At 49.9% G+C, this 70342-nt stretch overlaps 2 protein-coding genes across 4 annotated transcripts; both read right to left on the reverse strand.

Annotated features, from left to right (window-relative positions):
• Positions 1-815: 815 nt before the first annotated feature.
• On the reverse strand, positions 816-22592 carry PPP5C (protein phosphatase 5 catalytic subunit). Its single transcript, XM_066271741.1, has 13 exons — positions 22396-22592; positions 16236-16477; positions 9106-9253; positions 8231-8352; positions 6135-6200; positions 5720-5818; positions 4748-4853; positions 3847-3989; positions 3613-3700; positions 2781-2821; positions 2521-2699; positions 1542-1623; positions 816-1321 (listed from the first exon to the last, which is right to left on the reverse strand). Exons 1-13 carry the CDS (start codon positions 22514-22516, stop codon positions 1259-1261), a joined length of 1500 nt encoding a protein of 499 aa, XP_066127838.1. The 5' UTR covers positions 22517-22592; the 3' UTR covers positions 816-1258.
• Positions 22593-24716: 2124 nt separating this feature from the next.
• HIF3A (hypoxia inducible factor 3 subunit alpha) lies at positions 24717-52464 on the reverse strand. Of its 3 annotated transcripts, XM_066271745.1 has the most exons (15): positions 52425-52464; positions 47323-47513; positions 46134-46279; positions 44171-44255; positions 43754-43866; positions 43051-43259; positions 41262-41368; positions 40919-41066; positions 37984-38102; positions 36731-36921; positions 35683-35787; positions 33529-33797; positions 32461-32578; positions 29637-29718; positions 24724-27430 (listed from the first exon to the last, which is right to left on the reverse strand). In XM_066271745.1, the coding sequence occupies exons 1-15, from the start codon at positions 52448-52450 to the stop codon at positions 27333-27335; spliced, it is 2007 nt and encodes a 668-aa protein (XP_066127842.1). In that variant the 5' UTR covers positions 52451-52464; the 3' UTR covers positions 24724-27332. The 3 variants fall into 3 exon arrangements, with proteins under 3 accessions (XP_066127840.1, XP_066127842.1, XP_066127839.1); XM_066271743.1 differs by lacking the exon at positions 52425-52464 and having other exon boundaries at positions 24717-24896; positions 47323-48164; XM_066271742.1 differs by lacking the exon at positions 52425-52464 and having other exon boundaries at positions 47323-48164.
• Between the last annotated feature and the right edge of the window lie 17878 nt (positions 52465-70342).

A 70342-nucleotide genomic window follows, 5' to 3' on the forward strand; every position in this document is an offset into this window, starting at 1 on the left:
TCTTTCTCAGGGGAAATGAAAAAATTACCCACCTGGGACTCATGCTTCTTCCCCTTAGGACACTGTAAACCGCACAGCACAGCCTGCAGGAAGGTGTCCACACCTGCCCACGAAGCCTCCCTGAACGCCCACACAGAATTAGGATTGTGATTGCCTCATTTCTGCCCCGGGGAAAGCAACCAAGGTGGGCAAAGTACTCACCAGGCTCCCTCCTCCCTCAGGTGTCACCTGCCCGGACGGAGACAATCCCCAGGGATGCACCTCCCTGGGAGGAGGTGGGCCCCAGAGAGCGGACTTGAAAACAGGAATCTCTCCAGAGGGCCCAGGCCAGGCAGCCTGAGCGGGAATCAGTGCCAAACTCCGAAGGAGGGAGAGGGGAGCAGTGGGAATACCTTTGGTCTTCCTTGGCAGGTGGAAACGCCTGCCTTGTTGTGTGATGCAAGAACCAGAGCTGGGCCTGCTGCATAAGGCGGCGCCCTGGACAGTGAGAGGCCCAAGGGCAGCGCTGTGAACATGACGGAGAGGAGGGTCTCCCAGCTTCCGCTGTGACCCAGCCTTGCTAGCGCGCCCTTTACCTCGTCTCTCTCAATGTTTCTGATGATAGTTCCCCATCCCAGGTAGCAAACTAACTCCCTCTCAGGAGCTCGCTGTGACAAGTGGACATAAGGGCTGGTCATCCCCACCCTGGCTGGGCAGCTGCCCGGTGCCCCAGAGAGATGGAGACAAAGGGGGTGGGACTTTGTGGCTCCCCGTCCCTCCGATTCCCTAATACAGTGGTCATCCTAATCCTAGCAGCTCTAGCATCCGAGACAAGCTGACTTACAATAATGACTTTATTTTAACATATTTAATTACAGACATAAAATAGCTGGGGAAGGGGGTAAGCCCCAGCCCAGCCCCATCCCGGGGCTGCCAAGGGGGGGTGGTGAGGCCTCCCTGATGACCCCCCTTCCAGGGTCTTCCTATGGCTGGCCCTATTGCTTTAGCTGGGGAGAGGCCATGCAAACAAGGGGGGCGGGCAGCCTCTGGGCCCTGCCTCCCCCATGCTGGCCTCCCTCTGAAATGCCCAGACAGTGCCCCAACCCAGCCTCTCCACCTCCTCTTCTTTGTCCAGGGAGTAGACACTCTGGCCAGCCCCCTACCCCCTCTGCAAACCTAAAGGGGAATAAATACAAACTTTACAAAGTAAAAGGGGGTCCAATGTTGCCCTGGGCGGGGCCTAGGGTCGGGCGGGAGTGAAGACCCCGCTGTGCGGGCCTCACATCATCCCTAGCTGCAGCAGCGTGCTGGCATAGGCCATGGGCTTGACGTCGGGATGAGGCTGTGGACCAGGCACACATGACAGAGACAGAGACAGAGACAGGGCAGCTTTAGGGGTATCTCTGAACACCAGATACAGACACCCACTTGTCCCCTTGAGCTGTTATGCCTGCTTCCCCCCCAACCAGGCCTCGTAGCCATTTCTTCCCGTCCCCCCCCCCACACACACACACAGGGAACCCTCCCCCCCCCCGGCACATGGGGACCAAGGGGTGACTCACCACTGCTGTGAACTGGTGGAACTGGGGCCGCAGGTCGGAGCCCCGGAGGTGAATGTAGGAGGCCTTGTTCCCCATCTGGTCACTGTGGGGACAGGGACAGAGTGGCCAGTCAGAAGCTGGGCCAGGCTAGGGGACAGAGAAGGGCTGTGCAGAGGAAAGACTGGAAGTGAGAGGTGGGCGGGAGAGAGCAAGACCCCGGTGGCTGGATGACAGAAAGGCTGAGAAAGAGGGAGATGGAGGCAGAGCCCATGGCAGACAGGCAGACAGGAATGAGAGAGAGAGGAATGCAGAGCAACGAGGGGGGCTCTGGAGAACAGGGAATGAGGGTGAAGGTGACACCTGAAAGCACAGGAAGCAGGAAGGGTACACACGGGGTGGGGCTCTCAGAGTCCTGGGCTCTATCCTGACCATGACTGGCCCTCACCCCCAGGAGACACAAGGGACAGAGGAATGTGGTGACCAGCGCCCTGGGATCGGAACCAGCCTGGTCCAGGGCACTGCCAACTAGCAGGACAAGGAACCCGGTTTCAACCAAAAATGGCAAGGAACAGGGAATGCAAAGATAAGACTGACAGTGTGGCTCTTGTTTGGGTCCTGCTCCAAAGAAATCCCCTGAAAAGATCCTCAGGAGAGATGTGGGGAAACAGAACTTCGGCTGGGGTCAGAGGACCTTTTATGAAGGTCTGACACATGGTGCTACAGTTAAACACATAAAGCTCAGAAACACCCTGGGGCAGCAATGGATGGCAGAGCTCATGCCTGGTGTCTGCTTTAAAATAACCCAAGCGGGGGTGGGGGTGGGGGTGGGGGGTGGAGTGGAGCGTTGGATTGGCCTGAGTGGGCACTGTTGAAGCTGGGTGGTGAGTATGTGGGCGTTCATTATACTATTTTATCTACTCCTACGTGTCTTTGGAATATTCTATCATAAAAAGTGTGCTAGGGAAAGAGGATCGGATGTGCAGAGCAGATGGGGACGCACCAGTAGTTGGGGGCAGAAAAGACAGTGACGCAGCGACCGCCGTGCGCCACCTCGTAGCCCTCGGCCTTGACCTCGTGGCTGCGGATGATGTAGTCCAGGTGGTTCTCCTCCAGGAAGGCCTTGGTGACGTCGGGCCCAAACTGGCAGCTCACACCCCGCTTACTGACTGAGCGCCCATTCTGGGGACACAGGGAGCTTAAGGTGCCTGTTCACCAAGCCCCTGCCCATACCTGCTGCCCATGGCTCCTGAGCAAACTGACCTGTGGCTGTGGGTCTGACCAGAGCAGGTCGCACATGGGACCTGGAGGGATTAGAGGGAAACATCAGGACCTGACCCGCCTGCATGGGCTGTGCGTGCTCACAGACCACCTCCCAGCCAACCCCAGGGGGTACCCACTGCAGAGGGGGCATAGGATCCAGAGCGGCGCAAGCTTCCTGCCCCCTCCAGGCCCATTTCAATCCACTGTGGCCTCACAGCCAGAAGGGTTAACACTGCCACTCAACTCTGGTCCCTCTCCTGCTCCAGGCCTCTCGTGGCCCCCCACCCAGGGGACAAAGACCAAGGTCTTCACTTGGGCCTGTGGGTTCATAGGCTCTGGCCTCATCAACCCCTTTAATGCATTTCCCTGCTCACCCCCAAACCACTTGGCCTCCTGGCTGTCCCTCCCACCTTCAAGCTTCCCCCTGCCTTGGGACCCCCCACCCCATGCTTGCCCACCTGTCACAGCAGTCTACCCATGCCCTCTCTAACACTTCCCAGAGTGCGCATGCAGACATGCACGGGCATGAATCCTCTCGTGTCTGCCCCAGTCATTAGACCAGGAGCCGAACTCGTGAATAAACGACTGAAGTGTGCTCTGGCCTCAGCACTAATGCTCCCCTGCCAGTGTGGCCCTGCAGGGCAGGTGCACTGACCCAAGCTACAGCTAAGGAAACTGAGGCCCAGCCTTGCTGTCCTTGCCAGGGGAACAAAGCTCATCCAGGGCAGGCCTTGGTCACAGCAGCTCAGATCTGACCCCAGGACACTCTTCTCTGTTGGAGACACTGAGGCCCCCGGGAGGGAAGGGGCTGTTACTGGGCCCACCTAGTCACCTGAATCTGGGGGCTGCCGATTCCGCTCAATCTTCCTGATATCGTCCAGGGTGACACCGTCTTCACTGAACAAACCCCCGTGCATGATCTGGGGTTAAGTTGGGGACAGCTGTTGAGGGAAGGCGCCAGCCACATCCCAACCCTCCGACCCGCTTTGCTAGCACACATGCCCACGTGTGGTTCTGTGTGGCGGGCGGGGCAGGGAGCTCACGGGGCCCTGGCTGCGGTCCTCACCAGCACTTTGCCGTTGATGCACTGGGCCAGAGGGAGCCACTCAAACACCTCGCTGAAGAGTTCATACATCTGGGCTGTGTACTTGGCCTTCACCTCACCCTCAAAGCCATAGATCTGGTTCATGTTGTCTGTCTCATGGTTGCCTGGCCAACAACAGGATGAAGAGAAACCTCAGCCCCTCCCCCTGGACCAGGAGCCCTCAGATGCACACTGGGGGGCCCAGGGAGGCCTGTGTGGTCGCCCCAGCCAATGACATTCATGCATCAGCTCCTTGGCCCCTCACAGAAACTGATGAGGTATAGACCGTTCTCAGCCCCTTTCTGGAGGAGCACACAGCTCTTCTCTGTTTCACAGCCACGTCCAGAGCCCAGCCCCTCTTCTCCTGGCCCCACCCGCGTCCTGTCTCCCGTTTGTCACTAGCAGCCATAGGCCTCCAGGTGCTCCAGCCAAAACCCTGGAGTATCCCTTTGGCCGATTCTCTCACACCGGCGTGCAGCCCGCCAGCAAAGACTCTGGGCTCTACGTTAAAAGGAGTCCGACCCCAGCACTGCTCCCCACCCCTGGGGCCAGCGCCACCATGTCGTCCTCCTGCTCCCACCCTTGGCCATTGGTCTGTTCACCACATGGAGGCCCAAGAGATCCTGTTAACACCTTGACCCTCCTCTGCTGAGAGCCCTCCCATGACCAAAGTCGTCCCCACGGCCCACAGAGCGTGTGTGATGCCAGCATGCAGTCCACAACCCGCCCAACCTCACAGGGCAGCCCTGTGCATGCCCTCCATGAATGCGCAGCATAAACACAGCTGCAACCAGTACTCCCGCTTGACAGACCAGGGATCGGAGGCTCAGAGGAGAAAGTGAGGGCCCCTCACTGGCTCCAGAGCCTGCAGCCTTCAGCTCACCTCGAAGCAGGTGAAAGTGATCTGGGTATAGGAGCTTAAAGCCGAAAAGGGTGAGGATCACTTCTACGGAGAAAGAGCCGCGGTCCACAAAGTCGCCATTAAATATCTGCCCCGCTAAGGAAAACGAGGGAAGGGTACCACTCCTCCCCCAGTTTCTCCACACCCCACAGCTCCCGTCAGCACCCCCTAGGAACAAGGACGTCAGCAGGGATTGGGGCATCTGGTGTTTGTCTCTCTCCTCACTGTGTGGCTCTGGCCCAGCAGCTTGGCTTCTCTGAGCCTTAGTAAGATGTACTTAGGTCCCCAATCACCCGTTTCTCAGGGAAACTGATGGTGGAAGGGCAGATACTAGGTGTTCAGCAAGCTTCAGTTTCCCTCTAAATACAGGCCCAAAGCTACGGGGATAAGGGGGCAAGGTCCCTCCCACCCAACACTGCCTGGTGGACCTAACAGTGGCCATTTATCAAGTAACTGTCGTAACATCAGCAAATACTTAAATAGCACTGACTATGGGCCACTTAGCACTTCACATGTATTAACTCATTTACTGCTCTCTATAACCTCATAAGGTAGGCCCTATTATTATCTGCACTTTGCAAATGAGGAAAGAAACTGAGGCACTGACAGGTGAAGTAAGCTGTGAAGGTGACACAGCCGGGAAGTGGCAAAGCCAGGAGGGAACCCGCGTGGGTAGCGTTGGATGTTGCTGGGTATGATCCTACAGTAGCCCCATTTCAAGATGAAGAAAAGCTGGGACGCAGAGACTGAGCCGCCTGCCTGGTCATACAGCAGTGGGACTGGCCCTGGCCTGTCTGCTCCCGGAGCCGGAGCCCAGGGCCGGCCTGCGCTCCACCCACATCCGGTGCGAGTTAGTGCTCAGGCTTCTCCCTTCCCAGGCTCTGCCTTCTTCTCTGCTGGGGCTCCTCTCCCAAATCCAGTGGGGAGAGGGGCTGCACTTCTGGGGAAGGATACATAGGGGTTGGTCTCCGAGGGCAAACCGTTGAGCTCAAATATGTTGAGGAGGTCATAGAACTGGCCATGGGTGTCCCCGCACACTGTAATCTTCTCTGTCTGGAAGAAAAGAGGCCACCGGAGAGGGAGGGGCCCAGAGAGAGAGGTGGGGAGGGGGCAGGAGGGAGGGGATGGGCAAGAGGTCATGACAGACCGAGAAGAACCATGCAAAGACAGGCAGGGGACACAGACATGAAGAGGGTGGGATGGAGATGGAGAGGCCAGGAGAAGAGGGACATCAAGGGGGACAGACATGGGGTGGGGGGACAGGGGAGACCAAGCCAGGTGGGTCTGTGAGTTTCTGAGCTCCGTGGCCCCTTCCCAGCCAGGGAGCCCCCACCCCTGGCCCACCCACACACCGCCCCACAGCGCACACCTCTTTGAGCGTGGTCTCCACGAGCGTGCTCAGCTTGGACAGGACTTCTTTGACCTGTACCAGAATCTGGAAGGCAGGGCAGTTGTGAGAGGAACTGGCTGCAGGGCCTGCCGACCCCAGCCCTGACCCCAGCCCCGGGAAGCCTAGACTGATTAGGAGACCCACTGGGCTGAGGGGCAGGGAGAGGTGGGAAGAGGAGAGGAACGGGAAGGGAAGGCCCAGACAAGTGGGTGCTGGCTGGAGCCAGACGGGTTCCCCCAACTGTGACCCGAGTGGCCTCTATGTCATTTAAACATGTTACTTCACATAAAGATTGATATTCTTGGTTTCTATTAAAATAATCAGCATCACAAATACATAGATGAATCCAGATGTGGAACATTTTATAAAACAACTGGCCTAGACACAGCTAAATGCCCATGTCTCTGAAGGCACAAGACTAGTCTAAATGAAAAGAAGTAAAAAGGCAGTCATATGCAACATTTGATCCTTCAATGGATTCTGGATTATTTTATTGATTTTAGTGAGAGAGGGATGGTGAGAGACAGAGAGAGATAGAGGAACATCAATCTGCTCTGGTATGTGCCCTGACTGGGAATCGAACTCACAACCTCTGTGATTCAGGATGATGCTCCAACCAACTGAGCCATCTGGCCAGGGTGGATTATGGATTTTAAAGAAACAGCTAAAAGGGTGTTTGGGGGAAAACTGGGGAAAATTTAAATATTTGTCTAGAAATGTAAATAACATTAGTTTTTACTAATTGAAGATGACCTTGACAGTGTCATGTATATTTGACAGCGTTTCCAGACTTCCCTGGCAGTCTGCCGACTGTCTGTGTTAGTCAGTAGTATTGTACCAACGCTCAATTCCTGAGGGGCAACAAACTGACCTGTAGTTATGCAGGATAACATCCTGTTTAGGAGATGTGGGTTATATGCAACTCATCCTCATATGGCTCAGTAAACAAAAAGGATGTTCAAAATAAAAAGTGGAAAAAAATTATGTGTTAAAAGCAATGTCCACTCTGGTCAGAATGTATAAAGTTATAAGACTGTCACTCTGACCCTAATGATGAGAAAAAGCCAAAATCCCAACAAAATTAAATTAAAAAAAAAATCTGAGAGCCGAAGATGCAAAGAAACCTAAATTAAACCAGGTGTGGACCGTGACAGGCCCTTCCTTGGGGGAAAGCGGGACTGCTTTCATCCTGGTCACCCACCCTGGCAGCGCGGCAGGAGGGCCAGTCCGCCAAGGCCGGGTGTGGGGAAGCGGCAGAGGTCACGCCAGGCGCGGCTGCTGTGACAGATGGGCCGGCAGCAGAGTGCCTCTGGCCTCACCCGCCAACTCTCACCAGCTGGCACAGAAGGCGAGGCGCAGAGCAGCAGGGCAGACACAGACACAAAGGTAGGGGCGAGGGTGCAGAGTGGAGAGCTCCCAGCAACCCACAGCTCTGGCCGTGTGAGTGGGGGGCCTGGCATCAGAGTCCCACAGTTCTAAAGGCTGGCGCCTGTACGCCATACAGACATCGCCGCAGCCCACGCCCTGCTGAAGGGAGACCCTCACTGCGCTCTGCAAACATTTAAAGCCAGCGGTGAACTGAACCCCCCACGCGCCCTAGGCTGTGGGTGAGATGATAGTGCTCCACACTAGCAGCTTCCCAGAAGAAAGTCCTGCTATTTTTTGCCCAAGTTTCATCTCATTCTCTTTTACACAAAATGTCTGGCATACAATAAAAAATTATGACATGTGAAGAACAGACAGCAGAGCAGACCCAGAGATGTGGAAGCACCAGAGACTTTAAAACAATTCTGATAAAAGTCTTAGGGGACCTAGTGGAATAGAGGGACAACATGCATGAACATATGAGACAGAGAGATGGAAACTATTGAAAAAGAACCAAATGGAAATGCTAAAAATAAAACATACACTACCAGACATAAAGAATTCACGCTGTCCGGCACAGCGCAGCTCAGGGAGTGTAACCCTCCGTTCCCGTCCTCTGCGACCCCCCACCTTGTGCCGAGTTTCAGCACTGCCAGAGCTGGATGCTGCCCGGGCTCCCAGGTGTGTGCAGCACCCAGTAGGTGTGTTACCTGGTAGGCACATTTCCGGTGCAATTTCTTTTGGTCTTTGTACCACTGCATGAGATCCTTCATGAAGGTGATTGTCACCTTGCCGTCCTCAAGCTTGGGCCCACTGTACTCATCCTCGATAGCTGGCGGGTGAATATGGGAATGAGTCAGTGGCCATAGTGCGCACGCACGTGTGTGCGTACACGCATGCACACGTGGGCAGGGGGCTGGCTCCCAGGCACGGGGCAGACACGGCTCTGGACAGTCAGGTTGAAATGCAGATGGAGTGAGAGGATTCCACTCCCCAGCCAGGTCCTCCCACGGCCCACACCTCCCATTCAGGCCAGCTCAAAGGCCTCTCCCTGACCTCTGTTCCAGGGTGCTCCCTTCTGCCTACTTGATTTTATAGCATTTAACATTATTAATTCATCTGTTGACTAGTTAATCATCTCTCTCCCCAACAAAACATCAGCTCCATGAGGGCAGAGACCGTTTTGTTCACAGCTGTATTGTTGGTACCTAGAACAGTGTCTGGCACATAGTAGGTACTCAGTAATTATCTGTGGAATGAATAACTGGATTATCTGAGTGTTTAGAAGACCTAGAGACAAATCCGACACAGGAGGCCTGGGAGGGGTGGACGTTACTGCCAGGGAGCTGGGCTGGGCAGGAGGAGGAGGGGCTCACCCCAAACTGGGTGACTCAAACCCCAAATCTGGACTTTGGAGTCCCCAGGAATGCAGGTAGGGAAGAAACAGACAGTGGCCTGGGGACAGAAATCCGAGGCGACCCTGAGCCCTAGCTCCCCACCCTGCAGGCTGTGCAGGACATGGAGAGCCGTGCGAAGACGTGGCATGTTCTGAGCTGGCTGGGGTGGGACACCTGGCCTGACTCACTCATGCTCTCGATGTCCAACGAGTCCACGACAGAGCGCTTGTGCTCATCACCCGCGATGGCCCGCTCGAAGGCCTTCTGCTTCACGATCTTGTTGCATTCCTGGTATTTCAGTTTGGCATCTTTGTCGTGAGGCTTCACCTTCACCACCTGGGCATGCATGGCGTGGAGGGAACAAGGGAGGGAGGGGAAGAGAAGAAGAGAGGAAGGGGAGGAAGGAAGGGGAGGAAGGAAGGGGGCATCAACACTTAGACCAAGGAGGGGGCAGAGAGCAGTCGGGAGGCGGGGACGCTGCAGCTGCCCACGGTCTACCCTGCCCTGGGCTCCATGAACGACGGAGCAGAATGCCCGGGCCATCACGCACTAGTGCTGCTACCCTGTCGCCTCCCAGCCTAGGTTTCTGCATCCCCAAACTAGACCACACAGGCGGCGTGAGGGGTAAACACGGGACCCACATGGGTTCTCGATAAATCTTAACTCCTTTATTAAAACACAACTGCCCCATCCAAGGAGTATGTGTTCAGCTTCTGGTTCCGGTTGGGAGCAGGGCAGAGGCAGAGGCACACTCTCCTGCTATAGTTAATGTCAAGGTGGGTGGGCCTGAGAGGGAAGGACATGCTGGGTCTGAAGTCATGATTTTATTTTATTTATTTTATTTTATTTATTCATTTTTAGAGAGGAGAGAGGGAGAGAGACAGAGAGAGGAGAGAGAGAGACAGAGAGAGGAGAGAGAGAGAGAGAGAGAGAGGAGAGACAGAGAGAGGAGAGACAGAGAGACAGAGAGAGGAGAGAGACAGAGGAGAGAGAAGGGGGGAGGAGCTGGAAGCATCAACTCCCATATGTGCCTTGACCAGGCAAGCCCAGGGTTTCGAACCGGCAACCTCAGCATTTCCAGGTCAACGCTTTATCCACTGCGCCACCACAGGTCAGGCCTGAAGTCATGATTAATGGCTCAGACTCACCCAAGGGGCCCATGATTTGCTGGATGGTCCTGACTCCCTGAACCTATTTCTCCATCTATAAAACGAAGGAGCTAACAGGCCCCCCTACCAGGGCTGCTGGGAATGAGTAATGAACACAGGGCTAGGTAGGCATAGCCAGCGCTGAGTAGAATCATGTTCCTTGCTCAACTTGGGGCTTTCAGGAGACCCAGGACAAATGAGTTCCCTTTTCTGAAGGGGAGTGGGCCACAGATCCAGGCTGCCCGGGTTCAAATCCCAGCTCCCAATGATCAGCTTCGTAACCTTGGTCAAGAGTCTGCCTCTCCATGGCACAGTCTCCTCCTCTGTAAGACAGGAGGGCTGCCGCGAGGGCTGAAGGAGCGCACACTCCTGCGGGGTGTGCAGTGGCACCAGGCTGGAGTCAACCCCGTGAAAGCGGCAGCGGCCCCTCGAGGCCCCTTTCACGGAGGCTGTGCTGACTAAACCCACTCATATGCAAAAAGAACATGGCTTCGCTCTGGGATGCAGTAGGTTCTTGGTAAAAGGAGTCCATTCCTCTCCACCTTCTATCTCGCTTCCTACAAACTCTGATCCTCCAAGCTCAGAAACAGGGCTGGATTCAGATCCCTGCTCTGCCATGTGCTTGCTGTGTGGCCTTGGGCAAGTGATTTCTCCTCTCTGAGCCTCGGACAGTTAGGAGGGGCGAGCAGCAGAGAGGGGTGGTGATAATGCCCCCTGGTGGAAGGCGTGGCAGAGTGAGTCAAAGTCTATGCAAACAAAGGTTTACTCACTAACCCTTGAAGGTCCCTGTGGCTTGGCTACCCTGGGAACGACTGTGTAGACCAAGCGTGTGGTAGAAAACTGAGTTGCATCCTTCCTGTCAGGGCAGGCAGGCTCAGGCTAGGGCACCCTGCCAGGCGGCTCCACCTGGGGTGTGGGTGTGGCACAAAGCTTGGGAGGGAGGCAGCACCAGACATCCCCTGGAGTCCTTCCCAATGGGGAGAGGTTATGAGTCCACACCCCGGGATAAAGTCCAAACCACCTGTTGGCCTGGTTCACAAGAACCCGCTTTCTGTTTGCCCAGCACTGCCCAGCCAGACCAAACTCTTAAGCCCCCACCTGCGCCACCTCTTCTCACCTCCAGGTCCTGGACAGGCTGCCCCAAGCCCAGAACCTCATACCACCTCCCTCCAAGTCCTTCCTAACTTCTCTGGGTGCTCCCTACCCCATCACTCAGGCTGGGTAAGGCAGCGCCCTCCCCCCGGGCTCCCACAGCCCTTGGATCACTGGGCTAGTCAGATAGGGGCTGTCTCCCCACTGGAAGGTGGCCCATGAGGGGTGGGGCTGAGGCTGAATCCCAGCAGGGAATGAACGCCCTGAATGAATAGATGAACTGCAACCCTGATGACTATGGGAAAAGAGGCCAGAAGCAGAAGTTTCCAACACAGGTAATTTTCTGAGCACTTGCTATGGGCTTGACATTGCTGTAAGCATTTAATGTGCTCATTTTATCCTCAAAGCAATTCTATGTGGTGTTATCACAATCCCATTTGATGAGGAGACTGAGGCTCAGCGATGTGTCACTGACCCAAGAAGTGAGGACTCCGTTCTCTTTGTGGAGGCTCCTGACTTCTACCACGTGTGCTGAGGCAGTTTCCTCTCCTTGCCCGATGCCACTTGTCCCACAGCACCCTGTATGCCCTCCAGGGAGGCAGTGTGGGGCAGTGGTCACGAGTGCCTGCCCTGGGGTCAGGCCTCCAGGGCAAGCAGCCCCCCCTCAGCCTCCCTCAGCTTCTAGAAGGTAGGGAGGGTGCCAAAAGCCCTGTGGGGGGTGGCGTGAGAGTTCACCATCGGACTCATCCCAGGGTCTAGCAGCGAGCCAGGCCTCATTTCAGGGACGGTGGCTGCTGCTGCTTACTCAAGAACCGGGGGAGGGGGGTCGCCCTGCCAGGCTCCCGCTCCCGGGGAAGGCCAGGGCTCCCGACCACAGGGCCCGGGGGTCCTTCAGGAATTAAGGCCCACTGGGTCACAGCTTAATGCTGGACTTTCTTTCAAAAGTGTCACCTGGACTGGATCATCAGTCTCCTGACTGATGTTTACGCAGCTATGCCCCATGTATACTCTGAGGGAGCTGGGAGGCCATCTCTGCATTACTTCTGACAATGTCCTCAAAATAAAAAGCTGTTTTTAAAAAGTATCTTCAGCTGAGAGCGCTCACAGGCAATTATGCTCGAACCGATGAAACGACAACATGGGTTGGCAGTCCCTCTGTGAAGCCACGGGGCTGCATGGGTTTGGAAGCTGGGTATTTTCTGGATTTTAGAAAGATGACACGGTGCAGGTCCTCTGTGTTAGACAGCCCCAGCAGGAATGTGTGGCACCTGGTCATCACGCACACTCCCGGTCCTGCAGCAAAACCTCTAGCCACACCATGTGGCAGCCATCACGACTACCACTGGCCTCTTATTAGCTCAGGTCATATTCTGCTACCAAATGAGTTGCCCAAACTTGCTACAACTATGGTTTTTAGAAAAGCCTGGGCTTGGAACGGAGGGTGAGGGACTACAGACCAGAGCAGGAGCCAGACCCCATAGCACGTGCTCCTGACGTCAGGGGACGCACACGACAACGTCTGACAGACGTTATGATTATCTACAGTGACAATGATGGACATGTGCACAGAGTGCTGAGCCCGCCTGAGGAAAACAGCCAGCGAGCAGCCGGCTTCTTGGGGGGGTACCGCACTGTAAGGGCCTTAAGTACAACACGTGGGTCTGCGCTCCTCGGGCTGGGCCCCCAGTGATGGATTCAGCCAGCGCTACCCTAATAATAAGAGAAGAGAAAGGCCATCGGGCGCACTGCCTGAACTGAGGGTGAGCACGGTGCCAGGAAACCTTTGCCTGTGGCATGCATCCACTGGTCAGCCCAACTCTGCTACCAGGGTGTCACCCCTGGCTGTGGGACCTTGAGGGAGTGACTTACTCTCTGGCCTCAGTTTCCTCATCTGTCTGACAACAGACTCTACTGGGCAGGGTTGCTATGAAGGTCACAGGAGTTACTAGGGCATGACGGGCCCTTGGTGAGTGTTGCATTAGGTGTTAGCTAAGACTACTCCTGCTACTATCAGGGGTACGGGCTTGCAAGGCAGACACACGTCTACCTAACTGTGCTGGACTACACTGTAAGAAACCCAAGTGCAAACCACATTACGAACCAAACCGAACAAACCCAGAGAGGGGCAGGCGTGTAAAAGTCCCCAGATCTAGCCTGGGCCCACGTGACTGAGTTCCAACCGCAAACAGGAGAGAACACAGGTGGGGTCTTCAATGAGGGGGCTGGGAATCCTGAAGTAAGCTGAACTTGGGATGAGGGGGGTTGGGGGCGGGATTCATTGTGGACCCGGGAGAGGGAGCTGGGTTCCTGCCGAGGGCCTGGGGCTTGGCCATGCAGGGAGAGCAGAAAGGGGTCACCACAGCTCCCAGGCTCCCGACAAGGTCCTGGCCCCTGGCACAGCGCTTCCATGGGTGCAGGCTCTCCCTGAAAGCGCATGGAGTGCTGAGTTGGGGCGGGACCCACTCTAAATGCACTGCCTCTTTAATCCCCATAAGGACGTGGAGGTGGGCCCCACTCCTCTCCCCTTTCACAGACAAGGACACCGAGTTTGGAGAAGAAAGCCCTCAGCCACACAGCTCATAGCTGGCCTCCTGACCATGGAGCGGGCGCCTCCAACTGCACTAGAGACCCACAGACTCGGATTCTGACGTACAGGAAGAAATACCTATTTTCTATCACACCTTAACACACACCTAAATTCACGTAAGTAAACTTTTTCCCCACAAAACAATGCATACACAACATTCTCCAAATTATGAAGGTTTTTTCTTTACTGCATTTGATGAAGGCACAAGTGCTGGTTTCAAGCCATCATTAACCTGGCGCACAGTTACAAGCATGGGCTCAAGGTTTAAGTTCCAGCTCTGCCCTCTCTCTGCTGGGTGAGCAGGTGCTGACCTTCTCTACACCTATTTCCTTCCTATAAAATGAACTGAATTCATGAATGTCAAGAGCTCACCACAGTGAGCTAGGCACACAGTGAGCATGCGGATGGGGAATCTGAGGCTGAGAAAGGAAAGGCCCTTCACCTGAGGGCCCAGGCTGCTGAGAGGCAAATCCTTGGGCTTGTTTGTTCAACCAAGGTCACATCTGGGCTCTGCCTCCAAGAATGCCCAGATCTGAGGAGGCCTGGGCACAAGCTGCCCAGGGCCCCACCCCTCTGCCCTGCGCCCACAGAGCCTGAAGAAACGGGTCAGAGTGGACAAGGGGGAACAGCCTGCAGACAGATGGGTGGCCGGCTGATGGTGGGCCAGACTCAGGCCCAGGCGGGCAAGGATCTTAGACTCCCCAGTGCTACTGGCAGAGCCCCCACAGGGAAAGGAGTGGTGACAATTAAATGCTGTGTGTGGCTGCACCTCATGTTGATTTGAAAAAGGCCGAGTAAATCCCTGCTAGCCCTCCATGACAACCACAGGCCTGGGGTACAGTTCAGATTTGGTACACACACAGGATGGCCAGAACGGACTGCCTCAGTCTCACAGTGCACGCAGGGTCAGGCTCCAGTCGGGCCGCGGCTGTGAGAAGAAGCCCTGCTCCTTGTCCCCGGAGTGGTGAAGGCCCTGTGACATATCTGTGCTTGGATCTTTCCTCATTTTCAAATGCCCCCCTCTAAGACTCCCTGCCCCGAGCCTGGAGCCCCAGAAAGCCCTACCCCACAACCCCACTGTCCCCGGGTTCCGCATTACTGAGCCTGCAGTCCTGTGAGCTGCACTCACACTTCTCCAGCAGCGCCCACAGCTTCTCCTCGTCCCCGTTCTCCAGATGAGGACACGGACAAGGGAGAGGCTGACTGAGGAGTGGCTCGGGAGCCCAAGCTCACAAGGACTCTGTTTGTTGCTCCTCCCCTCATCCTCCTGGGTGTCACCTCAGCATCCACCTCAGGATCTTTAAATTATCCCCTCCTGAACACCTGCCCCTGCACCGACACAGGGGTCCTCTGGCCCAAGGCCAGTACAAGCCTTCACAGGGCCTGAAACACACCCCCTACCCTAGGCCAGCAGCGTCTGACCCTGAGACTCTTGGCCCCCCGGCCGCCCCTCCCCTCCACACAGCAGCAGCTGCTCAGTGCCGTGGATGAAAGGAAAGGAGGGAGTGAGGGTGCACGTGTACTGAGGGTGGAGCAAGAGTTCAATCCACAAACACTGACTGGCCCCTGCTGGGAGCACCGTCCCAATGAACAGAACAGATGAAATGCACACTCGCGGGGAACTAACTGTCTGAAGTGGGGGTGCCGGGGGCCAGGGGCCAGGCTGCCTCGGCTCCAATCCCAGCTTGCCAGCTGCATGGTGGCAGGCAGGTGACTTAATCCATCTGGGCTGCCATCTCATCTGTACAGTTGGGGTAACCACAGTCCCCAACTCACAAGGCCACCACAATTCATTCAGCCCGTCTGCATGAGGGCTGTAGAGGGTGTCTGACAGGAAGGCATGTACTTCGTAAGTCCCTCCGACTATCATTACTATTATCAGAGCGATTACAGCTCTGGGAGTGGCCAGTGAGTGGGAACGAGCGAATCCTCGCTGTTCTCTCGGGCCCCACCCTCGTCACCTCATTACAACACACCAGCTCGCTGTCCCTCAGAGCACATTCCCCTATTCATTTTCCCTGCACGTGTCCTCACCTGCACTGGTTTTGTTTACATGGTCAGTGACAGTTTGCTTTTTGCGCTCCTCTGAACTCCCAGCTCTGCTGGGAGGAAGGCTGTGGCTCTCATTCACCACCACCGACACTCACCCTAACAGTTCACGGTTACAGAACACCGTGTCAGGGTCTGTTCTAAAGGCTTGAAAAGCAGAAACTCACTTATTCTTCATGGTAACCCATTCCACAGGTGTGACAAGAAGGCACAGAGGGCCAGGTAACCTGTCCAGGTAGCCACGTGACTGATGGCAGGGCCGGATGTGACCCAGGCCATCTGCCCCAGGCTGGATGAGTGGATGCTGAGGACCTTGTGAATGTCCTCCTCCCAACCCCACTTCCCCGGCATGCACACCGAGCTGTCCTACCCAGCCTGCCACATCAGCCCTCGGCATCCACCTGGCGCAGGGAACTGGCCTCCTCCCCCAGGCCTGGCTCACCGTCTCGTAGTCGCGTAGGGCGGCTCGGAACTTGCCAAGTGCCATGTTGCTGGCGGCCCTCCGGTAGTAGCCCTTGATGTACTTCTTGTCGATCTCGATGGCCCGCGTGGCATCGGCCAAGGCGTAGCCATAGCACTCGGTGCGCAGGTAGGCCAGGCTGCGGTTGCCATAGTAGATGGCATTGCTGGGGTTCAGCTCGATGGCCTGGCTGTAGAACTTGATCGCGTTCTCGTAGTCCTTGGCTGTGGAGAGAGAGGAGGAGGCAGCATGAGGCAGGGCAAGACGCCCAGCAAGAACAGGCCCCAGACTGCGTACTGGCCCAGTCTCCCCACTAAGAGATGGGAAACTGAGATCCGGAGTGGAGCTCAGGAATGTCTCTCCAGCCTGCCCCTCTTCCTTGTCCCAACCGTCCCACCTAGCACAAGGCCTTGTCTCCTCAGGTCCAAATCCCTAGGACCCAAGGTCACTCCCACACACCAGCCCACCCAACCAACACTCTCCAGGCCCTGGGCTGGGTGACACTTCTTCCAGGACTTCAGAAGGGTCTCACTGAATCCCCCCATGGCCCGGAGAAGATACGGTACTGAGATGTCAGTCAGCAAATGCGAGTCCGCCCGAGTCCCGACTGTCCAGCCCCAGAAGCAAGGAAACAAGCCCAAAAAGGAGACCTAGAAGAGGAAGTGGGGAAGGAGAAGGAACCTATTTAGGCCTCAAGAAGAAGGGGACATATCAGCCAAGACTCAAAGAAAGAGACAAACCAGACTGAAGAACATTCCTGACAGAAGAACAGCAGGTGCAAAGGCCCTGGGGGTCGGGGGAGGCTGGTGTGGCCGATCAGAGTGGCTGGGGGAGGGTGCAGATGCGGGCAGAAAGGCTGGCAGGACAGATCCTGGAGGCCACAGCAGGGTCTGGACACTGATGTTCTAAGTGTGGAATGACATCTGGCCAAGGGGAAAAGATCAATTTTACTTAAAATGAACTATGGCTGTGCCCTGCGCTTTAAATCCTGACCCATGGAATCCTCACATCTCCATGCATGAGCACCATCTGGTGCTCACTTTACAGATGAGTCATTGGGTCTTGTTCAAGGTCAAGCACCTAGTCTATATTCATAGACCCCTCCCGTGCCACCACTTGACAGACAGACCAAGGCTTGCCAGAATTGGGAACCATGACATATTATGTGCATCAGCCTCATTTTCTAGATAAGGGGACTGAGGTTCAGAGAGGCAAAGTCCATAAGTGAGGTCACACCAAGTAGCAGGAAGGAATTCTGAGCCAGGCCAAGACACAAATGCCTCCCTCTTACCCCCCCCCCCCAACCTGGTAGCCTCTGGGAGAGCCCGGCACAGGGGACAGGGGCAGGAACAGTCACAGGAGCAAGTGGCCCAGGCCCCATGCCTGGCTCTGCCTCTTAGTGACAGGGTGCCCTTGGGCAACTCACATTCCCCCTTTGGACTAGAGTTTCAGAGTTCTCCTAATACCCAGCTTACAATGGAAATTCCTGCCCTAACTTCCACTTACTTCTCCCCCGTCACCTGATAAACCACTAGGTTTCTTTTTGTTTTGTTTGTTTGCTATAATCCATCTTCCCAATTTCAGCCTACGCCCCAGAAGGGCAGGGGCTTTGTTTGTCTTACTCTTTTGAGTCCTTGTCCTGTCTAAGGACACAGGACCCCTCGGCCCTGCCCTCCTGGGGTTCAAAGTCCAGTGGAGGCCAGGGTGGTAGGGGTGGGGGAGACACAACACATAGGCCCACCACCATGAAGTAATAGCCAAGAGTGTTGAGGGCTAGGGAGTCCAGGGGGAATGTTGGAGCAGAGACCTAGAGGGTAAGAGAGTGAGTCAGGAGAAGAAATAGAAGGGAATAGAGGCCAGGGTAATAGGGTTCCAAACTTCATGATGGATGGATGGATGGATGGATGGAAGGAAGGAAGAAAGAAAAGAAGGAAGGAGACAGACAGCTCAACTGAATAACACTAGAGAAAGAGAAAGAAAAAGCCAGGACCTAAGGAGATGGCTGGGAACAATAAAACAATGATATATTTTACAGGCTAACATCTAGCCATCTTTCAAACAGCCTCATGTCCCCTCCTTCAGGAAGCCCTCCTTGACACCTAGGCTGGGTCAGATACCCTTCTGGGCTTACCTATCCCAGCCCTGCCCACTCTGGGTTGTCATCATTAACTGATGAGTGTGTCCCACAGGACTGTGAGTCCCAAGGGGCAGGCCCAGGACTTCCCAGAAACAAGCAAGGGCAGAACCAGGCAGCCCAAATCTCACCGACCCTCCCTGGAATGCCAGTGCCTTCGAGGATTCCTTCCAGCCTCCTGGCAGTGTTCCAGGGGCTGACTGGCCAGCTCTCTTGTTGGGTGAGATGTCACTTGAAAGGCTGTCTGGTATAGGGCAGAAAACCTGGTGTCTGAGAGTCTGACATCTGGCTCTGCAGATTTCGCCCATGAGATCTCAGGTAAACAGCCTCCCAGCCTCAGTCTGATTATTGGAAATGTGGAATCACAAACAGCCCTGCTTCATGGTGTGGATGTGGGGGCTAGATGAACTCATGTATAAAATGAGGATACAGCTGATACTTGTAAAAGAAGGAAATGAATGACTAAGCGAAGGGAAGAAGAGCAAGGAGCAGAGGAAATGGGAGGGGCCCTTACTTCACACATCTACCCAAAGACACCATATCCCGGCCCTGTTCTAAGTATTTGACAAATATGAGCATATTTAACCAAGACAATCCCCAGTATAGAGATGGGGAAACTGAGGCACAGAGAGGTTAAGTCATTTGCCCAGGAGTCACACAACAGGGAAGAGGAGAAAACAAGATTTGAACCCAGGCAGCCTTCTTAGACCTGAAGGCCTCCTTGGGGGGCTAAATATAACCTCTCCCACTTTACAGGAGGCTGATGAGGTCCGGAGAGAAGGGAAGAGAGCTGAACAGCATCAGGGACCAGGCTCTGCTGCCTGAGCCTCTGGAATGGGCCTGAGCTCAGAGGTGATCCAGCCTTGCTGGGGGATAGGTAGGTGAGGGACTTTCTGAACCCCTGGTGTCCCTCTGCACCCCACAGGGGGCCAGGTAGGCCAGGGTAAGGATTCTGAATGTGGGAGCCAAACACGTGGTGAGGAAGGGGATATCCGGGCTCTGCCGCTCACACACTCTGACCTTGGGCACGTGGTTTCACTTCTGAGCCTTAGCTTCCTCTTTAAAATAAACAGGGCAGCTCCTATCTACCTCCCAATGCCCCAGGGAAGATTAAACAAAGTGTGTACCTGGCCACCACAAGGGTGCAATGAAAGGAGCTGTCATTATTCTTTTTATTGTTATTCCACAGGCTAGGGCTCCATGCCTGCCACTGCCTGCCACACAGAGAGGGGCCTGGACCAGGAGGGGCATTCTCTTCCATGCCAGCTCATCACAGGGCCTCTGGCTGCCCACCCAGCTCAAGGACTCCTGAGAACTCATACCCCAGATCGTAGGGGGAAAGGGGTCCTTCCCAATTGCTTACCGTTTCCCAGAATTCTAACTTTGCCTCAGCATCAACCCCCATATTTGCTCCTCCCAAACCCCATTTCAGGGATAACCCTCCTTCCATGTCACCTCCCAGCTGGAGACTGCACCTTATCCTGGACACCTGCTGAGCCCTCAGATCCCAAAGCCAGGCAGTCACCATGTTCTGTCAAGTCAGCCTCATGAACAACTCTCAAATCTATTCATTTCCATCCCTCCAGCACCACCCCGTCCTGGGCTGGCCTTCATTCTCTCCTGCCCAGGTCCCTGCCCCAGCCTTCAGTCCTGCCCCTTAGAGGGGCCTTTCTACACTTGATCTTAGCCAAAAGGCCAAGAAGCGATAGAGAGAGGGGCCTTTCTAAAGCACAACCCTGACCCTGTCCTTTCCCTACTAAGACGCAACCAGAGCCCCCCAGAGTCCTCAGCGGAAAGCTCAGGCTTCTCCCTGCAGACTCACCAAAACGAATTCCTCTTACCTCTTGCACTCCAACCCTTTCCAATCTTGGTGCCATCTGTTCTTTCTGCCTGGAGCTCCCTCATCCCTCTTGCCAGGTAGCCAATCAGAAACATTTCTGAGTCAGTTTCCATCTCTCCAGCCTGGTTGGCAGCACCAATACTATTCACCTGCCCACCGCTCCAGTCTCCTTCCTGGTCTCCAGGCTGACCCTCGTGTCCAATCCGCACAAGGCGGCTGGGAGAGAGCTCTCAAATACTAATCAGACCATACTGCTCCTCTCTTAAAACCTTCCATGGCTCCCTACTACCCCAGGATGACATCCATTCTCTCTGACCCAGCTTTCAGGGCTCTACCCCACCTACCTTCTCTGGTCAGTCCCACCTTCTCCTTGTCATTCCAGCCCAAACAAACTTTCCCACTGTTTGACTCTGTCTGTGCTCCTATTAAAGGCCAATTCTCCTCCAGGGCCCTAGATTGATTCCACACCCCAATCTCTCCCCCAGGGCTTTGCTGCTGCAAGTCTTCCCTCTCTCGTATACAATCAATTCTACCACACATGCACCAGACTCTAGTCTCTTCCATCCTTAAAAAAATCAGCCCCTTCCCCTATTTCTCCACTCCCCTTCAGAACCAACATATTTGAAACACTGCCAACATCTGCTGTCTCCACTTTCAGGACTCCTGTTCACTCTGCAGTGCCCTCCTAGCTGGCCACCCACCATTCCCCAGAGATTGCTTTTGTCAAGACTATAAACACCCACTAAGCCAAATCCAGCAGTCAAAGCTCAGTGCTCACTTTGGCAGCATCTGTGTCAGGGTACAGCCCCTTCCTACTAGAAGCACTCTCTTCTGTCATCTTCCCTGACACTTTTCCCAATTTTCTTTCTACTTCAATGACCACTTCTCCTCTCATTCTTCCTCTTCTGTTCTAAACATAGAATTCCTCAAGATTCCGTCCAAGGCCCCTTCTCTTCCTAGGTGACCTCATCCATTTCCAGTGTGTTCTATTCCATCCATAGGCTGATCATGCCCAAAATTCCTCCCCTTGAAGCTCCAAACTGGCATATCCATCTACTTAATATCTCTTCTTGGACAGCTGAGTAAAATCCAAACTGGTCCTTGTAATGACTTATGAAACCCCACAGATCTGGCCCTTGCCCTAAACTCATTTGTATCAGTCTCCTCACCTACTTGCTAAAAGTTCCAGGCCCAAAAATCTCCTTTCAGTTCCTACCTCCAGATCTTTGCACATGGGGCTTCACCCACCTGGAGCACTCCTCAATTCTCCTCAGTTTACAGGCCTTCTCTCCCGAACGTTTTCTCTGACTATCCACCTAAAGTGGTCTCCAACCCTTATTGTCTACTTCACATTGTGTTGGGTTTTTTTTTTTTTTCCAAAGCATTCATCACAACTTTTAAATATTTTATTAATTGGTGTGATTACTCATTGTTTGATTCTCCTAAATTACAAGCTATATAAGGGCAGGGCTGCATCTGTCTCATTCGTTGCTGCATCCTCAGAGTCTAGCAGGGTCCTTAGCACATAGCAGGTGCTCAAAAAACACGCTGAATGAATGAATGAATGAATGGGTGCCCACACACCTCTCGTTCTCAAGATCCTAAGTCATACTACTAAGTCCCTACTCCCAGGACTTCCCACATAACCTTTTTCCTAGTGTGACTCCACATTTACGTCCTTTCCCTCCCCACTCTAATGATCTATTCCTTACCTCCCCGATTGGGACTGTCCTCCCAAACCCCTACTTGGTGCCACCCACCCCAGGTCTCCCCAGTGGATAGACCATCACTCCCTCGACCCATGTCACAACTTGGTAGCGCCCCTTCGGGTCTCACCATAAGGTAGCACCTCTCGAAGGGGGTCTCACATGTGGCAGAGCCCTCATTCCTCTCCCCCTCCCGTCCCACACTTGGTAGCGCCCTCCTCAGTCTCCCCAGTTCGTAGCATCCGCTCCGTCTGCCACTTTTAGGTATCACCTGTCCTCTCAAAAGCCCCCTTTGTCGCCCCTGGGTAGCGCCATCCTGGGCCTTTCCACGCGTGGTCACTTGGTAGTGCCTGGCCCGCGCCCAGACTGCCGCTCCGTGTTGCCATGGTTCCGCGCGGGCCCAGCACCCCTCCACCGGGGCAGCTCGCCACGCTCCCCTTGCCCCCTCCAGGGCGGGCGTACCTTTGAAGTAGTCGTTGGCTTGCGTCTTGAGCTCCTCTGCTCGCTTCAGAGCGGTATCAGCCGGGGGTTCGTCTTGGGGGGGCTCAACACACTCAGCCCGCTCGCCCTCCGCCATCGCCATGCCGCAAAGCGACCCCCACCCTGGCAACGGCCGCCAGCGGCACCCGGCCGAATCGTCGCGAAGGAGTGCCGAGTTACAGCGGCCGCTGCCGCACAGGTGTCGTAAAGCGCGGGTCCCTTCGCGCGCCTGCGCAGGTTTCTTTCGCCATAGAGAGCGCGGAGGACAAGGTGACCATAGGGCCCCTGAACGTCACCCTTCCCTAGAGTGAGCCAATGGGGAAGGTGAAAAGGGGCGCGCCGGAAAAATGCCCGGCGTGGCTCCTGCTTCTAAAGTTGCCGTGTTCCGAGACTGAAGATTCTTGGGGCTTAGTGTGGATTTTACCCGCGGACCTCCAGGGATTGGTAGGTGACCCCGCCAGTACGTGTGGCTGTTCTGCAAGGCAGCACCAAGCCCAGCGCGGAACAGGAGCTGGGAGTCTCTAGCCCTACTGTGCTTTACTTGTATAACCTTGAACATATTTTCTTCTCTAGCGCCTGTTACCCCTTCCTGAAAAATGGGTGGTTTCTTAAAACAAAATAAAGTTCCAGCCTTGAGGGTCAGTGTTTCTAAGTTATTAAATGGAGTCCCCTACCCTGAGCAAGGCTCAGAAGCTTGTTGCTTGTTCCTTTCTTTATTACCCCCCCCCACACACACACACACAAACACACACAACACACACTGCCTTTTATAGCTCCTCATGCCTTTAGGAGAAAATTCACGTTCTTTCTGACGACCTAAGAGACCCTGAATAGCTTCACGCAACAGGTCCAGATGCCATCCCACCCTCAATTCCCACACATTGCGCGCTTTCAGACTATCCCAAGTCCTCAACCGATCGCTACTCAAATCGACATATAGCGCTAAATCCTTTAGGATTCTGCTCTGGCTCCCTCCGGGAAGCATAAACTATCCCCCTGCCCCCGCAAATCTGGCATTCTGACCTCCACCCCCAATCTGGAAGGTCGCCCTAGAAGATACTAGTATCACCTCTATTTTACAAATGACACAGATTTGCAGAGATCCATGCACTGACAAAGGTCATTCACCAAGAAAGTGGTAGAGCCCAAACTTGAACCTGGCCCACCTAATTCCTGGGCTCTGAATTTCTACTCTACTGTCTGTGTGCTCCAGAACCCCCACTGTGGGCTAGATTTTTGAGATTATTTTGGTGTGCGGGTAGGCTGACATAATAGATTTGGATTCAAGTCCAGCTCAGCCCTTCTTTGCGTTGTGACTTTGGGGAAGTGACCGCCCTCTCTGAACCTGTGTTAGCCTCTGTAAAATGGAGATAATAATCAAGCTTATTGTATAGGATTAGGTATAGGATTAGAGAAGCATTTGGTAAGAGAGGGCCTGACACAGAGTATGCACTTTTTACATTAACTCCATTATAATATGGGACAGAGTGCCTAGAGCTGTGATAGGGTTTGGGGGGGGGGGAGGCTGTGGGAAGACCTCATCCAGCTGGGGCAAGCAGGGAACACTTTCTGGAGGAGGGGATGTCTGAGCCTACATCTAAAGTATAAGTAAGAGATAAACAAGGAGGGGGAGAAGGGAAAAAGGCATTTAAGGCAGAAGGAGCAGCAAATGCCAAGTCTTGAAAGTGGTTTCTGACCCATGAAAAGATTTCTATGTATAGTAGAACACGGGAGAGGGGTTATGAGGGTGTTACACAGAGACATGACAGAAGAAGAGCCGCCATCCACACATGAATCTGTAGACAAGCTCTCTCTCTCCTCTCTCTCTCTCTCTCTCTCTCACACACACACACACACACACACACACACACTGAAGTATGACAGGCATCGGTGCACAGGATTATAGTGTCAAACAGTTCTATGCATGTACACGATTTCAACACTACACAGCCACATACAAAAACCAAATAATAAATAACCAAACAGACCAAAATAATTCCCACCTCAGGAACACAGAAACCCAAAATAACCAGAAACATATTAGGCAGAAGCATTTCACTCAGATACTAACACACACATGTAGAAGGAATTACATCCCCCTCACAGGTTCACAGAATTGTGTCACAAGGACACAATTATGCACAGAATGACAACATCACTAGACACACATGTTACATAGAACAGAGAGCTACATACATACATATAGAATGACAAAGTGACATGGACACCTGTCACCCAGTACACCCACATCTCCTGAAGCAACTCCACAGATGAGTCAACACACAGAGTTATGGTGCCTACCAAGGCGAGGTCTTTATGGTAGTATAGAGATTAGTGGGTTTCAGAGCAAGCATGGCTGGTCAAGTCCCTTCCCGTCCCCCAGCCTGGCACAGTTCTCTTTATTGAGGGCTCAGGTCACCCCCAGCAGAAGGGAGGTGTGCAACCCTTTTCCCCCCATAGCACCAATCTGGACAGGCAATTCCCTGAAAAATAAAAAAAGAACAGTGAAAAGTGCCTTTTAGAAAGGGGGTGACTTGGACTGAGAGAGGAAGGCCGTTTCCTGTGGGAGACCAAGAGTAGCACCATCGTAGAAAGGGAGCTGGGGACATATGGGTGGTGGCGGAGAACTGAAGAGTCTTAGCCTCTCTCCCCGCCTCGTGATATGTGAATAGGGCTGTGCATCTGCCTGTGCAGCTTGGGAAGTCTGGATTGTGAACCTCCAAGGGGATGAGAGAGCCCCAGGTTCCCCAGATAACTGGGGTAGATAAAGTAAAGGAGAGTGCATATCTGGAAGGCCGAGGTGGGGACTGGAGGGGGTTCTAGGAACAGAAATGCTAGGGATATGAGATTGAGAATGGAGAGATTTGAGCATGGAGTCCATGAGCAGAGAAACTCAGATGACGGGTCTGGAATGGGAAGACTTAAGAAAGAGAGTAGGAATTGGGGCAAGGTGAGTGGAGTGGGAAGGCCAGAACAGAGGGAGGAGGTTGGAGTCTAGAATTATGGAGCGATGGTTGTGAGATTCAGAACCAGGGGAATCTATAGGGTGAGGTTTGGATTCTAGGATCAGAAGCATTTGGAAGCTGAGTTCCAGAACCAGAAGAACTTGGATCTGAAATCAGAGGCAGTTGGCATCTGTGAGGTCTAGAACCAGAAGTATTTACAGAGGAAGGACTAGAATTAGAAAAAGCCCAAAGACCAAGTTCTAGAGGGAAGTTCTGGAGGGATTTTGAAGTCATAAGATCTAGAATCAGGATTTGGGATTTGTAAGGTCTACAACCAGAGAAATTTATAAGGCAAAGTCTATAATCAGATGTTTGAAGGCTGAGTTCTAAACCCAGAGTAATTTGGAGTCATAAAATCTGGAGTGAGGGGGCATTAGAGACTAGGTCTAGGACAAAGGGAATTTATAGTATGAAGTCTGAAATCAGATACATTTGAGGCCAAGTTCTAGAACCAGAGAAAAGGGAGATAATCAGATCTAGAATTAGAGGGCCCTGAAAGTTGCAAAGTCTAGAGGTTGTGTGGTATGAAACCAGTGAATGGTACAGGTCATGAGGTCTAGAACAGAAAAGAATTGAAGCATGGCTTCCAGTTCTGGAGGTACTGGTTATAAGATCGAGACATAAAACTCATTTACTTCTTTTTGATGGGAAAAGCAAATCTTGAGTACAGAAAGTTAAAAGGAATGAGCTGGGAATCAAGAAATTTAGAAATTAGGAAGTCTGGGTTTAGAACCAAATGTGTTAGAGATTGGGAAGACTAGAGCCAATAGAAAGCTTGGGATTGTGGGTTCCAGAATCAAAGAAAACAATCAGTTGTAAGATCTGGAATCAGCTAAAATGGAAGAGTGTGACATATAGAAAAAGGGAGTTTACAGGGAGAGGTCTAGAACCATAGAAACTCAGAGTGAGTTCCAGAACCAGAGGATTCTGATGGTCAGAGGCTCTAGAGCCAGAGGAAGTTAGAGGTTGTGAGGCCTAGAACCAGACAACTTTGGAGACCATAAAGAATGAAAGTACAGTTGGAGGTTGTGAGATCCAGAGTGAGGAGAGATGAAGATTGTGAGATCTGGAATCAGAGGGGTTTGGAGGATGCTGGGTCTACATCCGACCATGTTGGAGGTTGTGCAGTCTAGAAACAGAGAGGGTCTCAATTTGTATGGTCTATAACCAGAGAAGGTTAGAGGTTGTATCATCTGGAAGCAGTGGAAGTTGGAGGCTACACCTGGCTTAGGAGATCCACAAATGAAGTCAGTGTCCAGGTGAGGCTGGGGCAGTAGGGGTCCAGAGCAGAGGGGCAGGCAGTTAGGCAGAGCTGGGCGGCTGCTTGGGAGGCTAGAGACTCAGTCAGAAGTCACTGTGGGTGTGGGAGGAAGGCCTGGCTGAGGCTTCCCTCCCCACTGACACCTCAGTGTGGGGGTGAAGATTGGAGTCCCACATTCTTATGGACTCTGGGCAATTCATAGCAATTAAAAATATATCATGAAAACAACAACAAAAATAATAAATGAAATATAGATGGGAAGAAATGTGATTATGGTTATCAATATGTCCCAGAGCCTAGAAACACAGACCTGAACCCCAATCTCCCCCTAATTACCCAAGATAAAGCGAAGAGAATTGGAGAAAGGGATGAGGTAACCAGTATCAAGAACCCCAAGGGAAGTCCTGAGAGAAGGAGGAGGAGGGGGCCAGGGACCCCCTCCTGGAGGTCACTGAGCTGAGACCACCCCAAAGAGCCCCCAGATGGGGGAGGGGCAGAGGGGCGAGGACTGAGGTGGGCCCGAGGTGGGCAGGGACCACTAAGAGGAGGGGAGCCCCTCTCCTGGCTCCCCCACCCTGGGCGTTGGCGGCCAGCTTGGAGTGTGGTTGAGGTCCTTTCTGGGAAGGAGCAGGGAGACGGGAAGAGGGGCTGGTTCAGTCAGCCTGGGCCAAGCTCGTCATTGGCTGGAAGTGGCTCTTGGGTTGGGTGGTGTCCTCATCGGGGTAGAGACAGAGCAGTGAAGGGCCCAGGCCTGTGGGGGAAGATAGAAGGTAAACCAGTAGGGAATTATCACCCCAACTTGTCTGCCTTTCTTGATAGTTAAAAGCGGGTGATGAAGCAGGTACACCTGCATTCAAACAGCAGTGAAATCTAGGGCAAGTTCTGCTGTCTGAACTTTAGGTGTCCAGGATGTTCAGGACAGTAGGTAAGAAGCCTGGAATCAGACTCTGCCTGAGTTTGAATCTAGGCTTCGCTATTTACAGGCTGTGTGACCTAGGACAGGTGAATTTACCTCTCTGTGCCTAGCTTACCTCATCTGTAAAATGAGCTAAATACAGTGCTTCTCTCCCAGGACTGTTGTGAGGAGTAAATGGGTGAATCCATGTAACAATAACTAGTGCTGTTGCTACCTGGAAGGCAGAGATACTTATATCTGCCTCATTTATTGAGCACCTACTGTGTGACAGGCACTGGGGACACAGCCGTGAACAAGACAGATGAAACTCCATGACCTTGTGGGGCTGGCATTCCAGTTAGGGGAGTCAATTAGGTCATGTACATAAATTTAGCACAGAGCTTGGCAGAATATTAGATAAATGTTATCTCTTCATTTACAAATATATACTGAGGATCTGCTCTGTGCCCAGCCACTGGCCAGCCTCCTCCCCCACAGCAGAGTACAGCAGTGACCAAGACAGGCCCGGCCCTCACACCCACAGGGAGAAGACAGCCAATAATCAAATAACTGCGTAAACCCGTATGTAAATGTGGTCTGTGATGAGTGTTATGAGTCCTGAGCTTAGGAAATTAGGGAAGGCTTCATGGAAGGAGTAATATTTGATAAGAGATCTAAAGGATGCAGTCATTAGGCAAAGAATAAGTGGGAAAGCATTTTAGGTACATGGGTCAGCATATGCAAAGGCCCTGAGGCAGCCTCCTCAAGTAAGATGATTTCAAAGTCATTGCCATGCCCTACTGAGGCCCTGTGAAATCTGCCATACACCTCTCGCCCCTCCTCTCTCTGCTTCAGCCACACTGGCGTTATTTTTCCCCAAATAGAACAGATATGCTCCCTACACCCCAGGACATTTGTATTCACATTTCCCTCCACCTGGAATGCTCTTCCCCCAGAAATTGTCATGATGCACCCTTTACCTCCTTCAGGTCTTTGCTCAAATGTCACCTTCTCAAGAAGACCATGCCTAATCATACTTCCAATTGGAATTGCCCTGCCCCAGAGCTCCATGTGCCTTTGTAGGCAATATTTCTCTAGGAGCAATCTTCGCTTTACTCTTTCCTGCCTTTGTTTCATTGTTCTCAACCATCTCCCTCACTAGAAAGTCAGCTCTGCAAGGGCAGGGATTTCTGTGTGTTTTGTTCACAGTTGTGTCTCCAGCCCCTAGGGCACTGTCTGGCTTTTACTGTGTGTTCTCTATATATTTGTTACATGTACAAAGGACAGAATGACTCAGAAGACAGCGACAGTGGCTGACACAGAGGCTGTGAAGCCGAGAGTGGTCTGAGATGAGGCTGCCGTCAGACCCCAGAGGCTTGAGTCCAAGGTGAAGTCTCTCCCTGAAGAGCATTGGGGAACCATGGGAGAATTTCGAGAAGAGGCAGGCCAGGGTCAGATTCGTGCTTTGGAAAGCTCCCGCTGACTGATGCCTGGAGGTTTTAGATGGAAGTATGGCTATTGATAGTTGGTCTGGGAAATGGTGATAAAGGTTAACAGACAGAGCAGCCCGTCTCGCACTCTGCGGAGAATTGTGGTAGCAGTATACCACAAGGTGGGCATTTCTTGAGTGTTTACTATAATACCAGTCTATGCTCAGTTCTCCCTGTGCGATGCCTTTACAGGTCCTCAAACATCCCCATCAGGCAGGAATTATTACAACAGGTTCTGATTGACTGGGGTGGGGGGAGAGTGAGGCTTCAGAAGCAAAAACTATTTCCCAAAGCTACACAGCTGCTAATGACCAGGGTGTGACTCTGGAGAGCTAGGCCTGGGGCTGGGCCCAGCTTCCATGCCAAGGGGTAGCTCTGCCAGCCCCAGCCTCCCTCAGGGTCTCTCTTTTGCCCCTACAGTGCCCCTGAGAGGAGGAAGGGGCTGCACATTTCCACCAAGATTGCATATGGGCACTGACAGCCTCCCCCCACCTTCAGGATTGTCCCAGCCATATGTCACCTTCCAGAGGACAGGGAGCCCAGGGCCTCTGAATACCCAGGCTGCTACTCACCCAGGGGCTCATTCAGTTCCAGAAGGTGGGTGCTGGGATTCTGCTGGCTTGCTGGGGCTGGTCCTCCTGTCAGAAGGAAACTCTGCAGGGCAGAGACAAGGCCACCACCACCATCACCACCATCACCATCATCATCATAACCATCATCACCATCATCATCATTGCCGAGGAGGCGGGATGGTGCAGTGGTTAAGGGCACTGTGGGTTCAGTGGCTGCTATATGACTTCAGGTGAGTCGCTGGCCTAGACACTCCACATGTCTCTCTAGGGCCTCGTTCTTCCTTCTTCTCTGCCCCAGCAGGCTGTGTGTGTGAACTCCATCAGTGCTCATCCTTGTTCTGCGTGTCCCTCTTGGGTTCACAGAATGGGAGATGCCAACAGGTGGGAGGAGGGAGAAGGGGGGTGTTTGATCTTTTAGCTGCTGGGTTGTCGTGGGTTGGCTGTGTCCCTCCATGGAAGGTTTCGGCTCTTAGGAGGTAGACCTTCCTTTCTCCGAGATCCAATGACCATCCCCTGCCCTGTGCCTTCAGGCTAGGGATGAGGCCAGCTTCCCACATTGTGTGCCCCGGGACACTGCACCAACCCTTGTTGATCCCTGCGTGCTGCCCACACCTTTGCTAACAATCCTGTTATTAAATGCTCAACACACCATTTGGGCATGCTGTTTCCTGCCCTAACTCTGACTGATACCGTTGCCTAAACTCTCAGGTGTAAATGTGGAGGATGATGGTGATGATGATGGTTATTTCAAGAATGGTCATGTAGGCCCTGGTGGTTTGGCTTAGTGCTAGAGCATTGGCCGGGCGTGTGAATGTCCTGGGTTCGATTCCTGGGCACACAGGAGAAGTGCTCATCTGCTTCTCCACCCCTCCCCCTCTCGCTTTCTCTCTCTTTCTCCTCCTCTCCTCCCGCAGCCATGGCTCAATTGGAGCAAGTTGGCCCAGGTGCTGAGGAGGGTTCCATGGCCTCCACCTCAGGTGCTGAAAAATGGCTCCTGTTGCAATGGATCAAGGGCCCCTGATGGACAGATCATCACCCCCTAGTGGGCTTGTCGGGTGGATCCTGGATCCTGGATCCCATTCAGGGTACATGTAGGGAGTCAGTCTCTGCCTCCCCTCCTCTCACTAAAAGAAAAAGAATGGTCATGGAGATTGAATAATTTGATCATGCAAGAAATTAGTGCAGTCAGTGTCTGGCACATGGTAGGCACTTATAAATATAAGCTATGGATATTATCAATCACACCCCTCATGTTCAAACAGCCATGTTGGGTGAGGAGCCAGAGAAGTCTTCTATGGGCAGTAGGGAACCATGGAAGGTCTTGGAGGGAGATCCTGTGGAAGCCACACAGTCTAGGCTGGCTTTTAAAAAGGGTGTCTGGTTGTTACTGTGCAGAACTGACAACTGCACAAGTCAGGAGGTAGGGAGGCTGTGGGGAAAGGGATGCTGCTATAGTCTGGTTTGTTTTTATGCCCTCACTTGTCTACAGCCAGCTGTGGGCCATCAAAGGGCCTGATTTTACTTGCTTCTCATGTAGTCCTATGGGATGTAACTTTTCAGATGAGGAAACTGAGTCTCAGAGTGGTGACATCACCTGTCCAAGGTCTCAGTTACTAGGTGGCCAACCTGGGACTTGAACCCAAGTCAGTCTGACTCTAGTGTCTGTACTCTTAATGCTATACTAATCATACAAGGCCAAGACCTGTTCTAGGTTTGGAAGGGGGGCCACGGGAGCAGAGAAGATTCCTACAGATACTAACCCTTATTGTTCTCCCCTTCCCCTGCCTAATTTTATTTTTAGCACTTACTACCAACATACATAAATTTGCAAAGCCCTTTCATAACCTACAGTGTGTCCGTAAAGTCATGGTACACTTTTGCCTGACCTGTGGTGGCGCAGTGGATAAAGCATCAACCTGGAACACTGAGGTTGCCAGTTTGAAACCCTGGGATTGCCCTGTCAAGGCACATATGGGAGATGATGCTTCCTGTTCCTCCCCTCTTCTCTCTCTCTCTCTCTCTCTCTCTCCTCCTTCTCTCCTCTCTAAAATAAATAAAATCTTAAAAAAAAAAAAAGTCATGGTACACTTTTGACCGGTCACAGGAAACCAACAAAAGACGATAGAAATGTGAAATCTGCACCAAATAAAAGGAAAACCCTCCCAGTTTCTGTAGGATGATGTGGCAGCATGTGCGCATGCGCAGATGATAATGTAACACCGTGTATACAGCGGAGCAGCCCACGGCCATGCCAGTCGAGATGTGGACGGTACAGAGGAAAGTTCAGTGTGTTCTGTGGCTTGCTAAATTTGAATCCGTGACCAAAGTGCAACGTGAATATTGGCACGTTTTTAATGAAGTGCCACCACATAGGAATAACATTACTCGGTGGGATAAGCAGTTGAAGGAAACCAGCAGTTTGGTGGAGAAAGCCCGTTCTGGTAGGCCATCAGTCAGTGACGAGTCTGTAGAGGCTATATGGGATAGCTACCTAAGGAGCCCTAAAAAATCTGTGCGTGAGCCCATATCGAACTGCACTGAATAGGTATGAAACTGGGAGAGCTTTCCTTTTATTTGGTATAGATTTCACATTTCTATTGTCTTTTGTTGCTTTCCTGTGACCGGTCAAAAGTGCACCATGACTTTACGGACACACTGTATTACCTGAGCTAGAATATCAAGGTCCTAGCTTCAGCTGGGTTACTGACCTTTCATTTGACTGTCAGCCAGCCCCTGTCCCCTCTGGTTTTCCCATTCACAGAACAATAAGCTTAAGCCTGCTGGGTTCTGAGGGCCAGAGAACTCCACAAATCTTCACACATACCAGGCTGAGGGGAGGCAGTAGGAAGTTTTCAGGTACTGGGCTGGGGGACCGTTTGGGGGGTCTCACTCCCAGCAGCTCCACTCCCTCAGCCTCGTCCTCTGAGCTGTGGGCCAGGGACCTAGAGGGAAACAGTCAAGAATCTCAGAACACAGCAAATGTGGGCAGGTGTGGGCACCAGTGTGTGTAAATGATGAACATTCATTTACTCCCCCAAGCACTTACTTATACATTCACCAACCCACCCACCCATCCACCAATTTATCTTCCCATTAATTTATTCAATGACCCATCATCCACCCACCCATACAAACCCCATTCATCTATCCTTCCATTCATTCACGTATCTATCCATCTATTCACTCACCCACTTGCCATCCATCCATCATCTATCCACCCCTCCACCTACTATATTCATTAATTTCTTCCCTTCCTCACTTGACAAGTCGTTATTAGGCACCCACTGTATACCTAGCTCCAAGATGGGGGCCTTGGGGAATACTGGAATGTATGCATAAAAGCCTCATAAGGATAGTAAGGAGACCACTGTGGAAACTAAGTGGGCACGTGCCCACAACTGGGAGAGAAAAGATGTATGGTATTAGGAATCTAACATCCTTAAAAGAGGGACACAGACCCTCTGAAATTATATGCAAAATGTGTGTCTATGTGTGTGTAAATTTTGGGGGGGAAAGTCATGGCTTTCAACAGAGTCTCAAAGGTATTGAGAAACTTAGTTCTAGATAGTTTCTCTGACATTGTGATAATGTCCTCAACTATGACAAAAACTGTCACTAGACCTGATATAAATATATTCCAAAGGAGGGGGCCCTGGTTGACTGGTGGGATTGAATAGTGAGAAATAGTGAAGGACACTCCAGAAGGAAGGCACAGCCTAGGCAAAGACAGAGAGGTTGGAAAACATGCCATGTGTGGGGGACACTGAGGGTCCAGCTAGAGCAGAGGTCAGTGTAGGAGGAAGGAAGAGGCGGTTCAGGAGGGAGGAGGCAAGACAGGGGGTCAGGGACCCTCTCTCTATACCCTTGATATCCTCCCTCTACAGTGGCTCACCTCTTCCGAGCCCCAGCCATGGAGGGAGCTGAGGGGTCCCCTTTGGATGGGTTAGAGCAGCTCAGCCTGGGGTCACTGCCCCAGCGGGGCAGCAGGGAGGGCTCAGAGGTTGGAGGTGACCGGCCGTGGAAGCTCCGAGCACGGGGTCGGGGTGCAGCCGCCGGAGGTCTGTGGTAGGCCTTGGGTAGGTGCTCGCTGGAGTTGAGCTGGAAGTCATCATCCATGGAGATGTAGGGGGCCAGCATCTCCAAATCCAGGGCATCGACGTCCTGCGGAGGGCAGGAGCGAGTTAAGAGCATGAACCTTGGCCTTGGGTGGTCCTGGGCTAGAGCCCCAGCTCCACCACTGCTGAGTTGTGTGCCTGAGTTCTGAGCTTCATTTTTATCATATGTAAAATGGGTATGAGAATTCTGTGATAATCAGTTGCCAATCTGGCCCCCAAGGATCCTATTCCCTTAGTGCTCACACCCTAGTGCAGTCCCCTACTACAGTGACGAGGGCTGCCCGAGGAACAATAGGATAGTGACGAGGTGATGCTGTGTGACTTCCAGCATTAGGTTGTAAAGACAACATGGCTTTGTTTTTGTTGCGCTCTCTCCCAGATCACTTGCTCTGGGAAAAGCCACACCGTGAGCTGCCCCCACGGCAAGAAATACACATCGTGCTAACAGCTAAGTGAGTGATCTTGGAAGTGGGTTCTGTAGTCCCAATCAAGCCTTCAGATGACAACACCCTGGATGACATCTTGACTACAACCTCATGAGACCTGGCACCAAAGCCACCCAGCTAAGTGGCTCCCAGACCCCTGAGCCTCAGAAATTATGGGAAGTAATACTTGATTGCTGTTTTAACCTTCTAAATCTTAGCGTAATTTGTTATCCAGAAATAGATGACAAATAAGGTTTTGGTATCAAGAGTGGGATGCTGCTGTAACAAAAGCCCACTGCCCAGAGAGCCTGGCAGAGAAAGCCTAGATTACTCTGAAGAAAAAATTAGTCAAAATCTAAACCAAGAGGAGCCTGCCAGTGAGGGCTCAAAGGGAAGTGAGGAACATGGTATTGGAAAACATAGGAAAGGAGTTTTTTTTTTTAAGTGAGAGGAGGGGAGATAGACAGACTGTCGCATGTGCCTTGACCAGGATCTACCCAGCAACCCCCGTCTGGGGCCAGTGCTTAACTGAGCCACTGGCTGCAACAGAGGAAGAGAAGGGGGAGCGGGAGGGGAAGCGAAGCAGATGGTCGCTTCTCTTGTGTGCCCTGACCTAGGAGTCCAGCCCGGGATGTCCACACACCAGGCTGATGCTCTACCCACTGAGCAAACTGGCCAGGGCAGGGGAATTTTGATTTGTGGTAGCTAAAAGTTTAGCAACACTGCCACCTGCAGTTGTGTGGAAAGCAGAAAATGTGACTAGTGAACTGGGTGATCTAGCTAAGGAGATTTCTAGCCAGGCTGTTAAAGGGGCTGCCTAATCTCTTCTAGCTACTTGGAGTAAAAGGCAAGAGGAGAGAAACGCTAAAGGAAAAAATGTTAAACATGAAGGAGCTGGGGCTTGAAAGTCTTGAGAATTCTCAATTTCCCTGTGTACTGAAGAGTTAGCTTTGCCCCCAAAGAGATTTGGCTGTTGTCCTGGCTCCTGGGAGGTAACATCTAAACCACTGGAGTTTCCTGGGTGATAGCTGTGTCTTTGCTGTTCATGGTGGGCTAACAAGATGATTCAGGATGAGGGCTGGCTACACTGAATGGTCAACCATGTGATTAGAAGGTTGGGGCTTTGGGCCATGTGAAGTCAGCCTGACCTCCAAAGAAACTGTATCTTGGGGGGAGGAAGAGATGGTGATCAGGTTAACTACATGGATAATAACTCACTCAGTCATGCAACATTATTCATTCATCGTCTATCCATTGAACCAATGATCTATCTATCTAACTACCCATCCAAACATCGCACCTATCCATCCATCCATCTGTCCGTCCGTCCATCCACCCACCCACCCACCCATCCAAATACTTGTATAACATCACCCTTCTACCTATCCACCATCATCCCCTAATGAATACAATGTTCCATCCATCTATCCATCTACTCATTCCCTTTAACCATCCCACTACCTTCTTCTAAAGCCCACATATGTCAGCTCCCATGCTAGCCCTTACCTGAGCTAGATCTAAGTCTGTCTCCACTGCCTCAAGGTCTTTCCCAGATGCCGAGACTTTGTGTGCATTCTCCACGTCCATAAGTAGCTCATCTGGGAGATCAGCCTGTGAGGAGACAGAGTAGAGACTTAAGGAAATCTTGAGCCTGAGAGAGGTCAAAGTTAGCCAGTCTAGGCATTTAAGCTCAAGGGTAGAAGTGAGGGTCAAATGGCAAACAGCTGGACACCAGGGGGGTCAAATAGCAAATGCAAATGAGCTCTAAACCTGGGTGTTCAACGTGCCTAGGTATAGATCAATAGGAAAAATAGCAAAGGTTTGAAAGGCCAGAGCCCGAGGCCAAGGCATCCAGACCCTCTGGGATTAAAGGTCTTGGTGTTTGGGGGAAAACCATGTACAGTCCAGCTATCCCAGGGCTAAAGAGTGAAGTCAAAGGTCACAGCTTAGTTTTCTGGTGGAGGAAAGATTTTTTGGTGGGGGGCATAGGTCTGGGATGAGGAAAGTCAACATTGGATAATATGGACTGCTGAATCAAAGTCAGACTACTTGGACTCTTATGTTAAAATAATAACTGCTATGGTCTATTGAGTACCTATTAGGTGTCTGGCTCCTACTGAAGTCTTCCCATGAATTTCACTGAACCTTCGCAGTAACCAATGAGGTGGCTATTTGCTCTTATACTCACTTTACAGGTGAAGAGACTGGGGCCCCACTTTTCCAGGGTAACACAGCTGGTAAATGGCAGACTCAGGATTTGGATGTAGATTTGAATAATTTAAGACATGAGCCATTCTTGACTCTTTGAGATCAAAGTTCAGAGACCCTAGGTGCTTGGTCATAAGCCAGGACGAGGTCACCCAGGCCAATCTCAACATCCCAGGTTTTGGTCCAGATAACAGTTGAACAATCTGGAATCTAGGTCTTAAAAGAACCCAGGCCACAACCTTCCCACTATACAGATGGAGAAACTGAGGCCCAGAGAACAGCAAGATCCAAGCCAGAGGACAAAGCAGCCTGAATCCTGAGGGTTCAAGTGTGAGGAACTGCTTACCGGAAGGGGGCTCTGGGGGTGCCGTGCAGGTGGGGGTGCGCTGGGGGTGGCAGCTTCTGAAGTCCCATCTAGGATAGGTGCCAGAAGGCGATGGAGATCAGGGCTACAGAAACGGCGGGGGTCAGCAGCCAGGGTGGCCTCGCTCAGGGAAGGGGGGTGTAGGAAGGCCAGGATCCGGGGACCAGAGGTGTCTGCAGGACACATTGAGATGGGGAGGCACAGGATGGTCAAGGACACATTGAGATGGGGAGGCTAAGGGACAGAGCCCTCCACACCAACCCCAGGAAGCAGAGTTGATGTCTTCAACAAGCAGTCAGGGCGGATACCATTCACAGTGCTGGGGAGCTGGGTCCTGGGGGAGCCCTGCCGAGCCAGGTGCTAGCCCTTTGGTTGTCAGATATGGCAAGTCCATGGAGGGTACTATGGGAGGGCATGACGTAGGGTGGTGTGGGGGGCACACAGTAGGCTTGAGACACTAGCAATTGTCCAGTGGTGGCAAAATATTTTAATATTTCAAATTGACATGGTTGGACCAGGGCACATGACTGACCCGATTCTGCAGCGACACAGAACAGCACTCAGCCATTAGGCTCTGGGGGGCTCGAATGTTAGGAGAAAAGACTGGCCCAGGGCCCTCAAGGAGGTTCTAAAGTCCCTGCAGATCAAGATGTGGCCTGAGCCAGTTCTGAGCCAAAAGAGGAAAGGATACCGTTGACCCCACACCACACCCAGGAGCATGGACTGCCAGCAGCAGCTTGGAAAAGATGAGGCCCTGAAGAACAAACAGGGAGGGAAGCTCGTCCAGGATTGGGGGGACATGGGTGGGTGGGGAGAAGGAAGAGGTAGAAAGGAGCTGGACTTGAGAAGGTCAGTATTATTGGAGGGCAAAGAGCAGTGTGGCGGCAGGAGGGAACAAACTGAAGAGTGGGGGTAATAGGGAGCCACAGCAGGATTCAGAGCAGAGAGCAACGAGACTGAAGCAATCATCCCTGGGACGCAGGAGAAGAGGGAGGACAGAAGAGAGGAGAGCATTCCGGGCAAAGAAAACTGCATGTGCAAAGGCCCTGAGGCATAAAAGAGTCTGGCACATTCCAAAGGGCACCAAGGAAGCTGGTGTGGTTGAGTGAGTAAGAAAAGCAAAGAGGCAGGAAGGAGGAGGCAGGTCCCAGAGGGTGAGCCATGTTAAGGCACTTGGGCTTTCTCCTAGGCATCCTGGGGGCACAACTCCTCCCAGCCCCAGCCCTGCCCCATACCAAGGCTGTCCCCAGGATTAGGGGTGTCCTTCTGAGAGGGGGTGGCCCGCTGAACGGGTCTGCGAGAGTGTCGCTCCGTTTGTTCCAGGGACAGCACCATTCCAGTGTCTTCCACCCGGCTGGGGTACAGGGCAGAAAGGGGAGTGGGAGTCAGGGAGGGTCCTCGGCCCCAGCCCAGGCAGCCCCCTCACATGACGTCCTGGCATAGGAGGCAATCCCATCCAGGGGCAGGAGGGCGTCGTGCAGAAAATAATTTGCCACATTTACTTGTTCCTTTTAAGGATTTAATTTTTCTTGAATGCTTTTTATTATAATAGTATCTAAAAGAAAGTTAAATGTGTCTTCCCAAGCTCCTTCTGTGGAAGGAAAGGCAGAAAAAAGAGTTGGCATTTGGTATAGTTTGGGGAGAAAGGGGATACTGAGGGAACTGAGGGGCAGAAAGGGGGGAGGTTAAAAGATATAAAAACTAAATATTCTTTTTATAGATGTTCACTCATGGATATATTCATAAAATGTATTAATGAAGAATATATATTTAACATTCTTATATTACCAAATATGAAGAATTCATAGAGATATATTTTAACGAATAAGACTTTATTTTTGAAGATTCTATTCATAGACATTCAAGGGAATGGATTTATAAATACATCCTTCTTACGTCCCCCGTGCCTCCCATCCCCGCAGTCTCTAGCTATAGAGACAATCCAAATGTTCCCTGAGCAGACTGGCTTTTGGAGAATTGGTCTGGGGCTGAGGACCAGACCAGACCTTATTTGAATCTCATTTGCATAATGCTCATGAAGACAGAATGTGGGTGGTCCTTTGGCCAGCTCTTAGAGATGCTGTGATCCTTTCCCACCCTTACCAAACCCCTTCTGGGCTGGAAACATCCCAATTTAGGCTGGACCAAAGCCTCCCCATTCCCTTTGAAAAACACAGGCATACACAGTACACATGCACACACACTAGGTACACACAAGCACAAATGGCAACACTCACATACACACATGGATATACATGGACAGATAAGTGTGCATGTTCCATATACTCGAGCTGGCACGTGGACTTCACTCATTCATTCATCCCACAATCATTTCCTAGACAATCAGTACTGCTTAGTAGTTAAGAGCAAGGGCTCTGCAGCTATTGCAGTCTGGGTTCAAATCCCAGCTCTGCCACTTAGGCGCTGTGTGACCTCGAGTATGTAGCTGAACCTCTCTGGACCTCGTTTTCCTCCTCTGTAAAGAGGGAATAATAGTGGTACCTCCTCTGCAGGTTGCTATGAGGCTTAAATGAGTTACTATATGTAAAGAGGAGCAGGTGGACTCTACAGTGTATAAGCACCTGAATATACACCGATAGCTCTCACAGCTGTGCCCTATACACTATGTACACAGCAGTAAGAATGATTAATACCATAAGTTCCTCAATTCACCAGCACTGAGTAAATCCCTATCATTCCTCACCAATTTTCTGCCAGTAAAACTGAAATATCCAGTTCTGCTCTTTGCATAGAGTGCAAAAACTTGAAATCTCAGGGCCCCGCCATAAAAGGCAACTCTTCATAATGAATAAAAGGCATTTCCAGAAGAGATGAGGGTAGGTCCCCTCTCTTTCACTGTCTATAAGTTATTCAAAGATTCTGATTTGAAAAGGTGTTGAAGTGAGAACATTCAAAAAGACAATCAGTTTGTTTTCCTGTGCAACATAAAGATGTGTGTGAAGACTCCTGTTACCAACTTCTATTTCCTAATAGAATATCTCCTAAATCAAAAAACCTTGGAAAATTCCTAAGACTTCAGAAATGGTGCCATGTCCTAGAAGTAATCTTCAAAGAAAAGCTGTTATTTTCTCTGTCTTATGTGATAATTTGTTGTCTTTGTCACCCTGTTGTTATGGTGGAAAACTTCTAAGATACACAAGAGGTAGGGGTGGAGCCTATGGTTTACCATTACACTTCCATTAGAATGACTAAAGTTAAAACCAAACAAGACAAAAAGAAACGAGACAAAACACTGTCAGGGATACATCTGGAACCCTCAAACATCGCTGATGGGAATGCAAAATGGTAAAGTGGATCCACTTTGGAAAAAGAGTTGGGTAGTTTCTTATGGAGTTAAGTACACACTGACCATATGATCCATTCATTCCACTCCTAAGTGTTTACCAAAGAGAAATGAAAACATATGGTTTCACAAAGTTCTCTATGAGAATGTTTACAGTAGCTTTTTCATAATTACCCAGTTAGAACACAGCCCAAATGTCCTCCCACTGGTGAATGGATAAACAAACTGGGTCTCACTCAGATCCAAACCACAGCATTAAAAAGGAACTAGTCACACATACCACAACATAAATTTTAAATATTATGCTAAGTCAAAGAAACCAGACTCAAAAGGCTACATATTGTAGAATTCTAGGTACATGACATTTTAGAAAAGGCCAAGTTCCAGGGTCAGAGAACAGATCAGTGGTTGCTAGGGACTGGGGGCGGGGTGGGTTTCACTATGAGAAAATTTTTTGGGGTGGTAAAACTATTCTATAGCTTGATTGTGGTAATGGTTATACAATTCCATGCCTTTGCCCAAACTCATAGAACCATACACCAAAAAGAATAAATTTTCTAAATGTAAATTACACTTGGATTTTTTTAAAGAAGCAAAACAAGTCCCCATGAATCTGCTAGATTTCTTATTTTGACTTGAATATAGTCCTTTTAATTTAACAGCATACACACTGATGACATCCATATGCATATGCAGACCTACGTGTGTTCAGTCACACATGTTCCACATACATGTATGGGTGTATACTCACACACGTGTGCACAACATACATCCACACTTGTGCACGCACCCATACACACACACCCCTGTCCACACACATGCAGACCAGACCCAGGTATGTAGTCACCCCACCTCCTCCCGCTTACCTGATCAGGAAATGGACGCAGACGATACTCTCAGACTGGGGGCCCCGGCCCCCTGACACCACTGTGGCCTGAGTCTGGGTCCACAGGTAGCCACCACTCCGCGCCAGGAAGCGATACCGCCCCGTTACTGCCTGTCCCTTGCTCAGCACTGGGGAGGGGGACGGGGAGGACTCAGGGCCACAGAAGGGGCAACTGGGGAGGGAAGTCTCTGGGGGCAGGAGTTAGGTATGAAAGGACCAGGGAAGATCGGGTTCCTTGGGGATCAAGGAGCAGGGAGCTAGCTGGTTTGGCTGGGGCCACGCAGCACAGGCTCAGGCCCAGGGAAATGGAACGGAACACATACGGGTGTGGATGCTCTGGCCGACTGCATCCGAATCCAGTGCATGGATGTACTCATAAGCAGAACAGCCAATCAGATCATCAGGGCTGTAGCCGGCGACTTCAGCAATCCTGGGGTGGGGTACAGTGGAGCCTGGTCAGTTCAACTGGCTGAGGTGGAGGGTGGGTGGAGGGAAGGGGAAGGGAGCCCCAGCTAGCAAGATAGACAGAAACAGGGTTGTAACAGAGAGAAAGGGAGAGAGTAGGAAATAGTAGAAAAGGAGGAGTGTGGTAGGCTGAATAATGACCCTCCAAAATGTCCCGTCCTAATTCCTGAACCTGTGAATATATGAGTTTACACGAAAAAAGGGACTTTGCAGGTGTAATTAAGTTAAGGGGCTGGAGATGAGGAGATTATCCTGGATTATTTGGTTGGACCCAATGTAGTCACAGGGGTTCTTATAAGAGGGAGGCAGGAGATCAGAGTGAGAACAGGAGATGTGATGGTGGAGGAAGAGGTTAAAGTGATGTGCTTTAAAGATGGAGAAAGGGGCCACAAGCCAAGGAATGCAGGCAGTCTTTAAAAGTTGCAAAAGGCAAGAAACAAATTTTTTCCTGGAGACTACAGTAGGAACATGCCCTTGATGTTAGTCCCATGAATGAGACTCATTTCAGACTTCTCACCTTCAGAACTCTGAGATACGGAATATATGTTGTTTGGAGACACTGTGTGCATGGTAATGTTACAGAAGCCACAAGAAACTAATACAAGGAAAGAAAGAGGGTGGAAATGGGAAGAATGAAGAGAAGAGAGGGGGAAAAAAGAAGGCAAAAGAAAGATGAGAGAGGAAGAGAAGAGGAGAAAGAAAACCACAAAAGGAAAGATCAGAAAGAATGAATAGAAATAAAAATAATGATGATAAGAATTTTATTTTTTATTTATTTTTTTTAGAGATACAGAGAGAGTTAGAGAGAGGGATAGATAGGGACAGACAGACAGGAATGGAGAGAGATGAGAAGCATCAATCATCATTTTTCGTTGTGACACCTCAGTTGTTCATTGATTGCTTTCTCATATGTGCCTTGACCGTGGGCCTTTAGCAGACCGAGCAACCCTTCGCTCAAGCCAGCGACCTTGGGTCCAAGCTAGCAAGCTTTGCCCAAACCAGATAAGCCCGTTCCCAAGCTGGCCACCTCGAGGTCTCAAACCTGGATCCTCCTCATCCCAGTCTGATGCTCTATCCACTGCACCACCGCCTGACCAGGATTTTAAAAATATATGCTTCTATAGTGCTTTGTACTAGGTAACTCACTGAGTGCTCAGAACAACTGCTCACAGTAAGTTCTGTTATTCTGTATGACAGGTGAGGAGAATGTGGCACAGAGAGGTGAAATCATTTGGCTAAGGACACACAGCCAGGATTTAAACCTAAGCAGTCTGAACCTACAGTGGCCATTCCTAAGGGCAACTCCAAGGTGAGGGAAAGAGGGAAGATGCAGAAAAATGAAGGAAGGAAGGAAGAAAATGAAGAGCAGAGGGATGAGAGGGAGAGAGGAAAAGAGAAAGAGTAAGAATTAATAACGACAGTTTGTTGAGTGCTTACTGCCTGTTGGGTGTGGAACTAACTTTGTCACATAAATTGACCCAGTTTAGGAAAACAACAGGACAGAGAGGGAGAAACTATGAGGAAGACTCAAAGAGAGAGAGGCAGAGAGAGAATCAATGATAAAAAGACCCACAAAAAGCTCAGAAAACTTGGGCAGAAAGAAAGAGGAGGAGTTGGGTGCTGGGTGGGCATGTGGGCAGCACCCACCTTTCATCGCAGTAGGTGAACTTCATGTCCAGGCTGTGGCGGCTCAGGAAGGCCCCCCGGCCTAGTGGGGGCTCCAGGCTGCCTGGGTGGGGGATGGCTTCACAGATGAGTACCAAGCATTGCAGGGGGGGCTCTAAGTTGGGGCTCCCGGTGGGGGGAGTCTGTGCAGGGGGCCTGTAGACCCTCATGTGTCCAGAGCAGTGTAGCACCTGGGAGGGGAGGGGGGAGGTGTGATGCACAAGGACCTGGGGAAGCCATGGGGCTGGGAGGTATGTCTCTATGGGGCCTACAGGGAGCTGAGAAGGAGAAGTCCCCTGAGGACTGCAGGGACCCAGCTCAGAGAGCTCTGAGGACCCCCAGCTTCCAACCTCACAGAGACCTGACCTAAGGAGGTTCTGAATATCTCCAGATTTTAAGACTCAGTAAGGCCTGAGGACCCAGATATAAACCCCATGGGTACTCTAGGCCCAGGAGGCTGGGATTCCCCCTACACCTACAGAGATCTGGATGAAGAAAGGATACAAGGACCCCCAGGCCTCCAATTCCACAGACACCCAACCTCCTAGATTCCCGAAGGACCCACCCTGAGAGAGTCCCAACAGGGTCCCCTGCCTAGAGGACCCCTGGACTCCAACCCACTGCAAGAATTTCTGGGCTCAGGTGCAGCCCCAGCAGGCTCCCCTTTGGGCCAGGGCCTGCCCACCTTCCAGGTGGCTGCCTTGAGGTTGAGGGTGCGCCCGCGGCTGGTGAGGGTGCTCTTCATGCGCAAGGAGAAGCACCGCTCTGTGGGGGCCTCCGGCTTCTTTCTGGACAGGCCTAGGTGGGTCATGGGGAGGTAGGGGGAGAAGTGGGTTACCGGGGCAGCTTTGGATAGGGTCCAGTTCCCTCCAGCATCCTGGTTACTAAAATCCCTCCAGCCTCATCCCTTAAACTGGGACCTGAACCCTGAGAGGGTTTCCCACGGGGTTGGTACGCTCCTCCAGACCCTAGCAGGGCCACATCCTCCTCTTCCCATTTTCTCCAGTCCAGTCCAGTGTTCCAGAGGAAGAGGGGATAGGCTGAGGGCAGGGCACAGCCTCAGTTTCTGTAAGTTGGGGACAGAGGCCTCCAGGAAACTCACTCTGCCGGGGAGTCAGGGCATCCTGAAGTTCCTCTTGGTCACAGGGATGGATGAAATCAAAGATACTATGTCCAATGAGCTCAAGCTGCAAGAGAGGGAAGCAGGGGGTGTCTTGGAGGGAATATTTTATTAAGGCCTGGCCCACCTCCTCCTTCCCAGCTCCATCAACCTAGTCTTAATTCAGGAGCCAGGGTTGTGTCACCAGTCTCCTCATTTATTCATTCACTCATTCATTCATTCAGTCATTCATTTTCTTTCTCCAGCATACTACTATTTGGCAGGCCTTTGTCTCGATGTTATGGGCACAGCAGTGACCACAGACATAAAGTCCCTTCCACTCAGTTTACAGGCTAGTGAGGGAAGATGACCAATAAACAAAACAAAACAAAACAAAACCTATTTATAAAATAATATAATAGCCTGACCAGGCGTGGCGCAGTGGATAGAGCATTGATCTGGGATGCAGAGGACCCAGATTCGAGACCCCAAGGTCGCCAGCTTGAGCACGGGCTCATCTAGTTTGAGCAAAGCTCAGCAGCTTGGACCCAAGGTCGCTGGCTTGAGCAAGGGGTTACTCAGTCTGCTGAAGGCCCACGGTCAAGGCACATATGAGAAAGCAATCAATGAACAACTAAGGTGTTGCAACATAAAATAATATAATAATAAATATGAAGAAAACTAGAGCAGGGTAAAGTGATGAAATGAAGGGCTGCCATTTTAGAGGCAGTAGTCAGAGACAGCTTCTTTGAGGTGACATTTGAACTAATTACTGAAGAAAGCTAGTGAGGTGGTCTTGTGGCTCTCTGGAGTGTTTTGGGAAGCAGAACAACAAGTGCAAAGGCCCTGAGGTGAGACACCTCCCCCATTCAAATCTCACTTGTTTGGCAAGTCAAAGACCCAAATCCTTTTGTCAATTCAGGCAATGAGCTGAATTGCTCAGGTGCTGGTAGGAGGAGACACAGAGGAAAGTGGACCCCGGAAGCTCCCAGTCCAGTGGTAATGATGAATGGGGGAAGGGCAGGCTCTACCTCCTCTGACAGCTCCTCTTGTTGCTGGATTCAGATCCTGACTCTGCTACTTTCTAGCTCAGGACATTCACCTTTCTAAGCCCAAGAGCTCAAACTGAAGGACAACTTGGTACCCGGAGTGGTGTCACGAGGCAGGGAAAAGGAACAGATGCCAGCTGGGAGCCCATTTATATGAACTAGGAAAAATAATGGCAACTCTCTCGTGGGACTTGCTATAAGGATTAGCTGAAATTAGCTCTGTCCCCCAAGTGTCTTTTGTTTGTTTTTCCATCCTCAGTGCCTGTTCCTCCTCTCCCACCTGAGGCACTGCATCCACTCTGATGATCTTGCAGCCTCCAGTCTACTCGCTCCAATTCTATCTCTGTGCAGCACTTAGAGGGATCTTTCTAAAATGTAAATCTGTTTCAATCTCTCTAACACAACTTCTCTTCTGCTTAAAATCCTTCCATGGCTCCCCAGTGCCCTGGAGATCAACCTTCTAATCTGCCTCTAATTCTCTAGTCCTTGCTGGCTGCTCTATACTTTTTTTTCTCTCACCTTCTCCCATGGTACTCAGCACCTAATTGGGATAAATGTCTTTATTTTCCCAAAATGCTCTGTTCCCTTAGTTATCTACATTGCTAGTCATTGCTGGTCCCATCTGTTCTCCATACCTTTTGACTGGCTAAGTCCTTCAGGCTTCAGCTCAAATGCCATCCCCTCTTGGGAACCCTGGTTTCCCCCCAGGTTGGGTCAGGTGCCCACCTTCCCTGGCTTGCACACCTCGTAGGCCGCCTCATCCCTGCCCTGAGCATTCTGAGTCTCCCTGTCCAGTGACAAGTCTGTCTCCTTCTGTACTGTGAACCCTGTAAAGGCAGGGCTAAGGTGGTCCTGGTCACCTCTGTGTCCCAGCATCACCTGTATGGACCAGACACAGAGCAGGCAGTTTTTCTCACCTGACTGAGGCCCAGGTGTTTGCTGACATTCTCCGACAGGTAAGCCATGTCTCCCTCGGCGGTAAGCACCATGACGAAACCCTCTAGGGCCTTCAGGTAGCAGGCATCCAGTTGTTCGCCCCCTGTTCCCACCTGGTTCCACTCCCCTGGTGTCCAGGCCAGGGTGGGTGAGGCATCTCTAGTTAGCCGTAGGCCCCACTGGCTAGCTCCCCTCTGCCCTTCCTCACTCAGAGGAAATTATAGGAACCCCCTAGGTGAGGAGGACACATTCCAGGGGCTTGGAATCCCAAGGAAGAAGGCAGAACCACCAAGAATGGAATTCTCGGGGAGTGGGGCCCCCCAGGGAGACAGAATTCTAAGGAGATGGAATTGCCAGTGGTCAAAATTCTAAGGGGCCAAGGCTTAGGGGGAGCCGGAATTCTAAAGGGGCCAAGCCTCCCAGTGGTTCTGAATTCTTGGGGCAGGACCTTCCAGATGGACAGAATTCTAAAGGTGACAGATTCTAAAGTGGCAGAGCCTCCCAGAGAAGTAACTTTTTCTGGTCTGGGAAGTTTCACGGGCAGAACCCAAGGGAGGATACTCCTCGTTCCATACAATACAATCTTTTCAAGGGTCCTGGGATTCCAAGCTCTCTCTCTCTCTCTCTCTCTCTCTCTCTGTGTGTGTGTGTGAAAGACTCCTGAAGAGTGGAATTCTAACTGGGTGGGAATTCAAAGGGATGGCTACTTAATGGGACAAGAAATAGAACTAGGGAGTTGAGGAGGGGAAGGGGTACTTTCTCAAGAAATTAAAAATTGGGCAGAGTAAGCCTCCCAGGGATATTTATTACAAGGGGACGAGACCTAGCTGAGAAGGCCTCCTGGGGGACCAAATCCTGAGGGTTGAGGCGTTTTAGGGAGTTAGCCAGCCTCCTATCCCAAGTTCTAAGGAGGCAAGGCTTCCCAAGGGTGTATTCCAAGAGGAGGGGCCTCACAAGTGATAGACGTCTAAGGGGGCAGGCTCCGAAGGCCCAGAACTGGCGGGGCCGCACTGGGGAGGTGGATTCCAGGGCAGCTGTGACTCGACAGGGAAGACGTCAGGGGGCGGGGCCTTGTCGGGACAAGGATTCCCGGAGGAGGGGCCTCCCTGGGGTGTGGCTTGCTGAGGGCGGGACCTCGCCAAGGTGGGAATTCCCAGGGGCGGGGCTCACCTGCGGCGCAGAGGCGGTGCATGCGCAGGTAGCTGATGGTGAGGCGCATGATGGAGGCCTTGTCCAGGTGTGCGCTGACCCCGCGCGCGAAGGGCAGCGTGTGCGCCAGCTGGTACAGCACCTCGGTCTCCTGGCTGCGCCGGCTGCGAGCCGCATCCCGGGACTTCTCCTTGCGCAGCTCGGTGCTCGACCTGCGGGCATGGGAAGCGTTCACTGGCGGCCCCTCGGGAAGGGAAAGAGGTAGACTGGACAAGCACATGGGACGCTGCCACGTGGGGCTCGGACTTGCTGTGTGGCCCAAAGGAGTTTCCGGAGCAGTCTGGGCCTGGACGGGTTACACTCTGGAGCTGCTTCTAGCTTCGGGTTTTATCTGTCCCTGCGCCAAACCATGCTGCCCTCCTGTGCCTCACAGGGCCACTCTGTGCCCTCCCTGACTTAACTGCTTTTTATTCCCTGCCTTGGGACATCTAGGGGACAGAGGGGCCTCCTGCTGGGAGGGGGCTGGCTGAACTGGCCCACAGCCAGGGAAGGGGAGGAGGATGAAGAAGATGCCTGCAGTCTTCCAACCCCTGCCCTACAGCCTCCCAGAATCCCCTCCACTGACCTTCCCCCTCTTCAGCAAAGCTGAGTCCTCAGAATCTTGGAGCACAGATCTCAAAGTTCAAGGACCCACCAACAGGGGCCCCGCAGGGTGACACAGCAAACCAATCGCCCAGGGTTCTGTCCAACCAACAGCTAAACACTCACTCCTGCCCTTTAATGTACTTCAAATGCCTGAACTCTGTGAGGTGTGCTGGGGGTAGAAGGATGAGTTAGTTATCTTTGTGTCAGAAATATATGCCACTTACTCAGCATTTATTATGTTATTCTCTATGCCATGTGTGTAACATACATTAACCCACTTAGAGTCAGACAGCCCTTGAAGGAAAGTAATGATCCCCACTGAACAGATGAGGAAACTGAGGCAGACTTTGCCTAGAAGGAGGAAAGCCAGGGTTTGAAAACTTCTATTTTCTCTGTCTCTCTGGCTCTGGATCTATGTCTAGGTTTTAGTGCTTTTCCCTGTTTCTACCACTGTCTTATAAGTCAAACTCCAGGTTTGTCTGAATCATAACTCTATAGTTTTTGAAAAACAATTATACAGTATATTACAGATAGCATATATAATCTTATCTATATTTATAATACTGATAAAACCATTGATAATAAGCAGCTATAAGTTGCTAAGCACTTATGTGTCTGGCACTGTACTAAGGACTCTGCCCGTGTGTACTTATTCAATCCTAGGGGAATTCTAGGCAGGAGACAGTTTAAACCTCCATTTCACAGTAGGGGAACTGAGGATCTAAAAGGGGAAGTCCTTTACTCAAGATATCACAAAGCCAGTAACTGGCAGAGTTGGAATTTGAACTCAGGCAGTGAGGTTCTAAAGACTTCATGCTCCTAATTCCCTCCTTGTGACCCACCCCAGGGAAGCAAGACTCTAAGTGTGTGTGTGTGTGTGGGGGGGGGCTATACCTTCCTAGAAACCAGAGGGCCTTCTGGAGGAGGCCTCAACCTCCCTCCCAGGAAGATCTGCAGCGCCACCCACAGACAGGACGGAGAGGGGGAAGGAGACTGTCCTGTCTGGCTGTAGAGGGAGAAGACTCTTCAGGCTGGGTGGAGGGAGGAAGAGCCAGCGATCGCCCCCATTCCTTCCCTCCTGGCTGGTTGGGGGGCGGAGGCAGGGGCCTCCAGTCCTGCTCTGCCCAGAGGACATTCCGTCCTGTCCTGTTCTGGTTCTGTTCCAGCTCTGTTTGTCATCCTGCCCAGAGGGAGGGGGTGGGTGGGCCTCACTGGAGGTCTGAGCAGAGGGAACAGAGAGTGGGAACAGGACAGGGGGTGGGGCCGGCCCCCACCTTCCAGGCAGCTGGGCTCTGTAATCTTCTCTGTGGCAGACCTCTCCCTCCATAGAAGGAGCCAGCTGGTGGCTGCGGCAGACCCCCCCTCAGCTCCCAGCCTGTGCTCTGACAGGAAGTGTGGGCCTCTCACAGGCTCCACAAACCCTTGAGTCTCTGGCCTTTCCTATTAAACAGAGTGGGGGCTAGTTCCTCCGGTTCAGGAGTCCAGTCTTGACTCCATTACTAATTTGCTGTGTGACTTTGGACAAGTCGCATAGCCTCCCTGAGCATAGTAATAACACTTACCTCACAGGGTTGTTTTAAAGATTAAATGAGTTAATATATATCAAGGGCTTAGAAGAGGACTGGCAATTGGACTTTTACTCAAGCACTTTGGGAAGAAGACTAAATAATAGTGATAGTAATAATGATAGTGTTGGTGTATTGAACACTCATGGAGCTAGAGACCCCCGTTAGATCCTTTCAATAACCCTGAGAAGCAGGCAAAGCGATCTCCCTCCCTGTTACAGTGGCACCATGGGCCCAGGGAGCCCAACTGCTGATCCGAGACCCTCCACCAATGCCCTCGTGTTCAAGGCGTCTCAGTCTGACCATGTAGCTACTAGTATTTTCCCTATTTTTCTGAAAAGGAAGCAGGTCCAAGGAGGTGATGGAACTTGCCTGAGGCCACACAGCTTTTAGCAGCAGCGCCAAGTTAAACACTAGGTCTGTCTATTTCCAGCCAGAGCTCTGTCTGAGTTGAACATGGTTTATTGCATACCAATGGAGTGTCCTTCTCCCAAAGATCTGTTACCTCACTGCTCTTCAACTTGATGTGGTATGGGGGAGGGGAGGCATGGCTGCTATTTTTCCAGGATATGAAACTGAGGCTCAGAGAGATAGTCACTGGCACAAGGCCACACAGCCAGGAAGTGGGTGAACTGGGATTTGATCCCCTGACTTTAGGGAACTGTGCTCTTAAGTGCCATGTATTGGCAGGTGTGCCCAGCCAAGGGATCCCTATCCTGCCCCTCCTTTGCCCAGTGGCCTCGATCCCTTCCCCTTGTCCCACCCCAGCTGCCTCTGGATTCCTCCAGATGGACAGTCTCCCCCCAGCTGGCCCCGTGCCCAGCCCTGGTCCAGCCTCCTGGCACTCTGCCCAGCTCGGGACGTGCAGCTGGAACCTTGCCACCCTTCCTCTGTTCCAGCAGAGAACAGGGGGTGGGGCCAGGGCCTGGAGGCCCCAGGGTGAGGCCTGAAAATGGGGACTGGAACGTGGACACCCCCCCCCCCCAAAACCAGGAGAGGGAGAAGCATATTTCTTCCCTGTCCTGAAGAACTGGCCAACCATGAGCAAAGGCCCAGAGAAAGTGGGGTGACCCTGGATCACATTCAGGGCTGCTCCTGAGCCTCTCTTTTGACCCCAAGCTGGGTATTGGGGTTTTGGAAAAAGTGTAGAGGATTTCGGGGGGCTTTGGCTGTATCTAGGAAGGAACCCTCTTTGGACTCCCAGAGGTGGCCTGAGAGGCCCAAGTCAGGGTTTGGATTTGAGGAAGGGATTTGGGGTGTGGGCCCCGAGGAGTTTCCCTGCTTCCCTGACATGCTCATTCTCAAGGACATGGTAATCCAGTGGGGTGCCCATACCAAAAGTTCTATCTTCTTTGGGAACCCTCTAACCTGGGTTCCCGAAGGTGATAGGACTTTTGAGGCAGAGTGCCTATCAGGAACTTCCCGAGAACGTCTGTGATCGGGGTGGGATGGCAGTAAGCCCAGGCTGGAAGAAAGGAAGGGGTGAGATGGTATGGGGGCCCCACTCACCATCGCCCAGGCCACCTTTGGACCAAGTGCCATCCTAGGAGTGCAGGAGGGGATGGAGTGTGGCTGGGATCCGGGTGCGAGTTATGAGTGGGTGGTGTGTGGCCCTGGGATGACACCACAGGAAAGGGCTTGCCTTGGGTGGGAAGGGAGAGCACTTCTGCTTAGCCAAGAGGGGCTCCTGCCCAGCCAGGAGGGGGCGCCAGGAAGGGTTGGGCCAGGGCTGGCTCAGAGGGGATGGGATGGAGTTCCCTGGTGGGCCCAGAGCCAGAAACTGGAATAGATTGGGGGGGGGAGGCGAGATGGCTTGGGGAGGTGTGAAAAACATGGGTGTGGATGGATCCAATCAGACTTGGGAAGCCAGAAAGGAGGGAAGGGGCAAGGCTTCCTGGATGCCTCAGATTGGACAGGGGATGCCAAGGGCCTAGGACACTTTCCGGGGTCCCCATGCAAACATATCCAGATAAGACCCGTGGCAGTGGACCCAGAGCATAGGTTCCTGATGGCTCCAGCATATCTGCACCTGCTGGGAGCTGAACACAGGAACCTCCCTCTACCCAGGGTGGCCCAGCTGGGCACTGCGACAAGGGTGCTCCTGTCATGGCTTGCACTGAGTCAGGCACAGCACCCTCCTTTGGGTTTCCCTTCAAAAGGCTTGGTGCCCCTGCCCCAATAGTCACAGAGACTGGATGGGGTGGAGGAGGGACATAAGGCCCTAAACTTTGGCAAGTGGTCAGGCTGTTTTCCTGTTATCGAAGGGGGTGACCTTACCTTTCACAATGATAGAAAAGGGCCCCTGGGGAGAGTCCCAGGTAACATCTGAAAGGTGACTGCCTCTGTGTATTTCTAGGGATCCCAAGTTTGGGAAACTGTGTCAGGGATGGTCCAATTAAAGGATATCTCTTTTACCTTGAACTTAGGAGCTGACCGCCTGTTCCAAGAGACTCTATATCTGGGAAGGCTCGATTTGGGTGTATCCCATATCCCTTGGGATCTCGGGGTCTGGCGGCAAAGAACAACCTCAATCTTGGAGGTTCAAAGGCCAGAGGGTCCATACGGAGGGAGAACGCGCCCCCCCCCTCAGAAGCCCAGGAACCGCTCAAACGTAACACTCTCAATTCCATGGGGACCCGGAGTTTCACCCCCAACCAGGAGTGCAAGCGAATGCGGAGCAGCAAGAAATCGGGGATCACGACTCTGAAGTCGCTCCTGGCAAGATAGGCGGGGCAGCTGGGGAAATCCCCCAACCCCTGCAACCACCTAGGGTAGAGGGTGCGGCAGAGACGTGCCTCCAGCCGCCCGTCTCGGGGCGTCTTTAGCTTGCACTCACACTTCCCCACCCGGGTCAAGGGTTCCTAGAAGGAGAGACCCCCAATTTTCATCATTCCTGCCCTTGAACCCCAGTACCTTGCGCGCTGCAGTCCCAGCGCCATGGCTTGCACGTCGCGGCTCGGGAGCCCTTGGAGGGCCCTAGCCCCCTCCCCTGCCCGGCGAGCCCCCTCCTCAGCTCCTCCCCCGACATGTTATTGGCTGCTCTGAGCCCGGCCAGCGACTTTGATTCGTTGATTAACTTGTCACTTTCGAGGAAGAGGCGGGACCAGAGACGCAGACTTGGAAGACCAGGGGGAGGGGGGAAGACTGTGGAACACACACCCCCTCCCAACCACGCGCCTTGCCACCTACTTTCTCAGCGGTGTTGCCAGCCTGGTCAGCGTCGCGCCTCCCTGACCCAGTCTCTCTCGCGACGTTCCGACACCAAAACTCTTCTGATCCATCCAGTTAACTCTGTTCTTTACACCCGAGCCCCCCCCCAACCCCCAACCCCGGCTTTCCCCGCCATTTTCTACTCCCCAGTTGGGCCCCTTCGACCCCCTCCAGTCGCCCTGCTCTGCCTCCTCTCTCTCTTCTTCCTTATCCACTGAGTCCCCACTTCTCCTTGACACCTCTAACTTCCAAACCGCACCCCAGTTCTACAAACTCTCTCCCTCTGTACCTTACCATTGCATTGCCTCTCAGTACTCCTTTCCGCCCTCACCCTCCAGCGAGCCCTCTGGAGTCCTCCATAGGTAGCCCCAGCCCCACCTCCTTGCCTCTCCAACTCCCTTTTCAGGTTCCCACTGCTGAATGTCAGGTTTATGTCAAGTAAATGTGTAAAATTCAATCACACCCACTTTTTAAAACAGTAGAGAAATGGTATCTTTCAACCAGTGAAATAAGGAAGGAGAGGTACAAGGTCACCAAGGAAGGAGGAAAGCACCACAGCTGAATAACGGACAGTGTGTGCGTGTGTGTGTGTGTGTGTGTGTGTGCGCGCGCGCGCGCGCGCGCGCGCAAGTATATAATCTTCAAATGACCAATATTCTGGATGCAGCATTGGACAGGGGACACTGTAGCAGAAGTCTGTATCCCACCCGATATCCTACTCAGCTTTCTTCTGGGAAACCACTTCTTCTCTGCTGTCAGTCTACTTAGTTTGAATAGAGCTGGCCATAACCCCCACCGGCTCCAGAGACATGGGATCCAGACCCGGCCAACCAGTTTATTCTGTTTTCCTGGGCACAACGGTTGGTTCAGGAAAAGCATGTGTTCTAACGTAGCCCAGTGAGAACCAACCCTGTGACAATTGTTGCAACTCTCAAGAAAGAGATTTTCTACAGGAGTTGCCAAACTGGTGGGAAGTGAGCCAGTCAATGGGGCTCAGCCTGCCACCAAGAAAGGAGAGGATTTATGAGATGAAAGCCAATACAGAGAGGAAAGCAGACATGAAAGTTTGTGAAGACATTCTTGACATCAGCACGCAAGTGTCTGGATTCAGCCATACCTGAACTCCAACTTAAGTCTTAGAACCTTTATGGTTTTTTAAAATAGTTGCTGTTATTTATTTATTTATTTTTATTTATTCATTTTTAGAGAGGAGAGAGAGAGAAGAGAGAGAGAGAGAGAAAGAGAGAGAGAGAGAAGGGGGGAGGAGCTGGAAGCATCAACTCCCATATGTGCCTGACTAGGCAAGCCCAGGGTTTCGAACCGGCGACCTCAGTATTTCCAGGTCGACGCTTTATCCACTGCGCTACCACAGGTTAGGCTAGTTGCTGTTATTATTAAATATAGCTCTATTTATTTACTGTGTGCTTAGATTAGTTTGAGTTGATTTCAGTTGCTTGTACCCAAAAGAATAAAAAGATAAACAGAAAATATATCTCCCAAGCTTCTGTGTAGAGGTATGTGGAGTGTAGGCCCAAATTAGAAAGGGCTGCAGGGGAAGCAGTGCTATTCTGGGAAGCAGGGGCTATCCAGTCATGGCAGGTAGCCAACCTGAGGGATTTACAGTGCCCAAGGGTAGCTGGCACTTGTTAAACAAACATTAAAGCAGAACTAAAACACATATATATGAATGCACCAGACAGCTACGATCTGGGTTGGCATTAAAGTTCACCCAGAGGGAGGTGGGAGCACGGGAGGCTTGGGAACAAGAAGGTGACACCTGAGTTAGGTATGAATGAATTCCTCTGCCCACTCAGGCGGGAAAGAACAGGAAGCTCTCTAGTTTACAAAACAAACCACCCCAAGAAGATTAATCTTGCAGATGAACCTTTAATCTTATCAGGGCTCAATGGGGACACTGATTTCTGCTCTGCTTGGCATCAGCTGGAGCAGCTAAAAGGCTGTGGGCTGGATTGATCTGAAGTCTCCTACCTGACAATTGATGCTGCCTGTCAGCTAAGACCTCACTTGGAAGTGATGGCAGGATCATCTATATGTGACCTTTCCATGTGGCTGCTTGGGCTTCCTCACATCATGGTGACTGGGTCTCAGGGGAGAGAAAAAGGGAGCAAGGAGACAGGCATATGCTGTGTCTCCTTTGTGACCTAGTCTTGAAAGTCATGCAGTGTCACTTTCATCCTTTCGTAAAATGCAGTCAGTCACAAAATCCTGCTCAGCTTCTGTGCGGAGGGAAACAGACTCAAATTCCTGGTGGGGAGAGGCAAGCTTCCACAGGAAGAACAGATGTGACCGGAAATATTACTGTGGCCATTCTCGAGAAATATCTGCCACATACTTAATAACACTATCTTGAAACTCTGCATATGAGCAGCACCGTGAAGGTGGGCCTTTGGCCTCAGGATACTGAGGAGAAATGCTTGTTTTATTCACAGGGAAAGAGGGCTTAGCAACAAAAAAATGCAGAACTGTGTACACACCCACTTCTGTTTTATTTTTATTTTTACACACACATATTCTGTTAAGTTAGTGTTTTTGGTCACTGTGTCCTGTACATTTACATATATATATATATATATATATATACACACACACACACACATATACACACACACACACACACACACACTTTTTTTTTGAGAGACAGGAAGGGAGAGAAATGACAAACATCAACTCAGAGTTGAGTCATTTTAGTTGTTCATTGATTGCTTTCTCATATGTGCCTTCTCCAGGAGGCTATAGGGGAGTCAATGACCCCCTGCTCAAGCCAGCGACCTTGGGCTCAAGCCAGCGACCTTGGACTTCTAGCCAGCAACCATGGGGTCATGTCTATGATCCCATGCTCAAGCTGAATGAGCCCACGCTGAAGCCGGTGACCTCTGGGATTTGAACTTGGGTCCTCAGCGTCCCAGGTCAACACTCTAGCCACTGCACCACCACCAGTCAGGTGGCTTATATGTTTTACTTGCTGATGTTCACCTCTGTATGGCTCACCCTCCCACCTGCAGAAGGCTGGGGGAATGGCTCTAAATATTTCTACAGCTACCTCTTCTGATCTGATTTTATGTCTGCTCTCCCTTCCCCTGACTCTGTCTTCCCATAATACGGGTCTATAAAGCCAGCTGGCATTCCTGGACCACTGCCAGGGGCAGAAAATCCCTCCAAACTCAAACTGAGCCAACCTGGAATTAGGTGGTGGAAATAAACAGCTTGAGTCCTGAGCAGCATGCATGGGTCCTGTGCCAAGTGCTGCCCTAAGCCCTTTGCATTCCTGCTCTTACTGGTACATCATGACAGCCCCATTAAGTGAGCTCCATTATTTTCCTGTAGTGTAGTGGTTTCCATCCAAGGTTCTGCAGCCAGCATACTGGGGTGCAAACCTGGCCTCCATCACTTGACAATTGTGTGACCTTGGGCAAGCTACTTAACTGCTCTGTGTCTCAGAGAATCATTTTTGAAAACTGCATTTGACAAAAAACTACATCCCCTGTAATATGTTGAATTATTATTTCCAAACCTCCACTTCCTCCGTGTTATAGAACTAGACATCCATGACTTACCTGTGACTTTAGAGGCCCTCCTGAGTAAGTCAAATATATTTCACGACCCATTAAGTTTGGGCTTGGTCATGTGACTTCCTTTGACCAATGAGACGAGAAAGATGCTGTTGTACTTGTACACACACACACACACACATACACACACACACACACACACACACACACACACACGAGATAATCAAACTTGATGTGCCCCCCTGGGAGAAGGACATAATACCTATGAAATATTTTCAGCAAAATATTTGAACCTGGTCTTAGCTGGATAGCTAGGTTGGTTAGAATGTCATTTCAATACAAGAAAGTTGTGGATTTGGTCTCCGGTCAGGGTACATATGGGAATAGACCGATGTTTCTGCCTGTTTCTCTCTTTCCCTTCCTCTCTCTCTAAAAATAGTAAATAAATTAAAACAAAACAAAGTAATTAAACCTGAATCTGATTAAGCTTTCAGATGTTATGACTAATTTACAGAAAAGATAGTGAACAGGGAAATAGGTTAAAGAACAGCAGGAAAAAAACAACCAGGTATGGACTGTGGGAAAGGCTAGACCAGCGTTGCCAATAGAATATTCTATGAGGATTAAAAAGTTCTATGTCTCTTCTGTCCAAGACGGTGGCCACGGACCACATGTGGCTATGGAACACTTGAAATGTGCTGAGTGTGATTGAGGAGCTGAAAATTTTATTTCTAGTTTTTGGGATAGCTCACTATTTTTTTTTATTGAGATGAATTTCAGAACATAAAACTAACCAATTTAAAGTGTGTAATTCAGTGACATTTAGTACATTCATGATGTTGTGCAACCACACTTGTATCTAGTTTCAAAACCCTTTCATCACCCAGAAGAAACCCCCAGTTACTTCCCACCTCCCCCTCCTGCCCCTGGCAACCACCAGCCTACTTTTTGTCTCTATGGATTTACCTATCTTAGATATTTTATATAAATGAAATCATACAATATGTGGTCTTTTGTGTTTGGTTTCATACACTCAGCATATTTTCTAGGTTCACACAATCGCCCACCTTGTAGCAGTGATCAGTACTTCATTTCTTTCTATGGCCGAATAATATTCCATTGTATGGTCATACCACATTTTGTTATCCACTCATCAGTTGATAGACATTTGGGTTATTTCTATCTTTTGGTCACTGTGAATTGTGCTGCTATGAACATTTGTGTACAGTTACTTGTTGCAACACTGCTTTCAGTTCTTTTGGGTATATGTCTAAGAGTGGAATTGCTAAATCATATGGTAATTACTAACTTTTTGAGTAACTGCCAAACTATTTTCACAGCAGCTGCACCAGCTGTGAATGAGGGTTCCAATGTCTCTATATCCTCACTAACATGAAGGTTATGGATCCATAATGATGGGTGTGGAAGAAGGATCCTTTTATTCCTCTTCCCTAGAGTTAAGTATCCACATGACAACCTCATCTGCATCCCAAGTTCACAGGGCCAGGAGTTACCAACTTTTACCAAATTTCTCAGCCTTTTTTCTCCTCTTTGAGTTGATGATGAAAGGCTGCCCTCTGGCCCTGGCCTGTTGGCTCAGTGGATAGAGTGTCAGCCGGTGTATGGATGTCCAGGGTTTGATTCTTGGTTAGGGAACACAAAAGAAGCGACCATCTCCTTCTTTCCCCCTCTCTCTCCTCTTTCTCTCCCTCTTCCCCTCCTGCAGCCAGAGATGCAATCGGTTGGAGCCTTGGCCTTGGGCCTGAGAATAGCTCGGTTGTTTCGAGTATATCAACCCTAAGTGCTAAAAATAGTTCAGCTGGTCCAAGCATTGGTCCTTGATGGGGGTTGCTGGATAGATTCTGGTCTAGGCACATGCGGGAGCCTGTCTCACTATCTCCTCTCTTTTTACTAAAAAAAGAAAAAGAAAAAGAAAAAGAAAAAGAAAGGCTGCCTTCTTTTGTTCCTCTAGCTGGTTGAATGTGTGACATGGAAGGTTGGCAGTGTGTCCTAGGAATTGAGGGAGGGATTTTCCCATCACATTTAAGGCAAGTCAGTGGTTAAATATGCTCGTTTTGATGTTTGGAAGACCTAGGTCAAATACAGGCTCTGCTATTCACATGTTGTATGGCTGTGGAGAAGTTAGCGTATTCCTCCATGTGTAAGACACACCCTTTTTCAAAAATTTGGGGGCTTAAAAACTTGTTGCTTCTTATACAGTGGTTGTGGCATTTCAAATGCCATAGATGGAAATGAGAATAAGGCAATATATGAAGTCAGTGATTCGTCATCAGACATGGATGAGGACAAGCTAATGGATGGGAGTTTTGACAGTGATGAGGAGTTGTCTGAATTTTATAATGAATAAAACTTGAGTTCAATAATGTTATGTAATACATTGTTTTTTCAAATTTCAGGCCCCAAAATTAAGGTGCATCTTATACAGGGAAGTGTCTTATACATGGAGAAATATGGTACATAGTATCTCAATCGCTCAGTTTTCTTCATCTGTACAGTGGGTGACATGATAGTCCCTACACTACAGAGACTGTGGTATGGATTTAATTAGATCAAGCTTGTGAGTAGTTATCACAGTGCTGGGCATCTGGTGAGTTCAAAATATTGATTGCCGCCTGACCTGTGGTGGCGCAGTGGATAAAGCGTCGACCTGAAAATGCTGAGGTCGCCGGTTCGAAACCCTGGGCTTGCCTGGTCAAGGCACATATGGGAGTCGATGCTTCTAGCTCCTCCCCCTTCTCTCTCTGTCTCTCTCTCCTCTCTCTCCCTCTCTCTCTCCTCTCTAAAAATAAATAAATAAAAAATTAAAAAAATTGATTGCCACTCACTCATTCATTAATTTCTTATTTATTAATTTTTAATTATTAAAACTTTTTTTCAACTACAGTGGACATTCAAATTATATTAGTTTCAGGTGTACAATATAGTGGCTAGATACTTCTATATCTTACAAAATGATTCCCCCAATAAGTCCTGAACCCACCTGGAACTATACATAGTTATTACGATGTTATTGACTATATCCCCTATGTACTTTATGTCCCCGTGACTATTTTGTAACTACCGATGTGTATTTCTTCATTCCTTCACCTTTTTCACTAGTTTCCTAATACCACTCCCATCTGGCAACCATGAATCTATTTTCTGTATCTATGAATTTGTTTCTGTTTTGCTTGTTCACTTATTTTGTTTTTTAGATTTCACATATAAGTGAAATCATATGGTATTTGTCTTTCTCTGTCTGACTTATTTCACTTAGCTTAATACTCTCTAGGCCCATCTATGTTGTCACAAATTGCAAGATTTCATTTTTAAAATTTGAGTAATAGTCCATTGTACATATATACCACATCTTTTTTATTTGGTTGACTATCAATGGATACTTAATTGCTCTGTATCTTGGCAACTGAATATGAAATACCCTTTTTTGTCTCTTATTATAGCTTTTGTCATGCACTCATTAGTTCATTTATTCACTTGCTCATTTATTCATGCATTTATGGTGCATCTCTCCTCTGCTGATAGAACTTCAGCAGAACTGCCACTGCTAGTCAAATGGCTCCAGCCTAGAGGGTGGTCAGACAAGGCACCTCACTTCCCACGTGTCCACATGCATACATGTCCATGTGTATGTCAATGTCACACACATAGGTGTCATAAAACAGGCTGCTATTAACACACAAGTCAGTATCAACCCATGTGGATTCTGATAACACTGTACACACAGTACCGAGATCTATGTCTTAGCCTGCGGGGTGCAGCCTTGATATTAGCATGCTGTTGATGCTGGCACATGGATGCATGTTGGTGCACGCACTGATAGTGACACAGGTGCATACCTGGGTTCTGTAAATAAGGGCACCTATCATCAATAAAACATGTGAAAGCTCACAGTCATGTGTATGGTCACATGCATGTGATATGCTCATGTGTGTCATGGTTTCTGGTGAGAATGCTGAAGTATATGCTGGTGTTGGTGCAGATCACTGCCAGGGACAGTGGTTTGATGGGTGCTGTGGCTCAAGCCCTTTGCTCTAGAGTCCTGGTGCCCACTACTGGAGAATCTCTCACTCAACTCTGGGAGGCCAGGGGTTCCTTCTCAGAGCCCTGAGCCCCAGTTGGCTGCACATAGCTTAGTGAATAAGTTTTAGTGGGCGGGGCAAGTCCAGGAGGTGTGTGTAAATCTGTCTGGTTTTTGACAGTAGTGGCCAGGCCAGGGACCTGGGCTTCTTGTGATGCATTGCAGAGCCCTGACAGCCTAGCTGGTCTCTGCTTTTGCTTCTCCCATAATCCACAGTCACATGAATATTCTCATCCAGTCCTTACTTCAAAATGCCAACTCCAAAGAAAAGCAGACATTTGACTGAAGATTGTCTTATTCACCTTGAACCTAAACTTATCAAAAGCAAGCAGGAACATCTGACTCTGCTGTCTGTGAGCATCGACCCAACAGAACACCTCTTGTGTATCAGAAACTACAGACTCACCACCAGGCACCCACAATTCAAGATCCAAAAAACCGCAAAGCAGAGAACGGTGTCTAACTTGCTTGATGGCAAAACCAGCCCTCACACAGGCTATTATGGTAGTCTGTATTTATCCCACTTTGGTGTGAGTACTCATGTTTCACTGCAGAAATATTAATACGTGTGATTCCAGGCACCACCCTGACTCAACCTGGACTGTTATGTTATATATGACATACACACGGGCCACCTTTTTTTTTTTTTAATATATTTTTTTGCATTTTTCCGAAGCTGGAAACGGGGAGGCAGTCAGACAGACTCCGCATGCGCCCGACCGGGATCCACCCGGCATCTGGCATGCCCACCAGGGGGCAATGCTCTGCCCATCTGGGGCGTCGCTCTGTTGCATCCAGAGCCATCCTAGCGCCTGAGGCAGAGGTCACAGAGCCATCCTCAGCACCCAGGCCAACTTTGCTCCAATGGAGCCTTGGCTGTAGGAGGGGAAGAGAGAGACAGAGAGGAAGGAGAGGGGGAGGGGTGGAGAAGCAGACGGGTGCTTCTCCTGTGTGCCCTGGCCGGGAATCGAACCCGGGACTCCTGCATGCCAGGCCAACGCTCTACCACTGAGCCAACCGGCCAAGGCCCACACGGGCCACCTTTCTAAAATCCAACCCCCTCTTAGCTGCTTACCTACACATATATGGTAAAAAACTGTAGGCTATTTCTTTTGTTTCTTCTCTATATTACAGATAATATACTGCAATAATATTTTTTAGATTGAGATTATATTCAAGTCCATGCAAGTTATTTTGTGTATGTATTCCATTTCATAAAAATAAAAGGAATATTGTAAAACATTGTTTATTTTCCTATTTTTATTTTTTTGTATGGCAGAGACAGAGACAAAGTCAGATAGGGACAGACAGACAGGAAGGGAGATGAGAAGCATCAATTCTTCATTGCAGCTCCTTAATCTCCTTAGTTGTTCATTGATTGCTTTCTCATATGTGCCTTGACCAGGGTGGGGTGGGGTGGACTACAGCAGAGCGAGTGACCCTTTGCTCAAGCCAGCGACCTTGAGCTTCAAGTCAGTGACCTTTGGGCTGAACCAAGCACCATGGAGTCATGTCTATCATCCCATGCTCAAGCCAGTGACCCCGAGCTCAAGCTGGTGACCTTGGAGTTTCGAACTTGGGTCCTCTGTGTCCCAGTCCAATGCTCTTTCCGCTGTGCCACCACTTGGTAAGGCTAATTGTTTATTATTTATTTAAATTTTTTTAGAGAGAGACAGGAAGGGAAAGGTGGAGGAGAGAGATGAGAAGTCAAATTGTAGATGCGTCACTTTCTTTATTTCTTTTTAAATTGATTGCTTCTCATACGTGCCTTGACTAGGGGGCTCAAGCTGAGCTAGTGACCCCTCGTTAAAGCCAGTGACCTTGGGCTCAAACCAGTGACTATGGGATCATGTTACTGATCTGGCACTCAAGCTCGTAACTCTGAGCTCAAGCTGTGAACCCAGGCTCAAGCCAAAGTCTACACTCTAGTCAGTGACCTCGGGGTTTCCAACTGGGGTCGTCAGTGTCCCAGGTTGACGGTATATCCACTGCTTCACCACCGATCAGGCAAAACACTGATGTTTTAAAAGATTGAATAGAGCTAAGAACAGGAAATCTAAGGTAGTGTTTCCCAATAATGATTTGCTGACTCCTGAGTGTCCTGAAATGTTCTCATGAGCCCATGAGGTCAAAACTAGATAATAGTAAAAGGTTATTACCGTTACCGTTACTTTTATGTAAGTTAATTTTTCCAGCAGCCACATGATATGTAATGTCATTGTTCTGATACTAACATGTAATGAATTTATTATTGCTATTTAAAATAAATGAATAAATCTTAATTTTTTTTCTCAGTTTGAATTTTTTTTTCTTTTTTTTTAACAGAGACTGAGAGAGAGAGTAAAAGAGAGGGAGAGGCAGACAGGAACAGAGAGAGATGAGAAGCATCAATCATCAGTTTTCATTGCGACACTTTAGTTGTTCATTGATTGCTTTCTCATATGTGCCTTGACCGTGGGCCTTCAGCAGACTGAATAACCCCTTGCTCAAGCCAGCGACCTTGGGTCCAAGCTGGTGAGCTTTGCTCAAACCAGATGAGCCCTCGCTCAAGCTGGCAACCTTGGGGTCTCAAACCTGGGTCCTTTTGCATCCCAGTCCTATGCTCTATACACTGTGCCACCGCCTGGTTAGGCCTCAGTTTGAATTTATATAAGGTAAATGTTAATAGCTATCCAGTGGTGTGCTGGTTCCAGCGCCTACAGGCCACAGAAAGCCAAATTTTTCATTTTTAGACTGTGAGTAGTTTGTTAAATCTTTGGTAGCTTGACATGGGCCGTGGTGGGAGTATTTACACCACAGAAACACTATAGCACGAGGTTATTTTTCCTTCGGGAAGCTGAAGGAAATTTAATTTACAATTAAATCATATTGTATATAACTCACATAAACAAAAAACTCTTTGGGGATCCTCCATAATTTTTAAAAGCATAAACGAATTTTGATACCAAAACAAGTGAGAACCACTGGTCTATTTAAACTAAAACCAGTCATAACCTAACCTGAGCCTTAAGCACCCTCTGGTGGTAGCAGTTAGGATGGATGGATGCAATAATATACACACAAACACACAAGTGAAAATGTGTGTGTGTTTGCTTGTGAAGAAATAACAACATATAGATAAAGGCCATATTGGTTAGATATTTTTAGTGTCTTACTTTTACATCAAACATCTTCAATTCATTGAAAAATTATGTGCCAAGAACTGTTATTAGATTTCACATTGTATAATTTAATCCTCACACCTATCCTATGCGACTAATATTATTACCTCGCTTTTGTTTCCTAAATCATTTGAAAGTAAGTGGTCAACATAATGCCTCATCACCACAACTTTGAGTGTATTGGTGTGCACCTGCTGCAGACAAAGGCTCCTCCCCTACGCAACCAAATCCGTGATTGGAAATTAACATAATCCAACACCTCCATCTAATCCTCAGAGCTCATTCAGGTTTCACCAGTGGCTCCCAAAAGGACAAAATTCAGAACCACACATTACATTTCATTGTCATGTCTTACTTAGATTTTCAGGAGCTTCATACTTTTGAAGGTCATAGGCCAATTGTTTTATAGAACATAACCCAGTTTAGGCTTTTCTGATGTTTTCCATAACTAGCTTCAAGATTTGCATCTCTTGTAGAAATACTACAGAAGAGAGTATGTAAACCAAAATCAAAGAGTGATACTCATTACATTATCTTTCTTGGAAAAATACCACATAATAATTCCTTGTGTCTTACCAAATATTGTAAAATATGTCATTCCTGGATGGAAAAAACTTATTTAAAAAAATGAATATAGTGTCATTGCAATCAGTTGTTCATAAAGTTTGAAAATTAGATTGTGTATTTTCTAGAAAAAAATACCTTCAAAGACAGAAAATGTAGGATTAGGAAAATAGGCAAGAATTACTTGTGATGCTAACATTAAATTAAAGAACAGAGTACATCTATGGTAATTAAAACAGTGTGGTCATCAGACACATGCATGAATACAGATCAGGTGAGCTGATGCAAAATGAAAAGCTGGCCCATTTATATTTGTGCATGTTTTGTGTGGTGCAGATAAAATTTCAATCAATGAGAATCGATGGAATATTTTAAAATAGTATCTGACACATGGTTATTAATTTGAAGAAATATAGATGCCAACCTCATAACATTCATAAAACCATAAAATGATTTGGGAGTGAATGATAAGTATTTAAAAACCCAACAGAATTATTAGAAGAAAATATAGGTGAATAAGATTACATGGGGTGGTAAAAAATGCTTTATAACCAATGAATGCACGACTGAGTGGAACAACAAATAACTAAATCCCTTTCCTTTCCTGTCCCCCCTCTCTTTTCCTCTCTCTGTCTCTCTAAGAATTAATCAATCAATTAAAAAAATAATAATTAAACCCGGGTTGGATAATTGGGTTGGTTAGAGCATCGTCCCGAGCGAGAGTTTGCCGGTTCAAATCCCTGGTCAGGGCACATACAGGAGCAGCTCAATGTTCCTTTCTCTCTCTCTCTCTCTCTCTCTCTCTCTCTCAAAAAAAAAAGCTTTATAAAAGCATATGTGATAAAGGTTTATTAATTAATTCTATTCAAACTAAAATCTTTGTATTTTGTGTGTAGAACTGAGCAAATGATAATGTGAATTGACGTTTTGCAAAGTACCGCGGTTTTCTCTGTGGGCAAATAAAGTCAGATATATGGGTGGCTGAAAAAAAATGAAAAAAGATATGAGTGGTAGGAAAAAACTTGGGGGCAGTGGATGGGAACTTGGGCCCTGCTGGTTTCTAACAACCATCCCCCTCATGGAGGACCCAGGTTTCTTGGGGAAATCTCTGATTCCAGGTCTGATAAGTGGAAGGACCAAGGGAATCTGGCATTTGTGTTGATACAGAGAGTGAAGATGTTCTCAGAAAGAACTGAGACATTCTGAGGAGACACAAAAGTCAACACCAATAGGATCCTTGTACACCAACTTCGGAGAACTGAAGCACCAATGTACAGTGCTGCATCATAATGCATTGAATGAAAAGGATCTTCCCCCGGCATCAATTTTAATAATAAAAAGGGAGGAAGGGAAAAGGACATATTGGCTACGGGGAGGAATGCAAATCATACAAAAAACCCCCAAACAACAAGAAAATTATGATTATGTAATTTGATAAATATTGCTACAATGCAATCACATTATAACATACAAATGTATCAATGTAAGATGTGTGCTGCTTATAGTTACACATGCTATATATCAAATATATTTCATTAAAATCATAAAATCATCTTTGGCAATCATTACAATTGATTCAATAACTTCATTTTAGCTTCTGAAATTGAAAATTAATCCCTGTTTCTAATATAATTTTCTAAAACTAAACATTTATTCTTGCTTTACAGCGTTTAAAATTTAAATATACTATCAAGTCAAGCAGGCAATGTTGTAAAGGAGCCAAAAACACATAATAGAGAAAAGAAAGCCTCTTCAATAAATGGTGCTGGGAAAATGGAAAAGCCACATGCAAAAGAATGAAACTTGAGTACAGTTTGTCTCCATGGACAAAAATTAATTCAAAATAGATCAAAGATCTAAATATAAGATCTGAAACAACAAAATACATAGAAGGAAACAGAAGTACTAAACTCATGGACCTTGACTATAGAGAACAATTTATGAATTTGACCCCAAAGTAGAGGCAAAAAGAAATAAATGAAATTATATTAAACTAAAAAGCTTCTGAATATCAAAAAAACAAAACAAAACAAAGAAAAAAAACTCCAAACAAACAAAATAAACCTGTTAACAAAACAAACAGCCAACTAAATGGGAGGAGATAATGTTTGCAAACAACAGCTCTGATAAAGGGTTACTATCCAAAATATAAAGAATTTATAAAAGCTCAGCAACAAACAAGCAAACAATCCAGTTAAAAAATGGGGAGAGAACATAAACAGACGCTTCTCCCAAGAGGACATACAAATGGCCAATAGATACATGAAAAGATGCTCATCTTCAGTAGGTATTTGAGAAATGCAAGTCAAAACTACTGTACAATGAGATACCACCTCACACCGTTAGATTGGCTATTATCAACAAGACAGATAATAACAAGTGTTGGAGAGGCTGTGGAGAAAAAGAAACCCTCATTCACTTCTGGTGGGAATTCAAAGTAGCACAACCATTCTGGAAAAAAAATATGGTGGTTCATCAAAAAATTAAGGATAGAACTACCATATGATCCAACAATCCCTCAACTGGGTATCTATCCCCAAAACTTGAAAACTTTGGTACATAAAGACACATGCACCCCCATGTTCATTGCAGCATTATTCACAGTGGCCAAGACATGGAAACAACCAAAGTGACCCTTGATAGAGAATTGGATAAAGAAGATGTGGTACATATATACAATGAAATACTACTCAGCCATAAGAAATGATGACCTACTGACATTCATGACAATATGGATGGACCTTGAGAACATTATACTGAGTGAAATAAGTAAGTCAGAAAAAGCTAAGAACTATGATTTCACACATAGGTGGGATATAAAGTTGAAACTCATGGACGTAGTTAAAAACAAAAGTGTTTACCAGGAGAGAAGGTGAGGAGGGGGAGGAGATAAGAGTAAAGAGGGACAAATATACGGTGATGGAAAAGGATTTGACTTTGGGAGATGGGTATAAACGTAATCAACAGTTCAAATGCTATAGAAACCTTTACCTGAAACCTTTGTACTCTTACTGATCAATGTCACCCTGTTAAATTTAATTTTCTAAATAAAATTTTAAAAAAGGGGGAAAAAAAAAAAGAGGGCAATGTTTTTTTGGGTGGAATCAACCTGACAAAGCTGCAATAATCTGGAGGTAGGAGGTGTAAAACCCGCCCCTTCCCACCCACGACCCATCCGGTCTCCTCACAAGCCCGCCCACTGGTATTTAAACTCACTTCAGCCGGTCTGGGCTCACGTCCTCTCAGAGGACAGCAGCGTCTGGAGCACTTTGAGCCCCGCGGGTGCTTACAGCATCCTGCGACCTGGAAGCCCATTCTGAGGAGAGAGCACTTGGTAAGTGAATGTCTATCTGATTTGTTGATTTCTGCATTTGTCTGGAGGACACACTATCCACACCACACACTCACACACACACAACACACTCCCTCCATTGTAGTCAGAGGAGGGGGCAGGGTGTCCTGGGAGGAGCCGTTTTCTCAGCCCTGTCTACACCTGAGGACAGAGGGGTCAGGTCTGCTCCTCTGAAGGGCCCCTACCCTGACTCCCCACACTTCATGCCAACCTCACCTGGCTCCTCTCCAAAGAACACAGACCAAAGTGGCATCTCCTCACCAGGGGCCCCAGGCTATGTTTCATTCTTCTCACAGTGACAGCAGCTTCATCTCCATCATCACCTCCACCAGACAGCTTCACATCTCTCTCTCCACATCAGAACGGATTGTCACCTGAGTCAATTAGCTCTTCTCCAAGTTCTCCCTGGTATTCAGATTCACCCTATTCTAAAACAATATACCGTATGTTAGTACCATCATTACCTAGTCCTTCCCCCATTGTCCTCAGAGGGCCTCTCATGTCACTCAGCTACTCTTGCACCATCCCCAGATTTCTGCAGGTCTCAATACATCACCCACAGGAAATAAATCCTCATGAGCTCACAGACCTCAGGGATTTACTCTCTTGTTCACCGAAGTGACTCCCAGACATCCCTTAGTGTTTCCAGTATTTCATTTTACACTAGGACACACCGAAGGCCTCACAGCCAGTCTTCATTATGGTCCTTTTACCCAAACATACATGAGCCAAGGAAGGGACCAACATGAACCAGTGTCTGCTTTATTTCTGCATGTCTCTGACCACACACCCACCTGCAGAAGAGACACTCCTGGGTACCGCCCTCACACACACCATTGCCCTCTCACCTGCTATTGTCACACACTTTCTCACAGAAGACAAACGTCTGATGGCCGACTTCACCACACTGGCTATCGTCACCCCTCAGCTGTGCAGCATGATCCTCCTGCCTGCCAATGACTCCACTGGTAAGACCCCCCAGCTTACTTTCATCCTTGTGGGCAACACTGAAGATGACAGTGCCCACGTGTGTCTCCAGTGTACCTGCATCATGGCTGGAGGGACCTCTAGGTTATAAATGACCTTCTGGGAGAAAACAAGGTGACTGCTTACATCACCCTGTACCTCCTGCGCACGACCTCTTGGCCTCCCAGCATCTCTCCATTTTAAACTATCTTCCCCTCCTCATTGGTTTTCTACTGGCTGAGCGCTGGCCCTTCTGAGCTCTGCCCTCCCCCTGCCGTGTCCTCTCTCCCATGTCATCCATCACTGCCTCTGACCTCTGCCTGAGCCCAGGCTTTCCTCTCTACTCCAGGGAGGGGGCTGAAGACCTGAGTCCTCCATGCACCCCTTTCTCTGTCCTCCCTGTTCTCCCACTTTCCCTGTGTGTCAGCCTCTCCTCTTCCAGCTTCCTTTCTCTTCCCACCCTCTCACTGAACACATGCTCTCTGTTCATCCCCTTTCTTAGTTTCATATCCTTTTCATCTCTTTTCTCACTCTACTGTCTCTCTCTCAATATCTTTCTTCTTTCTTCCCACCCTCCCCTTCTTCAACATTCCAAGGCTCCTTTTTTCTTTCCTGTTCTTGCTCCCTCCATCTTTATCCCGTTTCCCTATTTATCACACACACACTCCATGCCCCACGTCTTAGTCCCTCCCAATTCTGTGGTCCCATTGTCTGAGTCCCAGCCCTGTTCACTCAATTAGACCCATTATCTTATCCCTCCCTCCACCCCATGATCCTGATCCTTCCCCTGCGCATATATGGCTTTATGCCCTTTAATTTTCTAATACATATTCACCCAGGAATTACGGTAGAATCAATTCTATTTTTCTGGTAGTTATTGTTATTTTAGTGTTTAGAAACATTTGCTTGATCAAAAGTATTAGGGTCATTGTACATTCAGCATGTTGTGTGAGCACGTTGAGCCCCAGTTGTAAAGCCAGTTTTGAGATCCTCTTCATCCTCAGGACAGCCGGACAGAGGGGACAGGGGCATTCCCAGCCTGGCGACTGTGGGCCTGGTTGCAGTCCGTGTCTGGGAACCCAAGGCGAGAGGGGACTCGGTAAATGCTGAAGGTCCTGTGCTTGAGCTCCCACCTCTGTCAGAGGCGGTGTTTAGCTCCGGGCACTCAGAGCTGAGTCACATGAGGATTCAGGTGATATGGGTACAGGGTCACCTCAGCAAATGTCCCTCATCCTGACAGGTGTTCAGACAGACTCTCCCGTTGGTCTCCACCAGACAATAACAAGGTTGAACATTTTATTTAACTTGGCTTTTCTCAGGGTTCTGCCGTCCTTTCCAGATTAGTTTCATAGTAAATCAAGAAGAACTAGGGAGTTTAAAAAGGGCATGGTTACTGTTTCTGACAGGATGCCTGCGGCCTGTGTGCGCATGCGCCCGTGTTTGAGCAGGAAGCTAGTGGTCAGACGCTGGGGATGAATTAATTACAGGTGCAGGTGTGGGGCAGCCCCAGGTTAGCAGAGGTCCTGCGTGTCTTCCGGATGCTTGTCACAGATGAAGTCATCCTCACAGCTCCGTAGTGTTTGTGTGCGTGTGTGTATGTGGGGGGGTGGGGGGGGTGGGGGGAAGGACACGCATAATGGGCCCTTGGTCCAGGACTCCAGATCCTTTCAGGACAAAGTGCTGCTGCAGGTGGTTGGCCTGAGATGGTCGGGACGTGCCCGCAGCCACAGGGCGCATGTGTGCACTTTTTCAGCCTTCGCCTGGATGACACTTATCTGGTTTGGGAGCAAGTTGGGGAGGAGACGCTCCTCGGCGGCGCGCATGCACGGGGTTGCTGGAAGTGATCGGCAGGTGGCGCTCAGGCTTCCTCTCCAGGCAAGTCTCAAGTCCCCGCGACTCATCCACCCAGGGAAGACTCCCGGGCCCTGAGGGCCTCTGTCCAGGGTGCT

The sequence above is a fragment of the Saccopteryx bilineata genome, chromosome 3 (assembly GCF_036850765.1).
Source record: "Saccopteryx bilineata isolate mSacBil1 chromosome 3, mSacBil1_pri_phased_curated, whole genome shotgun sequence".
NCBI lineage: Eukaryota > Metazoa > Chordata > Mammalia > Chiroptera > Emballonuridae > Saccopteryx > Saccopteryx bilineata.

Excerpts from the sequence above, each read along its gene's own strand:
- PPP5C (XM_066271741.1), bottom strand. The coding sequence starts at position 22,516 with ATGGCGATGGCGGAGGGCGAGCGGGCTGAGTGTGTTGAGCCCCCCCAA. Across the intron at positions 5,819-6,134 it reads TGGAGACCACGCTCAAAGAG|ACAGAGAAGATTACAGTGTG; the intron begins GTGTGCGCTGTG and ends CTTTTCTTCCAG. Across the intron at positions 3,990-4,747 it reads TCACTTTCACCTGCTTCGAG|GCAACCATGAGACAGACAAC; the intron begins GTGAGCTGAAGG and ends GTTGTTGGCCAG.
- HIF3A (XM_066271742.1), bottom strand. The coding sequence starts at position 47,581 with ATGTGCTTGTCCAGTCTACCTCTTTCCCTTCCCGAGGGGCCGCCAGTG. Across the intron at positions 32,579-33,528 it reads ATGGCTGGGGCTCGGAAGAG|GTCCCTGGCCCACAGCTCAG; the intron begins GTGAGCCACTGT and ends GTTTCCCTCTAG. Across the intron at positions 29,719-32,460 it reads TACTGCCTCCCCTCAGCCTG|AGTTTCCTTCTGACAGGAGG; the intron begins GTATGTGTGAAG and ends TCTGCCCTGCAG.